Consider the following 69,412-nt stretch of genomic DNA (forward strand, 5'->3'; position numbering starts at 1 on the left):
TGTGCAATCCCAGTCTGGGCAATCCCAGCCCATGGATCCCAGTCTGTGTGGTCCTGCATGGCACACACTCCAAGAGTCTGGAATTCCAGTTGCCAGCAAGGAAAAGATGTTCCTGCCCTTGAAGGCAAAGCTCTTGAGAAGGGGCCGAGAGCCAAGTGCAGCAAGATCTTACAGTGACATTTCCCTGCCAGCCCCCAGAACTTCACCCATGCTTGTTGTAGCTCCTGGATTGGGAATTAAATCAGGGCAGGGTCTCTGGTGGGAGCTGCCCTGGGTGCAGGGAGACGCTGATGTCAGCGTTCAGGAACACACATAATCACAGATTGATTATATGCAGGTGCTTTACTGAAGCACACGGGAACTCGAGGTATCAGCAACCCAAATCTAGCTCCATCGTCTTTGTGCAAAGTGCACATATTTATACAATTTCAGCTGTAGCAGTAATCACTGTAACAACCTTATCAATATTGCCTCATTAATATTGCTTGATTAGCTTTATCAATATTGCTTCATGAGAGTTAGCTCGTCCTTGTACGAACATGTACGAATCTTATCTCTGGGTGGGTGTCTTGGAATCCCCAAGTACCAGTTCCTGTTACCGTAAACATTTCAGCTTGCTAGCCCATCCCCAATACCAGACATTCTTGTGGCCTACTTCTACATGGTTTTAAGAAACATTTTCAGAAACATTTAACCCCATAGTAACAAGGGTTTCACTGCTGTGGTGTCACAGAGAGTGGAACACTGGGGCTGTCACAGCTGTGGTGTCACAGAGAGGGGAACACTGGGGCTGTCACAGCTGTGGTGTCACAGACAGGGGAACACTGGGGCTGTCACTGCTGTGGTGTGTGATAGATTGACATTTAAGAAAAAAAGACGAACAGCTAAGGATGTTAAGGTTGCTGGAGGGTGATGGGAGTTTTTTCTCCTGGCCTATAACCGGTCATTTCCAAGAACTGACAGTAGTTTTGCCCATTGAAAAGTGATATCAACCTGTGAACACCACCCTTTAAAACTTAAGCCTGGGAATTTCTCTTTCTCTTTGGTTTCTGGCTTTTGAAGAGGTAACAGGGCTCTGGTTCATCCTCCTTCCCCCGGAACAGGAAAAGGCCACGGGGGGAGCAGGGCTGGCCTGAGTTCTGCGGTTCCTGGCAGGGGATGGAGACTGTGAAGTGACAGGAGCCCCATCCCAGAGGGAAGTACTCCCATCTGTCCTACTGGTCTGGCCTTAATGTAAATCTTTGACTTCATCAAAGGGTCATTGCTAAACAAAACCTTGGTTTTGCCTGCTGACATTGCTGGACAGGCGCTGTCCCAGGAGATGCTCTTGATGGTTGCCTCTTTTCCTGGGCATGGCACTGGAGGAGGTCCAGGCCCAGGTGATGCCACTGAAGGAAATGTGCCCTCAGCCCAGGGATGCTCAACACAGACTCCCCCAGCCCCTTGGGGCCCTGCCTCTGGTCACAGCAGCCCCTGCCTGGCTCCTGCCTGCCCACACCGTGGTCAGCCCTGCCTGCTCCTGGACATGGAGCTCAGCCAGGGCTGGTGCTGTGTGGGCTTTGCTGGTGGTACCAGCCGGACACTGGGGTGAGAGCTCCATCTCTTTATTGGAACAGAAGAGCTGTGCTGGGCCCTGCCCTGGCAGGAGGGACCCACCTTCAGTCCAGGCCACAGAGCAGGGCGGGTCCCTTCAGGGACACAGGGCCTTGCTTTGGGTGGTGGCAGCATCTGCACAGCAGCAAGCTGGTAATGCAGCTGTGACAGGGACATCACGTACGGGCATGGAGATGTGAAATGTGTGGTGCAGGTGTCCCTGAGGGAGGTGTTGGCCTTTCCTGTGAAGCTGCAGAGGGGAACCTGTTGAGAGAGGAGATGGCTGAGGCCCCAGCTGCAGCTGGCACACAGGGACCCTCCTGCACACTGCGAGATTCTCACTGTGCTCAAAGTTTCCCTCTGAAGACTAAGAGCTGAATGTGGATGGGCTTAGCAGCTGATCTGCAGGCCAAACAATTGAGGTAGCAAAAGGAGAAGTTGAGAAAATACAAGTTTATCCATAGCAAGGAGGAAAGCAAGGCCGTTAGCATGGAAACCAATAAAAAGGGATATAAGGGGTATTTGCAGTTGTAATAAATGGAATTGGTTCTTGCTAACTAAATTGTAACTGTTATTAAAGTTCTTATTAGGAACAATCAAGAATCAGTGTTACAAAGCAGATGTACCCCTTTGCAGATGTTACATGTCAAAATTAAGGTACAGGATGTAGTTTAGAAGATAAATGGTGTCTCAAGACCAAAATTGCCTTGAGATGGACCAAAATTAGAACAAATTTAGGCATTGGGCCTAAAGATTATTAAACATAAGGCTAATTAATAGACTTACATAACACAATGCTCAGTATGTATGCACAAACCTGTAAGGTTATCCAAAGGACAACAAGGAAGAAGAGAAGCCTTCGCCAAAAGACCACCAAAAGAAGACTGAAGACCCCCTAACAACAACTGAGGCATGTGCCGTGAAGAAAAGTGATGTAAAGTCAGAAAAACTTGAGATAGGAGGGAACTTAGAGGAAACATTAAGGAATATGTATAAGGATACAGTATATAAGTTTAGCTTGAAGTGCTTTGTTTTGAATGTGAGGCAGGGTGGGAAGCCTCTGTACCCTGGTCGGTTTTGCTTATGCTTTAATCAGACTTAATTACTAGCAGATTATTTATATAAATTTTAATTTTTATTAAACTGTATTATTTTACTAAACTGTATTCTTTTATAACACATTACTATTCAATTTAGTAAATTGTATTCATTTTTAATTAAACTGCCATTAACCCAAGGGACCTAGTTGTCAAAATTCTAATTTCATTTATAACAGTATTTTAACAAAGAAGGCTGTTACAACAACATTTGTATTTACCAAACATGACACAACATGAGCTATATTAACAAAGAAGGCCCCTTACGGTGACAACATTCTACTGTTCAAACTGTAAAACATCTTTGTGTACTGATCAGGAGGTAACGATTTAATCTTTACAGTCCTGATGCTGAATGTCTCCTTAGGAGGTCTGGTCAGGGAGAAGAATGAGCCCCTTGTGGGCTGCCCCTGTTTGGACAACCTGCTCCTCACCCCGAGCCTCTGCATGTCTGACATCGCCCACCTGGGACTGACATCCCAAAGCATTGAGAACATTTCTCTTTATAATTTTTCTTTATAATTAAAATCTAATTAATTAATAAAAATAAAATTTTATTTTTATAATACTATTATTCTGTATTTTTATAACCTAATTTTTATATTTATATAAAAGAATTGCTACGTTTTTAGCAACTAAAAACATTATCGGTCCTTGGTTCAAAGTAGCACATTTCCTTTCATTAATTAATTGACCACTATTTCTCCCTCTTTATGCTAATTACACATATTTTTAGTCCTTTGATCATCATTTTTATCATTTTCTCAGACAGGGTAAAAGGGGCCACTTTGGGGTCCATGGAGACTTTTCTGAGGAACATTTGGGGCAGTTTTGGGTCGGGGGACGGAACTTAGAGAGAACTTGGGGGTCTGGAGGACACATGGGGAGCCGGGTGGGCACTTGGAGCGGCATTTAGGGATTCTGTGAGACAATTCGGGGTCCGGACGAGCACTTGGGGGTCCAGGGGGGCACTTGGAGGTCATGGAGGGGAATCTGGGGGCCCTTCGGGGTCCGGGCGGGCACTTGGGGGGCTGTAACAGGGAATCTCTGGGTCGCGGGGGATGATGGGAGTTGTAGGCGCCGGTATAATGAGGCTTAATGGCGCCGCGGAGCATCACGGGAGTTATATTCGCAGCTCCAATAGGTTCCGGTAAGGCGCGGGGCATGACGGGAGATGAAGTCCCGCCCGGAATAGCGCTCTATGGGCGCCGCGGAGCATGATGGGAGCTGTAGTCCCGGAAGTGGCTCGGAAGGCGCGTTCGGCGGTGTGGGGAAGCGCTTGGAGAACACTTCTGCGTCCGAGCTGCAGGTGCTTGGGGCGAATGTACACGGCTCGGGAGCACTTGGGGGGAACCTGGGGAGCTGTGACCGGGCTCTTTAGGGCGCGGGGCACGGCAGGAGGTTTGGGCGCGGAACTGTGTTGTGGGATGATGGGAGATGAATTCCCAGCAGTGGCTGGAAGGGGAATCTGTGGGGTCGGGAGCATTCAGCGATCCAGGGACACTTTGGGGGGCCTCGAACGGGCGCTGAGGGGGCACTCGGGGATCCTGAAGGGTCTGGGGGACACATGGGATCTATGGGGGGCGATCCCGGGGTTCTGGGGAGCGCAGGGCATATTCCCAGTTCCTCACAGCCTGGTCTCAATTGCCCCCTGGAGGCTCCTACTGACTGCCAGTCTGATCCCAGTATGATCCCAGTATGATGTCAGTACACAGCCAGTGCAATCTCAGCCACTGCCAGGATGATCCCAGTCCAAACCAGTCCCTGCCAGTGCTGCCACTCCTGGGATCCCCCAGCCCTCTCTGTGTTCCCCCCTCCCACATCTCCCCAGAGGAGCCCCAAGGGCTGGCAGTCCCCAGCCAGGGTCCCCAGCCAGCCCCAGGTTGGATCTGCAGCCCCCAATTTTCCCAGTTTCCCTCTCCTTTTTCCCGGGCCGGGTTCCCCCCGTCCCCAGCGGGTGGGAGCAGCGGAGAGCCCCGCGCTGCCCATCCCGACCTGTCCCGGCTCCATCCCCGCTCCTGCCGTGGGCTGTAAGGGGTTTGGGAACGGGGCACCGAGGGTGTCGCTGCTCCTGGGGGAGGAGGAGGAGGGATGGAAGAGGAGGGATGAAGAAGGAGAGAGTGACGAGATGGAAGTAGGAGAAGGAGGTGGGGTTATGGAGGAAGAGGAGGAGGAAGGATGGAAGGGGAGGAGAGGGAGGAAGAGGAGGGACAAAGGAGGATCACGGAAAGGAGAAGGAACCACAAGGTTGAGCACTCCTTGAATTCATAGCCCCCTCCTGTGGGATCATCACCCACCATCCCACAGGTGATGGTGGAGTGGGAGCTTTGCCCGGATATCCTGGGGGGGGTCCCTGGGTTGGGTTTATTTTGCGGGCGGGGAATGTTTGGAGAATGTGGAACTCCAAAGCTGAGTGGAAAATCCTACTTGGGGGGACATTGGGGGGTCTCACCATCCTTAAGTGGGGAAATGGAAACAGGGGGAACTTTTTGGATTCCTGGCACTCCCAGCAGCCTGGGGATGGTAGGGACCGAGCAGACAGGTTGTCCCTAGTACAAGCTTGACTCCCAGCAGCTGGGACAGGCGGGAACCCTTGAACCTTCTCTTCTTGAAGACAGGGGAGACTAGAGATGGGGAACTCCTGGGAGGCATTTTCAGAGCTGAATATTGGTGTTTTTTGGAGGTTTTATGGACCCCAGATGTCCGGTGACTTCTAGAGATGAGCTTGGACAGAGGGACCTGCAAACTCAATGTCCTCATCCCTTGTATTTCCCCAAACCAGGATTTCCCATTCCCAAACCTTGGCTGGATGGAGAAGGAGGCTGTGAGGAAGAGGAAGATGTCCCAGGACACCGAGGCAGGTGAGGAGGAAGTCAGTGCCCCTTTCCCCATCTCTCCTGCTCCATCTCCCAGCCCAGCCTGGCCCCCGGCTGCAGGACAGCCCCGCTGCCGACGCCGTCCTGCCGGGGACGCACTGGGGGGATCTCCTTCCCCTTCCCTCTGGCACGGAGGCAAATCCCATCCTCTCCTTGTCCTTCCTCCCCCAGACCAGGAGCTGAGGATGGAGACCAGGGAGAACAAATCCCCACGGCAGAAACTCGTGGAAGAGGCCGTTTTGAGCAGCTCCACAGTGCAGGAATCCAATGGGGAGGAAAATCCCCAGAGAACCCGCAGGAGAAGGGTCTCCAAACGCTGCCTAGGGTGCTCTGAGGAGGAAAGACCCACCCTGTGCCGGGAAGGCGGCTGGAGATCCAGCCGGGGCTCTGAGCTGGTGGTCCATGAGCAGCTTCAGGATGGGGAGAAGCCCTACAAGTGCTTGGAGTGTGGGAAGAGCTTCAGCCAGAGCAACAGCCTGATCTGTCACCAGATGATCCACACTGGGGAATGGGCCTATGAGTGTGAGGAATGTGGGAAGGGCTTCAGCTGGAGCTCCCAACTCATCATCCACCAGCGCATCCACACTAGGGAGAGGCCCTACGAGTGCCTCGAGTGTGGGAAGAGGTTTCAGAGGAGCTCCACTCTCCTCAGGCACCAGCGGATTCACAGAGATGAGAGGCCCTTCCGCTGCCCTGACTGTGGGGAGGGCTTCAAGCAGAACTACACCCTCATCACCCACTGGCGCATCCACACTGGGGAGAGGCCCTATGAGTGTGGGGAATGTGGGAAGAGCTTCAGCCGGAACTCCAGCCTGATCTGCCACCAGAGGATCCACACCGGGGAACAGCCCTATGAGTGTGAGAAATGTGGGATGACCTTCAGCCGGAGGTCCCATCTGACCATCCACCAGATGATCCACACTGGGGAGAGGCCCTATGAGTGTCCCGAGTGTGGGAAGAGGTTTCAGACCAGCTCCCATCTCCTCGAGCACCAGCGGATTCACACGGATGAGAGGCCCTTCCGCTGCCCCGACTGCAGGAAGGGCTTCAAGCACAACTCCCACCTCATCACCCACCAGCGCATCCACACTGGGGAGAGGCCCTACGAGTGTGGGGAATGTGGGAAGAGCTTCAGCCACAGCTCCAGCCTCAACACTCACAAACGCCTCCACACTGGGGAGACACCCTACGAGTGTCCCCTGTGTGGGAAGAGCTTCACCTGGAGATCTAGCTTGACCCAACACCAACGGCAGCACCAGTAAGGGAAGCTCTGCAAATGCCCCAAAGTACAGGAAGAGCTTTGTGCACTGCTCCAGCTTCATCCCCCCTTGGAAAATTCAAGGTTGGCAGAGACCTGGTGATCCATGTCCCTTTGATCCATGCTGGGGAGACACCTGTACCTTTTCCTGCCTATGGCAATGACATGATGTGGGATCAAAGAACGTGAGGGTCTGGCCATGGCCCTTTTGTTATATTCAATCCCATCTCAGGTCATTGCCAGGGGCAGGTGTTGGGGGTTAGGTGTCTTTTTTTTTTTAATTCTGGATTGCCCGTGGAATTTTTACCCATTAGTTGTGGGGACAGCCTAACTGTGGGCACTTGGTGGGTGATTGACAAAAGGCAAAGAGTTTGGCCGGGCCCAGGGAGGGAAGGGGGGCAGGAAAAGAAGAGAGCGGGGACAGTTTGGGGGGCTTTCTTCAGCTTCGGAGAAGGACACTTTGGGTGCAGAGATGCTGCAGTGGGCACAAGAGAATTTCACCATCACCCACAAAGAGCTGCTGCTTTTTCTCCTTCTCCCCTCTTTGTTGGTGGCCTCACACCCCCTGTCCTGCCGGGACGTGTGGCAGTGCCAGGCACCGCCGCGGAGCTGCTGATCCACCTCAGCCACCGGCCCAGGATCTCAGCTCATCCCTGCTGTTCCAGCTGAGTGTTCCTCAGAGCCCTGCAGGAGCACCGGGACTGCCCGCCCGAGGGGGTTTGTGAAACAAAGCCTCTCCTCCATCCCTTCTCATCTCAGCTGAGAAGGTTGTAACAGGGGCCCTGGTTCTGTTTTCTTGTTAATGCTGAAGTTATTGTTGTTTGTTTGCCTGGTTATAAATACTAATAAAGAACTGTTATTCCTATCCCCAGATCTCTGTCTGAAAGCCCCTTGATTTCAGAATTATAATAATTCATAGGGAGGGGGTCTACATTTTCATTCCAGGGGAGGCCCCTGCCCTCCGTAGCAGACACCTGTCTTCCAAAACAAAGACAGATGGGGAGTTTCTCCATCCTCCTCATCCTTGTGGGGCCGGCAGTGCTCTTGGTTCCTCATGCTCTTTTTGTGGGGCCTTTTGTGTCTGTGCCCCTCCGACGTAGGGGGACAGGGGATATTTGCTGCCCCCTTTCTGCTTCTGGGAAGCCTGTGCGGGCTCTTTGTCCCTCTCTGATTTGGAGGTTGCCAGTGTTGTCACCATCCTGGCATCCCCCGGCTGCTCTTTGTCCTTTTCCAGGCCAGGGGTGTTCTCTGTCCCCTTGCAATTTGTGGGGCTGGCACAGGCACAATTCCCCTCCTCTTTGGGGGGGCTGGCAGTCTCCCCTTCCCCCTCTGACTTGGGGGCTGCTGTGGCCTCCATCCATCTCTTATTTTGGGTTGCCAGGTATTTATCTCCCTTCAGTTTGGGGGGCCCGGGGATCGCCTCCATCCTCCTCCACTTTTGAGGGGCCTGGGAGAAGTCTCTGTCTCCCACCGATTTGGGGGGGACTGGTGCAGGCTCCACCCCCCTCTGATTTTGAGGGACAACCTGGAGGAAAGGCACCAAAATCTTGACAAAGGCTGAAGAGAACACTCTGATTACCCCTTTTGCCAAGAGGTTCCCTTAGCTGAAGTTGCTAACAAGGACCAGACTCGCCAGCCCGCAGTGGGTTTTGTGTTGTTTTATTTCCTGGGCCCTCAGTCCTGCGTGGGACCCTGGAACTGGGTGCTGCAGAGGCTGTGGCAAGGCATCAGAAATGCCCGCCGAACACCCAAGGGTGGTAGAAGATCTGCTCCAGCACTGGCCGGTCCATGGGGTGCTTGGACAAACAGCAGCGGATCAGATGTTGGCACTCTGGGGAGAGAAGGCAGAAAGCGGCGCTCACTTGCAGAAGGCTCCTGCCCAGCTGCTCCCGGCGCCTGCAGAAGCCGGGCCACGCTGCGTGTGCTGGGAGCTGCCCTTGGCGGGAGAGCGGCACGGCAGGACAAGCGTCCCCTCCTTCAGCCAAGCGTGCCACACCCAGCCTGCCACGGGCCACCTGCTGCAGCCGGCCCTTGAGGGCACATGGATGTCCCAGCGCAGCTGCGGGAGGGCCGGGCTGGGCTGCGCGGTGCCACCTGCCAAAGCCTGCCTGCTTCAGGCTGCGTACCAACCTGGAGAGACCTCCTGCGGGAAGAAGAGCTGCCCCAACACGGTGTCACACTCGTTCTCGAAGGGCAGGAACCTGCACACCATCTCCAACAGCAGCACGCCCAGGGACCAGATGGTCGCCCCATCACCGTGGTAGCAGCGCAGGCCGATCCACTCGGGCGGGCGGTACGTGCGTGTTCCTAGGGGAGACGGGTGGCGCTGCTCAGGCGCAGGCTGCTGCCTTCCAGAGCCTGGTGCCAGCCTCCTGCCAGAGGCAGGGACTGCAGCCATGGCCACAACTTCCCCCCAAGGCCTGCCCGCCTCCCCCTGACAATGGGCCAAAGCCCAGAAACCATTCTGCAAGGCTGAGAACTCCAGTGGAGCAGCCCAAGGCCTTGTGGGCCTGCCAAGCCGAGGAGCCAGGGCCCGGCTTTTGCAGCCCCTTTCTGTCGGCAGGGCTGGCAGCCGGCTCCTGGGGCACAGCACCTGCCCCGTGCCACAGGGCAGCCGGCAGCCGGCTGAATGCCGCACCCCACGGACCAGGAGGGAATGGGGCTGTGCAGTGCCTGGCACTGGGAGCAGGGCCCGCGCTCTGGGCTCACTGGCAAACTCTGTGAAGGCCCGCTCCTGCAAGAAGATGCCGCAACCGAAGTCGATCAGCTTGGGGTTGCCAGTCTCCGAGTTGACTAGGAGGTTCTCTGGCTTGATGTCCCGGTGCAGGACGCCGCAAGCCGTGCAGTGCCACACGGCCTCTCTGAGGGATGGAGGCTGTCAGAGATAGCGGAGGCTCCTGGCACCATGGACGTTCTCTGACCGCCTGAGCTTCTTGCACAGACAGCGGGTCTTCTCTGCTGTGCCATCCTTGCAAGGCTTGAGGCTCTCCCAAGGATGGTCAATCTTGCTGGGAGCATCCTCCTGAAGGGATGGCGGCTTCTGGAGAAGCTGGGAGAGCCACAGCAGGGCAGGTGGCCTCACCTCATCAGCTTCTCCAGTTCTTTCCACAACGCCAGCCACATTCTAAAGTAGAACGGCACAGATGTCCCATTGCGTGCCCAGTGCCGGATCATCACTTCCTGTAGCTCTTGGGCCACTGCCATGCAGGGACTGCAGCTGCTGGAGCTCTCCAGAGGGCTTGCGGGAGCACCTGGCCGCCAGCGAGGGGTGGCCCGAGGCTTGGAGAACCTGGGAGCTGCAGGGGCTGCTCGGTTCCTCCATGGGCCTCTGGGCCTAACCCTGGGGCGCTTCCTCGTCTGCCGCCTCCATGGTTTCCAGTGGCCACCGGCCCAGCAGACAGCCACAGCGGCCAGCAGCAGGACAAGGGCAGCCATCAGGACGCCACCGTCACCCATGGCTACGGCACGTCCCATGGCGACTGCACTGGCAGCTGCGGGGGCTGGCCCGGTTTATATAGGGCTGGCGTGGTGATGTCACAGTGCTGTGGCCAGGCCAGCTGTGTGACATCACAGCCCTGCATCACACCAGAGCTTAACCCCTTTGTGACATCACGGCCCCACCCAATTCAGGGACCACAGCCCTGGCTCATCCCTGAAGATGAACATGGCCTGGAAAAGCCTGGAAATCAGAACCGGAGCTCAGCCCCTTGCAATGGATCCTTCCCTGGAGCAAATGGCAGCACATCAGGAAGAGTGCTGCTACCACCTGTGTCAAGCCCCCGGATCTCAGGACGCCATAGTGGCACCAACTTCAAGGAACCACTACTCTGTGCCAGAGAAGATCCCCCAGAGACAAAGGGAGGAGAAGTTCCTCTGTCTCTGGGGAGCTCTCCTGAAATGGCTGGCGAGGACTGCAAAAGTTTTCTCATAGCAGCTCACCAACTTCTGCAGAGCCTCTGCTCTAAATAAATCTGGATATTCCAAAGAGCGCTCATGCTTGTCCCACTGCTCTAGTTTTGACTGCCATGGGGTTCCTCTCTTCCCAAGAGCTGGCACATGCTGGGTTTGGATTCAAGATGGGGATGCTGTGGTTCAGTCAGGGGTGGTTTGGTTTCTGCTGAACAGGGCTTGCCCTCTTCAAGGACTTTGCAGTGTCCCTTGGTACAATGCGTGTTTTCCTCTGGGAAGGGAGGGGTGAGTGTTGAAGACAGAGGCAATAAATACATTAGAAAACCTGCACTGTGTCTGTGTCCGTGTTTGTCAGGTGACCACCCACATCCTGGAAGGGGATGATGTAATTTCTATTTTTTAATTTTTTTTTATTGATGGATTTAACAAGTCAATTTTTATTGTGCCTCACATGTTTGGCCACCTTCATCTCCAGCTGAGCTTTCAGTGCACCAGATTTCTTGCTGCAGTGGCAAGAAGCATCTCTGTATTCTTCTCCTGACCTTCATTCCTTGTCCTCTACCCGTCCCATCCCACCCCAGGGAGCAGGGACCGTCCTGGGGCAGATCCAGGAGGATATCCAGGACCATCCCTGCCTGGGACGGGTGCCAAGGAGATCCAGGAGGGTTCAGTGTCCAGCTCTAAGTCCTGGGACACCTTGTGCCGTGCTCCCAACAGCCCCGATTTTCAGGAAGGAGCCACAGCAGCCTCCTGGCCATCCATGGATTTTTCTTCCAGGAATTCGCTGTGGAGCTTGTTTCTGTTTTCCTGCTCTTCCTGAGCTCCTGTCAACATGGCATGGAGGTGGAAGAGGTGGAGAGGAGAAACGTCAGGAAGGAGAAGACAGAAGGAAATTGCTGGGGAAAAGGGAGACACACACCCCTAACGGTGGCTGCAGAAAGCTCCACACGCTCCAGCCTGCCCCAAAACCAGGGACAGCCCTGGCTAAAATCCAGGAAAAACAGTGCTGAGGATCCAAGGAATCCGAGCCATGATCTGTGTGGAGAGTGTCCCTGACATGAGGAACGTGAATGGAACCGAGCGAGGCTAGGGCAGGAGGGTCAGAGCGAGCAGAGAAGGGGGGCCCATCAACATCCTAATTTACTGCTCCAGAGAAAGAAAAATTCCCAGCTTTAATTCCAAGGAGGATAATTTAATATCTCCTTGGCACCTGCAGATCTATGACCTGAATCCAGTCATGAGTTTCCTTCAGGTCTCCACCCTTGGGACCAGTTAAACAGATAGTGGGGTTAATCTCTTTCCCACTTGTTAAATCTGGATCCTCCCATTCCATGAGAGACTTTTTATTGTGTCCCTCAGAGAATCCTTCTGAAGCAGAAGTGCTGGTGTGAAATGAACGGGAACAGGGAGTGTTGGGCGAAGAACTGACTAATGTGATATGGGAATGTGCCTCGCTGGGGATCCAAGCCAGCTGAATTTCACCCAGAAAAAAAAGAGGGATTAAGTTCAAGCCTTGGGAAGCATTTGTTTAAGTTATGGCAAAGAGAAAGGGCTTATGGCAGTTAATATGTTAATCATCTCACCCCTTATAAGATTATGTTTCTAGAATGTTCCCGGTTCTCTCCCCTGATTGGTTGTTATTTGTTGCAGTATTTTGCATATTTCTAACCCCAGTTTGTGGTTGGACCCATGCCCTCAGACTCTGCCCTCAGACCTACCCTATATATTTTTGTGTCTGCCCGTAGTCCTCGTCTTTGGAGTTTGTCCCTATACTGCGCACAGTTTATGGGCACAGTCCCTATTTTATTTCTCATTAAAGTGTTAATTTTAGGCAGACACAAACTCCATCATACCCTTTCATTTTATTTGCACCTCAATTCCCTGAAGTCAGAGAAACCAAAAGTTTTAAAGGTACTGGTTTTCAATGGGACAGGATCCATTTAATTCCCAGAAAGAGGCACAGAATTAGATTTGAATCCAAGTTCGGATTCAGCATGGGAATGTAGTGGACAGCACACCGATGGTTTCCATGTTGCTGAGCAGGGCTTGTCCTGTCCATGGACTTTGCAATCCCCGACTGGACAATCCATGTCCCATGCTCAGCCAGCAAGGAGGTGACACCATCACCGTTCCCCTCCTCATCCCCGTGTCCTATTTAGACAAGGATCTTCCATCTCCTCTGCTCCAGAGGGTGCTCGAGTGCCCAGAGGGAGCCCCTTCCTCGCTCCCGTGGAACTGGTGAGGGCTGGGGTGACGCAGGGCCGTGATGTCACAAAGGGGTTAAGCTCTGGTGTGCTGCAGGGCCGTGATGTCACACAGCTGTCCTGCCCACAGCACTGTGACATCACCACGCCAGCCCTATATAAACCGGGCCAGCCCCCGCAGCTGCCAGTGCAGTCGCCATGGGACGTGCCGTAGCCATGGGTGACGGTGGCGTCCTGATGGCTGCCCTTGTCCTGCTGCTGGCCGCTGTGGCTGTCTGCTGGGCCGGTGGCCACTGGAAACCACGGAGGCGGCAGACGAGGAAGCGCCCCAGGGTTAGGCCCAGAGGCCCATGGAGGAACCGAGCAGCCCCTGCGGCTCCCAGGTTCTCCAGGCCTCGGGCCACCCCTCGCCGGCGGCCAGGTGCTCCCGCAAGCCCTCTGGAGAGCTCCAGCAGCTGCGGTCCCTGCATGGCAGTGGCCCAAGAGCTGCAGGAAGTGATGATCCGGCACTGGGCACGCAATGGGACATCTGTGCCGCTCTTCTTTGGGATGTGGCTGGCGTTGTGGAAAGAACTGGAGAAGCTGATGAGGTGAGGCCACCTGCCCTGCTGTGGCTCTCCCAGCTTCTCCAGAAGCCACCATCCCTTCAGGAGGCTGCTCTCAGCAAGACTGGCCATCCTTGGGAGAGCCTCAAGCCTTGCAAGGATGGCACAGCAGAGAAGACCCGCCGTCTGTGCAAGAAGCTCAGGCGGTCAGAGAACGTCCATGGTGCCAGGAGCCTATCTCTGACAGCCTCCATCCCTCAGAGAGGCTCAGCCAGACCTGTCAGCCTGCAGAAGGTGCAGAGCCCAGGGACAGGTCTCCCAGCTTCCTTGGACCCTTGGACTTCAACAACATGGGCGCATCCCTGAGCACTGACATGGCCAGGGAAAGCCCACAGGTCCAAGTGGAAGCCCAGCCCGATCCAGGGGAGCCGTCTCAGGAGCAGGGGGAGGAGCAGCAAGTGTCCTGGAGCCAGCAGCTGCCGGACCACAGCTCCCAGGTGACGGTGCTGGACGTGCCAGCTGGCAACAACCTGTGCCTGGTGGATGAAAAGATTCCCGGGGGACCAGGGAGTTTCCTCCATCTCCAGGAAGCTGCTCCCATACAGCCACCAAATACCAACAAGGCTTCTGTACCGGCAGGTGAGACCTGAGGAGCTGTCTGAGGCTGCCATGGGGCTCTGGAGGGACATTCCCAGGCCAGGCCAGGGCCTCTGAGAGCAGCCTAGAAGCAGGTCAGAGCAAGGTGGCCGGCGCTGGCTGGGGCTGCTGCACATGCGGACACTCGGGGGGTTCCTGGGATCATCAGGCCCTGTGATGGAGGCATTGTCTCCTCCTCACAGCCCGATGGCACCTGTGTTCCACTGGAGATCGTGCTGATGGAAAAGGTGGGCTTTGGCTGCCGCAGAATCATCCAGCTCCTTGACTGGTTCCAGCTGCCCGACAGCTTCGTGCTGGTGATGAAGTGTCCAGAGCAATCTCGGGATCTCTTGCATGTCCTGCAGGAGCAAGAGTTCCTGAGCGAGGAGGCGGCACGCTGGCTTTTCTGGCAGGTGCTGGAGTCTGTGTGACACTGCATCGCCTGCGGCATCCTGCACCGGGACATCAAGCCAGAGAACCTCCTCGTCAACCCAGAGACTGGCGACCTGAAGCTGATGGACTGCGGTTGTGGCACCTTCCTCCAGGAGCGGGTCTTCACAGAGTTTGCCGGTGAGCCCAGAGCGCGGGCCCTGTTCCCAGTGCCAGGCACTGCACAGCCCCATTCCCTCTTGGGCCACAGGGTGCGGCATTCAGCCAGATGTTGGAGATGGTGTGCGGGTTCCTGCCCTTCGAGAACGAGCGTGACACCGTGTTGGGGCAGCTCTTCTTCCCGCAGGAGGTCTCTCCAGGTTGGTACGCGGCCTGAAGCAGGCAGGCTTTGGCAGGTGGCACCGCGCAGCCCAGCCCGGCCCTCCCGCAGCTGCGCGGGACGTCCATGTGCCCTCAAGGGCCGGCTGCAGCAGGTGGCCCGTGGCAGGCTGGGTGTGGCACGCTTGGCTGAAGGAGGGGACGCTTGTCCTGCCGTGCCGCTCTCCCGCCAAGGGCAGCTCCCAGCACACGCAGCGTGGCCCGGCTTCTGCAGGCGCCGGGAGCAGCTGGGCAGGAGCCTTCTGCAAGTGAGCGCCGCTTTCTGCCTTCTCTCCCCAGAGTGCCAACATCTGATCCGTTGCTGTTTGTCCAAGCACCCCATGGACCGGCCGGTGCTGGAGCAGATCTTCTACCACCCTTGGGTGTTGGGCAGGCATTTCTGATGCCTTGGTGCAGCCTCTGCAGCACCCAGTTCCCGTGTCCCACGCAGGACTGAGGGCCCAGGAAATAAAACAACCCAAAACCCACTGCGGGCTGGCGAGTCTGGTCCTTGTTAGCAACTTCAGCTAAGGGAACCTCTTGGCAAAAGGGGTAATCAGAGTGTTCTCTTCAGCCTTTGTCAAGCTTTTGGTGCCTTTCCTCCAGGTTGTCCCTCAAAATCAGAGGCGGGTGGAGCCTGCACCAGTCCCCCCAAATCGGTGGGAGACAGAGACTTCTCCCAGGCCCCTCAAAAGTGGAGGAGGATGGAGATGATCCCCGGGCCCCCAAACTGAAGGGAGATAAATACCTGGCAACCCAAAATAAGAGATGGATGGAGCTCAGAGCAGCCCCCAAGTCAGAGGGGGAAGGGGAGACTGCCAGCCCCCTCAAAGAGAAGGGGAATTGTGCCTGTGCCAGCCCCACAAATTGCAAGGGGATAGAGAACACCCCTGGCCTGGCAAAGGACAAAGAGCAGCCGGGGGCTGCCAGGATGGTGACAACACTGGCAACCCCCAAATCAGAGGGGGACAAAGAGCCCGCACAGGCTTCCCAGAAGCAGAAAGGGGGCAGCAAATATCCCCTGTCCCCCTAAGTTGGAGGGGCACAGACACAAAAGGCCCCACAAAAAGAGCATGAGGAACCAAGAGCACTGCTGGCCCCACAGAGATAAGGTGGAGGGAGAAACTCCCCATCTGTCTTTGTTTTGGAAGACAGGTGTCTGCTATGGAGGGCAGGGGCCTCCCCTGCTATGAAAATGTAGACCCCCTCCCTCTGAATTATTATAATTCTGAAATCAAGGGGCTTTCAGGCAGAGATCTGGGGATAGGAATAACTGTTCTTTATTAGAATTTATAACCAGGCAAACAAACAACAATAACTACAGCATTAGCAAGAAAACAGAACCAGGGGGCCCTGTGACAGCTTTCTTGGCTGAGACGGGATGGAGGAGAGGCTTTGTTTCACAAACCCCCTCGGGCGGGCAGTCCCGGTGCTCCTGCAGGGCTCTGAGGAACACTCAGCTGGAACAGCAGGGATGAGCTGAGATCCTGGGCCGGTGGCTGAGGTGGATCAGCAGCTCCGCGGCGGTGCCTGGCACTGCCACACGTCCCGGCAGGACAGGGGGTGCGAGGCCACCAACAAAGAGGGGAGAAGGAGAAGCAGCAGCAGCTCTGTGTGAGTGATGGTGAAATTCTCTTGTGCCCACCGCAGCATCTCTGAACCCAAAGTGTCCTTCTCCGAAGCTGAAGAAAGCCCCCCAAACTGTCCCCGCTCTCCTCTTTTCCTGCCCCCCTTCCCTCCCTGGGCCCGGCCAAACTCTTTGCCTTTTGTCAAGCACCCACCAAGTACCCACAGTTAGGCTGTCCCCACAACTAATGGGTAAAAATTCCACAGGCAATCCAGATTTAAAAAAAAAAAAGACACCTAGCCCCCAACACCTGCCCCTGGCAATGACCTGAGATGGGCTTAAATATAACAAAAGGGCCATGGCCAGACCCTCACGTTCTTTGATCCCACATCATGTCATTGCCATAGGCAGGAAAAGGTACAGGTGTCTCCCCAGCATGGATCACAGGGAACATGGATCACCAGGTCTCTGCCAAACTTGAATTTTCCAAGGGGGGATGAAGCTGGAGCTGTGGAGAAAGCTTTTCCTGCACTTGGGGCACTTGCTGGGCTTCCCTTACTGGTGCCTCTGTTGGTGTTGGGTCAAGCTAGATCTCCAGGTGAAGCTCTTCCCACACAGGGGACACTCATAGGGTGTCTCCCCAGTCTGGAGGCATTTGTGGGTGTTGAGGCTGGAGCTGTGGCTGAAGCTCTTCCCACATTCCCCACACTCGTAGGGCCTCTCCCCAGTGTGGATGCGCCGGTGGGTGATGAGGTGGGAGTTGTGCTTGAAGCCCTTCCTGCAGTCATGGCAGCGGAAGGGCCTCTCATCCGTGTGAATCCGCTGGTGCTCGAGGAGATGGGAGCTGGTCTGAAACCTCTTGCCACACTCGGGACACTCGTAGGGCCTCTCCCCAGTGTGGATCATCTGGTGGATGGTCAGATGGGACCTCCGGCTGAAGGTCATCCCACATTTCTCACACTCATAGGGCCTCTCCCCAGTGTGGATGCGCCGGTGGGTGATGAGGGTGTAGTTGTGCTTGAAGCCCTCCCCACAGACAGGGCAGCGGAAGGGCCTCTCATCTCTGTGAATCCGCTGGTGCCTGAGGAGATTGGAGCTCCTCTGAAACCTCTTCCCACACTCGGGACACTCGTAGGGCCTCTCCCCAGTGTGGATGCGCTGGTGGATGATGAGTTGGGAGCTCCAGCTGAAGCCCTTCCCACATTCCTCACACTCATAGGCCCATTCCCCAGTGTGGATCATCTGGTGGCAGATCAGGCTGTTGCTCTGGCTGAAGCTCTTCCCACACTCCAAGCACTTGTAGGGCTTCTCCCCATCCTGAAGCTGCTCATGGACCACCAGCTCAGAGCCCTGACTGGATCTCCGGCCGCCTTCCCGGCACAGGGTGGGTCTTTCCTCCTCAGAGCACCCTGGGATGGGTTTGGAGCCCCTCCTCCTGCGGGATCTCTGGGGATTTTCCTCCCCATTGGATTCCTGTGCCGTGGAGCTGCTCAAAACGGCCTCTTCCATGAGGTTCTGCCGTGGGGATTTGTTCTCCCTGGTCTCCATCCTCAGCTCCTTGTCTGGGGGAGGAAGGACAAGGAGAGGATGGGATTTGCCTCCGTGCCAGAGGGAAGGGCAAGGAGATCCCCCCAGTGCGTCCCCGGCAGGACGGCGTCGGCAGCGGGGTTGTCCTGCAGCCGGGGGCCAGGCTGGGCTGGGAGATGGAGCAGGAGAGAGGGGGAAAGGGGCACTGACTTCCTCCTCACCTGCCTGGGTGTCCTGGGAGATCTTCCTCTTCCTTGCAGCCTTCTCATCCATCCAGCCAAGGTTTGGGATGGGGAAATCCTGGTTCGGGAGAGAACAATGAATGAGCACGTTGAATTTGAAGGTCCCTCTGTCCAAGTCCCTCTCTAGAAGTCCCTGGCTATCTGGGGGGTCTTGGTTTGAAAGGAAAGGTGTTTGCTATGAAAGGCAGAAACCACCATTGAAATTGATAAAAATGTAAGCAACAACCCTCTCCAAATTATTATAATCTTGAAATCAAAGTGCTCTCAGATAAAGATATAGGAATACAAATAATAGTTCTTTACTAAAGGGAGAAAAATGAAAATGCAGCAGTACAAAAGAAAAAAACCAAAAAAACAGCACTCTGAGAGAGTCAGAATACAGCCTGATACCCCGTTGGTCAGGGTGCTGGTAGCAGTCTTATTAAATGGTGGCTGCAGTCCTCCTGGAGTGACAACTGTGGTTCTGTTGAAGCAATAATCCCATAGGAGATTGTACCTTACCTCTGAAGTTCCCGTGCTGTAGATGGGTCTGGTCTCTCCTCTGGGAATCCAGTGGACAAAGACTGCCTGTGGTGTTCTGATTCCCAGATTATATCCAGTCAGGAATGCTTGGCTCCTCCCCCTGGCTGGAGCATCTCACAATGGGATGATGTCATTTTATCAGTCCTGCACTGAGACTCAATGGCCCATTAACAGAAGATATCCCCCTGGAGGAAGGATGGGTGGTGGAAGAGATAAAGAACACTGCCCCACCTGGTTTTAACAGCTGGCCCATTAACAGAAGACATCCCCTAGTTATGAGGGATGGGTCATGTAGGAGATAATGAAAACTGCTCCTCTAGTTTTTAACAGATGGTGAGAGAATACATGCTTTTGGTTACATCTTGCATTGCAACCCAGGACATGGGGTACATAAAAATTTTACACCACCAAAAATTGGCCCTGAAAATGCTTTCCAGAAGTTTTCCACTTCTGTTCTCTCCCTTTTGGTGTTCAGGGGTTCCCCCCTGTCCCAGCTGCTGGGGGTCACGCTTGTACTGGGGGTCACACTTCTACTCGGTCCCTGACCTCTTCAGGCTGTTGGGAGTGCCAGGAATTTGAAAAGTTCTTCCCATTTCGATCTCCCCACTTAGGGATGCAGGAAGGTTTTGGGGTCCCAGGGTCCCTGCTCCCCTTATTCCCTTCTTGGGGGTGCAGGGGGACCAAGGAATCACCCCTGCCCCTCTCTATTTAATTGAGGGTTCCTCGAATCATGGCACTACCCCTCTCTGGGCTCCCCACTTTGGGGTCCTGGGGGACACAGGGCTCTGCTCCTCCAGGCTGCCTCTGCCAGCAGCTGCCACTGGGAACCCCAAATGTCCCCCTAAAGGGCATTTTCTTTTCAGCTTTGGTTTTCTTCATTCTCCAATCATCACCCCCAAAAACCCAACCCAGGGACCCCCCCAGGATATCTGGGCTGGGCTCCCCGTCCCTGGTCACCTGTGGGATGGGGGGGTGATGATCCCACGGGTGGGAGGGGGCTGTGAATTCAGGGAGTGAATCCCAGTTTGACTGGGATATGCTGGACCTGAGATCATACTGGGATAACAAGCACCTAACTGGGATTACTAGGAGTGTCTGGGAATGGCTATGGAGATGCTGAGGGCAGCTGGGATATACTGGGAATGTCTGTGATCATACTGGGGACAACTGGGAACAACTGGGAGTGACAGGGTCTACACTGGGGGCAACTCCAGCTGGGCATAACTGGGACCATGCAGGGAGCAGCTGGGATCATCTGGGGAGCAACTGGGACTGTACTGGGGCCAACTGGGTGCAACTGGAATCACACTGGGAGGAACAGGGAGCAACTGGAACCATACTGGGGGTAACTGGCATCCTACTGGGATCACAGTGGGAGCAGTTGGGCCATCCTGGGCAAGACTGGGACCATACTGGCAGCAACTGGGACTGCACTCAGCGTGACTGGGAGTGGCTGGGAGCAACTGGGATCAGGCTGGAAACACCTGAGGAGTGATTGAGAGCAACTGAGATATACTGGGAGAGACTGAAACCACAGTGCAGGTAAATGGGAGCAACTGGAACCATGCTGGATAATCCTGGGAGCAGCTGTGCCCATGCTGGGTCATACTGGGATCCTACTGGAACTAGCTGGGATCATACTGGGAGTGACTGCAAAGGTGCTGGCTGGGACTGGAACCATACTGGAGGTGACTGGGAGCAACTGGGCCAATCCTGGGAGTGACAGGGAGTCACTCTGGCCATGACTGGAATCATACTGGGAGGGCCTGGGTGTGACTGGAACCATACTAGGGGTGGCTGGGTGCAACAGCTCATACTGGGGGTGACTGAGATTGTAGTGGGAGTGACTGGGATCATTCTGGAAGTGTTTTTCTGTAGATCTTCTGTCTTTCTGGTCTCTTTTTATTCTCCTTCCTATCCTACGTACCTGAAATATTTTTGGATATCTTAATGTTACCCAAAATCTTAAGGGTTAACACTTTTTAGGTTAAATGAGCTAAGATTGCAAAGTTAAGGCTATGGTAAGAGTTCTTTGTGCAGTTGGATGTTGTATTAAACCCTTTGCCATAGTTCCTTGATTGTCTGAATTTCGTCAGTTAAATTTTGTGTCATTTTGACCTCTTAGCTCAGTTGGTCAGAGCATGGTGCCAGTATCACCGAGTTTGTGGGTTCAATCCTTGTGTGGGCCATTATCTTAAGAGCTGGACTTGATGGTCCTTGTGGGTCCCTTCCTACCAAGAATATTCTTTACATCTGTCCATGTTGAGAAGATCTGGTTGGTGTTTCTCTTGTGCACCAAACTCAAGCAGAGGAACCTTTGGTTACCACCAGCATTGAAGTGTTCTGGGGTGTTACAGCCCTGCAGGCTCACAGTGGCCTCTTGTTTCCATAAGGCTTCAGACTGTCCCAATGGTCCCTTGGTTCCATGGGCCCAAGAGTGCCACAACGATCCCCTTGGTTTCACAACTTCCCATAGTGTCACACTGGCCCCTTGGTTCCAGAAGGATCTGGAGTGTCACACAGGTTTATGGCATTTGTCCTTGCTGCCCCTCACATCCCACTGCCCCACAAAGAGCCCCGAGCCACCCGTGAGGGACAGGCCCTGCTGGGCCAGGCCTGGGCTCAGGGCTTGGCCTTTCTGCTTCCACCAACCCAGCCAGGGCTGGCTCAGCATTGCAGTTCCCTGCTCAGAGCCTTTGGCTCCCGGCAATCCTGGCCTCCAGGATCTGCTCTCACCAGTCCCTGGGGAGCCTTTGGCAGTCCCTGCCCTCAGTGGGGCTGATTGAAGCTCCAAGGGACTTGGAGTTTTGCTTCTGACTCCTTGAGCAGCTTCTTCAGCCTGAAGGAGGGACATAGGAGGATCAGGGAAAGGAGAAAGAACCACAAGGTCAAGCACTCCCTGAATTCACAGGCCCCCACCTGTGGGATCATCACCCCCCATCCCAGAAGTGCCCGGGGAGGGGGAGCTCAGCCCAGATATTCTGGGGTGTCCCTGGATTGGGTTTTTTTTGGGGGGATGTTTGAAGAATGAAGAACTCCAAAGCTGAGTGAAAATGGGGGAACTTTTTGGATTCCTGGCACTCCCAGGAGCCTGAAGAGATCAGGGACCGAGTAGACAGGGGATCCCCAGTACAAGCATGAACCCCAGCAGCTGGGACAGGGAGGAACCCCTGAACACCAAAGGAGGGAGACCAGAGATGGGGAAATCCTGGGAGGCATTTTCAGGGCTAAGTCCTGGTGTTTGGGAGGTTTATATGGACCCCATATCTTGGGTTGCAATGCAAGTTGTAACCAAAAGTATGTATTCTATCACCATCTGTTAAAACCAGGTAGAGCAGTTTTCTTTATCTCTTTCATCACCCATCCCTCATAACTGGGGGATATCTTCTGTCAATGGGCCATTGAGTCTCACTGCAGGACTGATAAAATGACATCATCCCATTGTGAGATGCTCCAGCCAGGGGGAGGAGCCAAGCATTCCTGACTGGATATAATCATGGAATAAGAACACCAGAGGCAGTCTTTCTCCACTGGATTCCCAGAGGAGAGACCAGACCCATCTACAGCACCAGAACTTCTGAGGTAAGCTACAATCTTCTATGGGATCATTGCTTCAACAGAACCACATCTGTTTCTCCAGGAGGACTGCAGCCACCATTTAATCAGACTGCTACCAGCACCCTGACAAATGGGCTGTAAGGTCCTGACTCTGTTGGTGCGTTGCTTTTTGTTCGTTTTGTTGGGGTTTTTTTGTACTGCTGCATTTTCATTTTTCTTTCTTTAGTAAAGAACTTATATTCCTTTTCCCATATTGTTACCTGAGAGCACTTTGGTTTCAAGATTATAATAATTCGGAGGGGATGGGATACTTATATTTTTTATCTATTTCAGTGGTGATTTCTGCCTTCCTTAGCAAACTCTTTTCAAACTAAATCACGTCAGAAGCCCGGGTGACTTCTAGAAATGGGCTTGGACAGAGGGACCATCAAACTCAATGTGCTCATTCCTTGTTTTCCCCAAACCAGGATTTCCCATTCCCAAACCTTGGCCAGATGGAGAAGGAGGCTGTGAGGAAGAGGAAGATGCCCCAGGACACCCAGGCAGGTGAGGAGGAAGTCAGTGCCCCTTTCCCCCTCTCTCCTGCTCCATCTCCCAGCCCAGCCTGGCCCCTGGCTGCAGGACAACCCCTCTGCCGACGCCGTCCTGCCGGGGACGCACTGGGGGGATCTCCTTCCCCTTCCCTCTGGCACGGAGGCAAATCCCATCCTCTCCTTGTCCTTCCTCCCCCAGACAAGGAGCTGAGGATGGAGACCAGGGAGGACAAATCCCCACGGCAGAACCTCATGGAAGAGGCTGTTTTGAGCGGCTCCACAGTGCAGGAATCCAGTGGGGAGGAAAATCCCCAGAGATCCCGCAGGAGGAGGGGCTCCAAACCCATCCCAGGGTGCTCTGAGGAGGAAAGACCCACCCTGTGCCGGGAAGGCGGCCAGAGATCCAGCCAGGGCTCTGAGCTGGTGCTCCATGAGCAGCTTCAGGATGGGGAGAAGCCCTACAAGTGCTTGGAGTGTGGGAAGAGCTTCAGCCAGAGCAACAGCCTGATCCGCCACCAGATGATCCACACTGGGGAATGGGCCTATGAGTGTGGGGAATGTGGGAAGGGCTTCAGCTGCAGCTCCCAACTCATCATCCACCAGCGCATCCACACTGGGGAGAGGCCCTATGAGTGTCCTGAGTGTGGGAAGAGATTTCAGAGCAGCTCCAATCTCCTCCAGCACCAGCGGATTCACACGGATGAGAGGCCCTTCCGCTGCCTTGACTGTGGGGAGGGCTTCAAGAGAAACTGCGATCTCATCACCCACCGGCGCATCCACACTGGGAAGAGGCCCTACGAGTGTCCCCAGTGTGGGAAGAGCTTCTCAGTCAGCTCTCACTTGACCAGACACCAACGGAGGCACTGGTAAGGGAAGCCTTGTGAGTGCCCGAAGTGCAGGAAGGGCTTTGTGCACTGCTCCAGCTTCATCCGCCCATGGAGAATCCACACTGGGAAGTGACCTGGTGATCCATGTTCCCTGGGATCCATGCTGGGAAGACACCTGTACCTTTTCCTGCCCATGGCAATGTCATGATGTGGGATCAAAGAATGTGAGACTGTGATCATGGTCCATTATATTCAATCCCATCTCAGGTCATTGCCAGGGGCAGGAAAAGGACTCCCTCTCTCTCACCAGAGAAGGGTGTCCTTTCTTGGCAGGAGGAAATACGTGTTCCAGAAGAGTCAGTTGGTGGTATTTTAGTTTCCCTGTGAATGGTTTGTCTTATCCTTTCTGTTACCAAAATTGTTTCTGTGTCTGTTTGTTCCTTATCCCGTTGCTGTTATTCATAAATTATTCTTATCCCAGCCTGGGATCTTTGCCTTTTGTGCTTTCCATGGCAGGTGGGAGGGAAGCGAGCGGCAGCAAGGTTTCAGCAGGAGCAGGAAATTGGGGAATGCCATTCCTGAAGCCCAGCCCGTGGAAACCGAGCATCCCAGCTGGTGCCAGGCCTGGTTGCCATGGCAGCAGCCTTGGGAGCGGGTCCCTGGCTGGGGACTGCGGGAACCTCTTCCCTCTGGTGCCCAGGGACAGGAGTGGAGGGAGCAGCTGGAGCTGAGGCGGGCAGGTTTAGGCTGGATGTGAGGAAAAGGTTTTTCCCGCGAGGCTGCTGGGGCACTGAACAGGCTCCCCAGGGAAGGCTCCCAGCTCCAGGGCTGGCTGAGCTCCAGCAGCGTTTGGCCAGCGCTGCCAGGCCCAGGCTGGGATTGTTGGGGTGCCCTGTGCAGGGCCAGCAGTTGGACTGGAGGATCCCCATGGCTCCCTCCCAGCTCAGCCAATTCTGTGGCTCTGGGATCCCATGAGCCTGGGGATGGGACTGCAAATGGTTGCCATGGCAACGGGCTCTGGCTCCAGGCCTGAGCTGGTGTCCATGGCAACCATCCCTGGCATTGGGTCACCATGGAGCTGCCAAGGGACTGACCATAGCAACAGGGGCTGTGATGGTTGCCTACTACATTTCAGATTTGTTACAGGCCCTCAGATGGGCTCCATGGCAACATTCCAAGTGTCTCCAGGCTATTCAGGAGCCGGAATGTCACAGGCTCTCCCAGGGGCTACACAGAGACCTCCCAGGAGTCCCCAGGCTGCCAAAGAGCCAGGATGTCACAGACACTCCCAGGGCTTCCTGTCATGGGCAGAGTGGGAGCTTCAGGCAAAAGCTTTATTTCTTTATTGGAGAAACTCCTACTGAGTCATGAGATGGAGAAATGACACCCAGCAGCCACCAGGGATCCTCAAACCCCTCCAGGACGCCTCGGCTTTTAAATTCCTTCTAAGAGAGGAGACTGGGAGCAGCTGGATCCAATCCCAGCCCCAGACTTTGTCAAAGGTTTATGTGTAAAAGGTTAAACTGGTGGAACTGAACTGTAATGCAATTTGTCCCACAGGATTAACAATGGAATATATATATATATATTATAAAGATATATATGTGTATATATATATATATATATATATATATTATATCAGATATATTATACAAATACAACTGTGACTGATTCTGAACAAGATTTATTTGCACCACAGAGTAAATAAAGAAAAAGAGTTATTTACTCCAGACTAGAGGAGCTATAACAATTATTAGATTATAGTGCTCTAGGAAACAATTTTGAAGTGAACAGGCCCTTGCTGGAGTTGTTTGAGCACTTTCCAGGCACAGCCTCCTGCTCCAGCAGGAACTGCCTTTCCTGTGCCATGGCCAGGGCAGATTATGCTGCAGGAAAAGCCCCAGGCCAGCCCCAAGCCAGGGAAGGGCTCGGGCACAAGTGCAGAGTGCCGTGCTGGGAGCTGTGCCAGGGACAGCCTGAGGCACCAAAGGCACCTTGGCAGCAGCAGCTGCTTCCAGGCCATGGCCAGAAGGCTCCCTTGGCACCCCGGCCTGGTGGCCAGCACTGCAGAGCTGCTGCTTCAGGGCTCATTTCTGGCTGGGCTCTGAAAAGCCACTGCTGCTCCAGGAGCCTGACTGGGAAGCAATTGGCCCCAGCACCTTGGGGACAAGATAATAATGAACAAACTCTTCATGCCAGCAGAGACAAGGCAGGGGTAGAGGAAAGGGGAGAGCCAGGCCCAGGGGACATGGCTGCAATGGTGATGGCTGTGAGGTCAGTGCCACTGCAGCAGCCTGGCTGGCCCTCAGCAGACATTCTGGCCAGGAGGGTTGTGAGGGCACCCAGCACATCAGAGAACCCACACAACAGCAATTCCATCCTTGGGGAGGGGAGGGGCTTTCACTGTGTCAGGTTGCACAGAGCTCCTGCTCATAGAGCATTTCTGGGATGGGGCATCCATTTCTCTGGAAAAGCAGCTGCAGTTTTGTGCCACTCTGATTGTAAAATATTTTCTCCTTCTAACAAATCCAAATCCACTTTTAGTCACTTTAAAAATATTGATCCTTTTTCTGTCACTGCAAGATTTGGTGGAAAATAACTTTGACCAGTGTTTCCATTTTCACAGACCATGGAGAGTGACCAAAAATCTCCCAGGATGGGATTTGGAGGCCTCATCACGTAAGCAGCAGGTAGAGGTTGAGGGCCCTGGGCTGTGCAGCTGCAAGGCCCTGCCAGAGGCAACTTGTGCAGCCCTTTGGCCATGGCTGCTGGCCCTGGGCCTGAGGCCAGCAGGGGACAAGTGACCCTGGCAGCCCTGGGGCCTCACTGCCTCCTTGTCCCTGCTCAGCAGCCTGGCAGGGGCCGCCCCATGGTGCTGCCCTTGGCATTGCACATCCCCACATGCCAGTGGCCCGGGAAGAGCCCTGAGCAATGAGGGAGGGACAGCATCTGCCTTGCCAGGGGCTGGGGCTCAGCCCTTGGCCCTTGCCATTCCTGAAACACATCCAGCTTTGCTCAGCACCACAGACACCTTTCCCTTGCTTGTCCCCAGCTGCCATCAGGGCCTCCAGTCTTCTGCTCTGCCTGGAACCTGGGGACGCTTTCTCACTCGTGTCTCTCATTTCAACTACAAGAAACTTCAGTGTTTCCATCTGACTTGGAGTTCATGAGAAGTTTCTGGAGCGCACTCTGAGGGACTGAGTGTGATGCCAAGAGCCCCAAAGGCCCGAGAGGGTGATGAAAGTGCTGGTGCTGTGTCTGTGCTGCTGAGCTGGGCTGGGCTCCTGGCCCAGAGGCAGCTCCTGGCAAGGGCAGCGCTGCAGAGAGACAGCTCTGGCCAGGAGCAGCTCCTGAGCACAGCCCAGCAGGGCTGGGGCCCTGCCAGGGCAGCTCAGGGACACAGAGAGCAGGCCCAGACAGAGCTGCCAGGGGCTCAGCACTGGCAGGGGCTGTGGGATGTGCCAGAGGGGGCTGTGTCACAGCAGCACCTCTGTGGCTGTGTCCTGGAGCCCCAGAGCAGCTGTGATGTCAGAAAGGGGCTGTGTGACAGCTCCGAGTGGGCTGTGTGAGGTCACAGATGGGACTGTGACATCCCAGAGTTTGTTGTGTGAGGTCACTGAGCAGCTACGGCATCATAGAGGAGATCTGTGACATCACAGTGCAGGTTGTGACATTGTAGTGTCACATGACATCACAGCATGGTCTGGGTGATATCACTTAGTGGGTGGTGATATCACAGAGAGGACTATGACACCAGAGGTTAGATGTACAACATCACAGAGAGGGTTGTGACATCACTGAGCAGACTGTGACACCACATGGTGGTGATATGAAATCCAGGAGTGGGCAGTGACATCACAGAAGAGCCATGTGACATCTCAGGACAGGTTGTATGACATCACAGTGCTGACTGTGACATCACAGAGTGAGCTATGACATCAAATGTGGCTGTGTGATATCACAGGAGGCTATGTGACATCACAAGGTGTTTTTGTGGCATATAGGAAGAGATGTGACATCACAGAATGGTGGTGTGATATCCCAGAGCAGGTTGTGTGACACCACTGAGTGGGCTGTGACATCCCTGGTGGCTGTGTGACATCTCGAGGTCACTGGGGAGGTCACTCTACCCCGACCTCCTTCACAGTTCCCCCCAGAGAAGTCCAACGCTGCCCTTGCAGCAGCCTGTCTGCACAGAAACACTTCCAGGGCTCTCTGCATTTCCCTTCCCTCACTCTTGCCTCACTCACACACCTCCCAACAACCCACTTGGTGCTTTCAGCTGCAAGGAGTTCAAAGTTTCTCTGTCCTTCAGCAGCTGCTCTAATTCTGCCTTCAGCCAACTCTGGGGTTGTGTTTATTGTAGAACTCCCCGTGTGTCTGAAACATTCCTTGTGTGGTTCTGCCTTGGGGAAGGGGAACCTCCTTGGTGGCACCTTGGCCTTGGCACACACTTGAGGAGGGTGTCTGTTTTCCATGGGGAAACTCAGCAGTTTTAGATTGCTAAAATCAAAGAAGGAAAACCCCTCTTTGCCTGAGTGCAGCCAGTTCTGTGAGCAAAGCAGGTCCCAGGGGAGTGAGGAGAGACAGGATGGGGCTGGGGAATGTGGAGCAAGGTTGTCCCCACTGGGTCAGACCTCAAGGCACAGCTTCTCTGACCTGGCCAGACCTCCTTAGGAGAGACCCTGGATCAATATCCATCACTGAATGCTGCAATCACCTCTGCTCTAAAGAGAACAGGAATAAAAGACACCTTTAAAATAGGAATACATATTTCTTAGAAGCTCTTTGAACTATTTCTCCATAACTGTTGTAGGAAACTTTCCCAAGAATTGCACCAGACCAGAGGGAAATCAAGGCACAGCCATGGTTTATTAGGACTTGCTTGATCCTAATGAGCCCCGTGGTGCATTTGGAGCTGAGCCCTTGAACCTCAGGGCCTGAGAGGAGATTGCACAAACCTTTCCAGGAGTCCAAGTCAGAGGAAACACCCAAAGTTTCTCAAGGCACTAATGGATCCCACTGTGACCCATCCCCAACACAGGCTCCTCATGGACTCCTTGGAGGACAGAACTGGACGCCAGGATTGCACAAAAACCTCCCAGAGACTCAGTGTGGGAAGGAAAATCCAAAGTAGCTGGAAAAGCCCTGAGTATCTCAAAGTATTGATGAGCCCCACTGAGTGTCAATGCAAAGCTCCCAAGGGACTCGTTAAAGCAGATAATTGGGGCCATGATTGCACAAACTTCTCAGAGACTCAGGGTGGGAAGGAAAAAGGAAAGTGCCTTAAGAACCTGAAGTACCTTAAAGCATTAATGAGCCCCACTGAGTGTTGTTGCTGACAAAGGCTCTCAAGGGACTAATTACAGCAGATAATTGGAGGCCAGGATTGCACAAAGCTCTCAGAGACTCCAAGGCAAAAGCCAAAGTCCTTTGAAAAAGCTGCAGTCCCTGGGAGCATGAAGGAGCCCCCAGGGCCATTCCTGAGCAAGGCTCCCCAGGGACTCCTTCCAGCAGATCCCTGAGGCCACTGGCATGTGGGCTAGGGGGGATGCTGAGGGCAGGCCAAGGGGGTGACAGTGGCCAGCCTTGCTGGGGCTGTGCCAGGAGGCCCCAGGGCCTCAGGACAAGGTGTCTCCTCACAGCCCTTGCTGGCACAGCATTGGCTGCTGTGGCCCAGGGCACCAAGCCTTGGCTTCTCTTTGTCCCCAGCTGTCATCAGTGCCTCCAGTTCTCTGCTCTGCCTGGGGCCTGGGGACACTTTCTCAGTCACGTCCCTCAGTGGGACCCATTAAAAGTGAAAGAAACTTTGGAGTCGGATTCTGACTTGGAGTTCTTGAGAGCTTTCTTCCCCTCCCTGTCAGGGACTGATGTTCAGGGCCTCAGCACAAAGCCCCAAGAGGCTCATTAAAGTCCTGCTGCTGTGTCTGTGCTGCTGAGCTGGGCCGGGCTCCTGGCACAGAGGCAGCTGCTGGAAACCAAGAAGAGCTTCAAAAGCACATTTCTCTTGCTGAGCAGCTCTTCTGCCAGCCCAGCAGGGCTGGGGCACTGCCTGCAGCCACCCTGGGCACAGCCCAGAGGCACAGAGAGCTTCAATCAGTCAGGGCTGGGAAGGTGCTGAGAAGTGCCTGGGGCAGAATCCCTGCCAGCCCTTGACACAGGAAGCCTCTGGCTGCAGGACAATGCAGCTGCAGCTCCTGGAGGCATCTCCTCAAGCTGGAACATGCCAGTGCCTACAGACTCTGTGAGTACATTCTCTGCCTGTCCCTTGTGCAGAGCAGCCAGGGGTGCCCAGGGCTGTCCTGCAGAGCAGGGTCCTGCAGCCCAGGGCGCTGTGCTGGGGCAGGGACTCTGCTGCCTGCCAGGGACAGCTCTCAGCCGGCCCGGGGAGCTGCTCCCAGCGCTGGGGAGAAGCTGTGGGGGGAAGGAGCCACCCTGAGCAGGGCAGGGGCTGCTGCTGAGAGGGGCTGTGTGGGGCAGGGCTGCTCCCAGCTCCAGACCTGCCTGGGCACAGCTCCAGAGGACACTTCCCAAAAGATGGTGAGACTGGAATTGCTGTAAAGATCAGGAGCTTTCCTGAGACTGTTTTCAATGTCTTGCTTTAAGCAGGGTGGGAAAGCTGGGATGATGACAAAAAGATTTTTGCTTTTTATATATGTTTAATATATTTTTAGATCTGTAAACTATTATTATGTAATTATAAAATTTTTATTCTTAATTAACTCTATTAAACTATTATTATATACTATACTATACTATACTATACTATGCTATACTATACTATACTATACTATTATATTATATTACATTTATATTATAATTAAGGACAACTATTATCCTTAATGAACTCTAATATATTCCCTAACCTTTCTCTTAGATTTTAGAAAAATAATCTGATCTTCTAAATAGATTTCTGCAATACTGTATTGTCTTATCATCAGGGAGAGGAGCTACAAGAAGAGCATTTTGTTTTCTAACCAGAATGTGAGCAGTCATAACAAAAAGTGGGGCAAAGAAACCCTAGGACCTACTCCAATGGGTTGACTCAGGGGTGTGTAACTGGGGCAGCTGAATCTCCTATTGAATGTTTCTGTTAAATATCCTAATGAATCAACCTTAATAAATTGCTGAAATAAGGGGCCAGGTGCACCCCATCCCCACTGGGACACCCAGAAGCTTCTAATAAAAGTCTGTTTCTTACTTTACTGTTCTAACACTGTTGCAAGGAGTTTTTTTCTCTTTTTATTTTAGATAACAGGGGGATGAGAGAAGCAGAAGAGGAATTGTAATCCCAGAATCACAGAACATTCTGAGTTGAAAGGGACACACCAGGATCAGCAAAGTAATGTTGGAACATTTACAGAGATGCCAGAATTGTAAGTTTGGGTGCTCAGTCTCTCTGCTGGGAGCCTCCTAAACAGCCTAAATGCACTGCTCTGATATTGTCATTGGTACCTGGGGCTCTCAGGGAGGCTCTGGCATCTGCAGCAGCTGAGTCAGGCCCTGCCCTTGGGATTGCTGCCAGGCAGGTGTGTCCATGGGAATGGGGTGTCCCAGCTTCCCTGTGACCTGTGGGGCTGTGGGCAAAGCAGTCCATGGCAAAGGGGAATGAGCTGAGCCCCCTCCCTGAGATCCCATCATGGGCACACCTGGGGATCTCCTTGCTGTGTCCTTCCAAGCTCTGAGCTGCCCTCCTGGCTGCAAATCTGTGCCAGAGCCTCTCAGAGTTCCCTGAATGTCCCACGGGGAAGGGCAGAGATGCCACAGCTGAGGAAATGCTGTTGGCTCTGCCAAGGGAGCCATGAGTGTCCTTGGCAGATGGGGGTGCTGAGCCCTTGCCCAGAGACCTTTAGAGAGGGTGAGACATTCAGGGATCCCTCTGCTCTGGGCAGGGTCTGGTTTATGCCAGGGTGACACAGGAGTGTGACTGTGCTCTGATTCCAGCCAAAGGTGCAAACCCAGGGCAGTTGGGAACAAGCCCATTCAGCCCCTCACCTTCCCTAAGCCACAGGGAATCCTTTGCCTCTCACATCTCTCAGTGGGAAATTCTGAGTGCAGCAGAAATGCTGGGGATTTCTGACCTCAGAGAACCAGGAATGATCTCTGGGCAGTAAAACAATTCCTAAAACCAACTCCTGCTATACTTTAGAAGTGTGTGTGCAGATGGCAACAAGCCCTTCTGCATTAGGAGTGATTCTTCTGACAAATCCTGAATTTCCAGCCTTGTCCCTCTCCTGCATGGCCACAAACCCAGGGCGGCAGGGCAGGGATGGCTCCTGGAGAGTCCCCAGGCACAGGCCTGGCTGCTCCTGGCACACTCAGGCAGCACAGCTGGAGCTCAGGCAGGGACCTGGGTGAAGTTTTCCCAGAGCACCAACAAGGGTGGGTGAATCCCAGCCTCTCCTGATTTGTCACTGCTCTTTTTCTTCATGAACAGGTCTCCATGTGCAGCCACAGCAAATGTCCAACAGCAGCTCCATCAGCCAGTTCCTCCTGCGGGCATTGGCAGACACGCGGCAGCTGCAGCTCCTGCACTTCTGCCTCTTCCTGGGCATCTCCCTGGCTGCCCTCCTGGGCAACGGCCTCATCATCAGCGCCGTAGCCTGCAGCCACCACCTGCACAGCCCCATGTTCTTCTTCCTGCTCAACCTGGCCCTCACTGACCTGGGCTCCATCTGCACCACTGTGCCCAAAGCCATGCACAATTCCCTCTGGGACACCAGACACATCTCCTACACAGGATGTGTGGCACAAGTATTTTTTTTGTTTTTCTGTGCTGCAACAGAGTATTTCCTCCTGACCATCATGTGCTACGACCGCTACGTGTCCATCTGCAAACCCCTGCACTACGGGACCCTCCTGGGCAGCAGAGCTTGTGCCCACATGGCAGCAGCTGCCTGGGCCAGTGCCTTTCTCTATTCACTGCTGCACACAGCCAATACATTTTCCCTGCCCCTGTGCCAGGGCAATGCCCTGGGCCAGTTCTTCTGTGAAATCCCACACATCCTCAAACTCTCCTGCTCAAATTCCTACACTAGAGAACTTGGGCTCATTGCAGTCAGTGTCTGTTTGGTACTTGGCTGTTTTGTGTTCATGATTTTCTCCTATGTGCAGATCTTCAGGGCTGTGCTGAGGATCCCCTCTGAGCAGGGACGGCACAAAGCCTTTTCCACCTGCCTCCCTCACCTGGCTGTTGTCTCCCTGTTCATCAGCACTGGCACATTTGCCTACCTGAAGCCCCCCTCCATCTCCTCCCCATCCCTGGATCTAGCATTGTCAGTTCTGTACTCGGTGGTGCCTCCAGCCCTGAACCCCCTCATCTACAGCCTGAGGAACCAGGAGCTCAAGGCTGCAGTGTGGAGAATGATGACTGGATGGTTTCAGAAACATTAAACTGCTGGCCAATTTCTGCAAATCACTTGTAATAAAAGTTACCTTTGATACTTCTTATTGGTTTAATTTTGGAGGGTCTTTTCTGTTGTTTTACTTTTCAATATTGTCCACAATAAAATGTCATTGTTTTGTGCCATTTCTCATTTTGTTTCTCCCTCCATCTTCTCTGTGGTCACACACTGTGCCAATGAGGAGCTGTGCTCTTGATGGCTTTCAATGAACGAAAGGATCTCACAGCAAAGTTTTCTCCAGAGATGCCCCTTTTGTTCCCTTCTCTGGAGCTGCAGCAGCAGTGTCTGTGTGCAGAGCTGGGGGCAGATCAGTGCTGGCACAGCAGCTGTGGCCAGGAGCAGCAGCACTTGGTGTTGCCAGTGCTGCTCCCGTGCCACTGCCCCGCTGCCCTCCTGGCCCTGGTGTTGCTGCAGGGCCTGAGTGCTCTCGGGGCCGGGCACAGCCCTGGGGGTGGCAGTGCCGGGGCTGCAGCAGGGACAGGCCATGGGCACTGCTGGGGCAGCGCTGACGCCTCAGGGCAGGGCCTGGGGGCTCCAGGCTCCTTGCCCAGGCTCTCTCAAGAACACGGCCAGGCCAAAGCTCAGCACAGAAAACCCCCGTGAGCAGCCCCAGGGTGGCCGTGGGCAGGCTGGGGGCAAACAGCATGGCTGGGGCTCTGCAAGGTCCCTGGGGGAGACGGGAAGGAGCAGCAGAGCAGGGGCTGATCCATCCCCACTGCGCTGGACACCCCAGGGCAGCGTCCCAGAGCGTCCTCATGGAGCTGCCAACAACATCCCCCCTGTGCAGCCCTGGCCTCTCCCCCAGCTCAGAGAGGTGCCGCATCCTTGCAGGCACATGTCATGAATAAAATCTCTCAAGAAATCCACCCCGGATAAAATAATGTGTTTAGTTATGTACAGTTAATGTTCTTATCCCATTTGTAAACCTTGTACCCCTTGTTTACTCTGATGGTTATTAGTAATGTTAATTACTTACCAGTTTCTGAAGTGTTTTAAAGGTTCTTATGAGACATTCCTGTACCCTTTCCCCTTACTTCCCTGCTGCCTTGTAACAGAGCTGCTCCCATGGGGGCTAAATCCAACTAACAAAAGCAACCCATTAGAAAGGTATGCCACAGAAGGAGGCAACTCCCATGGTCACTGCCACACTAGAACAAAGAAACTCCCAGGAAGCTGTGTAACCGAGTAAAATGCAGACTAAGGCATGCAGGACACCAAAAGAACGAGCTAACAGAGGAATAAAACGACAAGGAAACATATTCGAGCAAGCTATGATGCAAGATCATCTCCCTGCATCACCTAAACCTGCTTAGAAACCATCTTCCTGCATCACCATAACCTAAGAGGACTGGAAAGGACTGACAGCCCTAGACAGCGAACCAGGATGACAGGTCCCTGACTACTCTCATGAGGACGGAAGCCCCAGCTCTGCAGTGTGTGCTGCAAAGCTGAATTGTGTCTCTTCTTTGGAGCTGACAGTGTGGGAATGGCCATGGTGCAAACAACCCCTTGGGCCCCCCCACCCCAAGAGCTGAATCCTAATAAAGGCATCAAACAGGAGTCTTGTCGCCTGGCCAATTTCTTTCAATTACCATGTGCCACACAGGCCGTGGCGGAGGGGCCCTGGACCCACCCGGAGCTCCTCCCGGAGCCCAGCGGACTCCAGCTCAGCGGGGCCGGCAGCGGGGCACGGCTTAGGCTCGGCAAGGTGTGAGCAGCCGTGGTCCGGCCCAGCCTCAGCCGGGGTCCCGCAGCCTCCCGTCCCCACCCGGTCACTGCTGGGGCCAGCCCAGCCCTGCCAGGCCGAGCCTGTGCGATTCAGCCCTTCTGGGACACAGGGCCAGAAAGACTTCAGCCCTGAAGCAGCAGGCTTTGAGTTCAAGCCTTGGGAAGCACTTGCCAAAGGCTTGATGGCAATTCATACGTTCATCAAGTCACCCCACTGAAAGTTATGTTTCTAGAATCTTCCCGTGTCTCTCCCCCGATTGGTTGCAATTTGTCGCAGTATTTTGCATCTTTCTAACCCCAGCCTGTGTCTGGACCCATGCCCTCAGACTGTGCCCTCACACCTCCCCTAGATATTGTTGTGTCTGCCCCTAGGCCTGGTCTTTGCACTTTGCTCCTGTGCTGCGCAGGCTTTATGGGCCTCATCCCTACTTGATTTTCCTATTCCAGTTGGTTCTGGGGACTCCAGCGAACCCGCTCCTTTAATTTCCTCCTCGGTTGCCCGGGTGTCAGGGGACCCTGAAGCTTTAAGGATTGTTGTGGCCACTGTCAGCACGACTGCAAGGGCCGCAGTGCAGCGGGGCCCGGCCCGACCGGCAGCCGGGTACCTCCTCAAAGGTGGAAGCAAGAGAGAGATTTCCCGGGCTTGCCTGTCTGCAAAATGTCAATCTCACTGAGGTGGATCCAGCTTTTTAAATGCTTTAATAGGTAGTCAGTTCCCACAGCTAGCCAGCTCTTGGATTTTGCTTGGCACAGGGGCAGCTCTCGCTTAGCAGCTCCTCTCAGTAAAATCATTTCCATGGGGGGCTTCTTCCCTGCTCACCAAATAGCAATTCATGCAAAAGCAGCACAAACTGTTCTTCCTGTCCTCCTATCTTTGCCAGAGAGCGCCTTTCAAAGGGATAATAATTGGGAGGGAGGGGGTTTACATTTTCCATTGCAAAGGAGCCTCCTGCCTCCCTTAGCAGGCCCCTGTCTTTCAAACGAAGACACACACGGTCTCCTTTTGCACCTTCACTTGGCCCCAGCCACTCCTGATCATTTGAAGGAGCGGCTCAGAAGAAGGGGCTGCAATCCCCCAAGGCCTGGGCTGCTCCAGGTCGCTCCTGGTGCCTTGGGCTGTTGAAGGGGTGCCGGGGTGGCCTTTGTGACACAGGCACGGGGTGCCGGGGTGCCCTTTGTGGCACAGGCACAGGGTGCCGGGGTGGCCTTTGTGACACAGGCACGGGGTGCCGGGGTGGCCTTTGTGACACAGGCACGGGGTGCCGGGGTGGCCTTTGTGACACAGGCACGGGGTGCCGGGGTGGCCTTTGTGACACAGGCAGGGTGCGTCAGGGGCCGTGGTGACGCGGGACCTTGCGGTGCCCAAAGTCCATTGTGACATGGCAGAGCCCCGCCCCGGCTGGGGGGTATATAAAGGGCTTGTGGGGCCTGGGTCAGTCCCAGGACAGTGGCTGTGTCCAGGTACCTGTGTGCACCAGAGGACTGCAGGCACGGAGGAGGAGAAGGCGAAGCCCAAGTCCCAGCCCCCCAGGCCCTGGCCCGGCTCACAGAGAGCCCAGGCCTTGAGGGAGCAGCAGGAGGAGGCTGAGAGGGCGAGCAGAGGGAGGAGAGGAGCCGTGGAGTCCTGCGCTGAGGAAGAGCCAGAGCTCTGCCGAGGAGAAATGAACAAGTTCCAGCAAGGGACTCCAGGGGAAGCCTGCACTGAGCCACAGCTGTCCCCAGGAGAAGCCCAGAGCTGCCAGGAGCTCTCAGAGTGGGATGAAGGCCTTGAGCAAGAGCTGGTCCAAGTATGGGGGAGCTACTGGCATTTCTGGGACTGGGATGAGGGCAGGGAGCAAGAGCCCTCCCCAGTTGTCTCCGAGTGGGGCGAGTGCAGGGAGCAGGAGCCGTGGCAGGCAGACAGCGATCACTGTCAGGAATTCTCAGATTGGGAAGAATCTCCTGAACAGCGGCTGTCCCCAGGAGAAGGCACGAGCCACCGGGCACTCTTGGACTGGGAAGCTTGCCGCAAGCAAGAGCTGTGCCAGGATGGCCAGGAGGTGACTGGAGGCAAAGCAAAGAGAAAATCCTCCAGGTCCAGCTGGGATGATGACAGTGATGGAGAGCTGGCTCAGGACAGCAGGGAATACTGTGACATCCTGTGCAGCCAGCTCAAGGCCTGGCAGCGGGAGGACGATGACTGGGATGAGGTGAGCGTCCTGGAGCTGCACGAGGAAGGAGAAGAGGCCAGGCAGCAGAGACTGGCAGATTTAGCCCGAGAGGGAATCCTGCTGCCTGTCCCTCGAGAAGCTTGGGTGGAGTGCCAGGAGCCCGAGCTGTGCCCGCAAGAGCAGCTCTGTGCCGGGCCTGGCCCTCCGGCAGCCCAAGCCACGGTGGAAGATGTCTCTTCTCCTGGGCAGCTGCTTCCCCACAGGAAAGGCCGCTCGCTCTTGAGGCGGGGGCTGCAGGTGCTGCGGGGGCTGCAGGGGCTGTGGGGGCTGTTCCACTGCCCCTGCCTGGCGGCACAGCCGCAGGATCAGCATCCCGGCCCATCGTCCGGCCAGGAAGGCACCTGGAAAGTCATCGGCTCCCAGCGGCAGCCTGGCACCGCCAGCGGCACCCCTGCACCGGTGATAGTAAAAGGCCTTAAAATCTTAGAAAATTCAGGGACTTAGAAAGAAAGTTAGGTTTGGAAAGCCCTGGGAAAAGCAGGCCCTGGAAACGTTAGGCCTTGTGCTTGCTAAAGACCAGGTCAAGCTGCACTTGTGTAGTCAGTCTATGATAAATGATACAACTGTTAGATGTGATTAGATATAATTATTGTTTAGAGAACATGGGGAACCATGTTAGGGGGCTAAGGGGGGATTACGAGAAATTCATGCTTGGGTAAAAACAATGCATATAATAAAACAATGTAAGTTTAATAATTAATATGTAAGTTGCATAATGATAGAGTATAAAATATGTTCAACTCGAAACCCAAGTTGGGTCAGATTTGGGTATGTGTACCCCTGACACCCAGAGCTCTTTAAATAAAGCACCTTCATATAACCATTCGTGGTTATGTGTGTTCCTGAACGCTAACACCGGGTCCCCGAGGTCCACAGCCACACGGCTCTTGGCCCTTTGCAGGGACACTGGCTCCAGCTCCTCCCTGCTGGACTCCAAGGCCATTTCCTCTCCTCCGGAAAGGACTCCATGCTGATCCTGTGGCACTTTGGCCATGAGGAATGGACACAGACAGGAGGTGTTGCTCCCAGGACACGACGGTGGCCTGCTGGACTGCAACACACACAATTCTAACAAAAGAAAAGAAAGTTGTGTTTAGGAAGTAATAGTAGGAAAGAAAAAAACCCCAAACCCACCTCCCCCTCAACGAAAATCTGCATAAGACCCTCTAGAGACCAAGAAATGATAAAGAATAAGAATAGGAATATTAGGAAGAAGAGGTAGAAGCTGAAGTAGATGAAGACGTACTTAAAACATGGAAAATGAAGAATAAGAATAAAATGTTGGAGTCTGGAATACAGAGTGTGTGCCCTTGTTTCTGATACTTAGTTATAAGATCCAGTTATAAGTTCCCCCAGGCAGGGCAGGTCCTTGGGTGCTGCCCCTGGCCCAGATAGTTTTCAGATGGAAAAACTATCAGAAGTAAGGTTTTAGAAGACAAAATGTCTTCCCTGCTGACAGCACCGTAAGGAATAGCTGCAGGGCAGAGTTTTAAAAACAGAGGTTGTCTTGACCTCTCTACAGCCTTGCATGGTGCTCAGCATGATAGATCAGGGGAAAAAATATTATAGTGGTGTGGTAGCAGCCTCAGGGAGACAAAGAGTTAACATTGTCCCACCCCAAACCCCTTGAGAAGGGCAGCCCAGGAGTTCTGATTGGGTTTGATTCCCTCAGGGGTTCTCCCTTGGTGTGCTTCTACTCGTCCCTGACCCTGAACTCCACCCTCAAAGGTGGAAACCCTTGAGAGTTCTGTCCCTCAAAAGCCCCTGCTGTGCCTCTGTTCAGAGCTCTCTGTTCTGGACCTGACTTTGTTCCCATGCTGAATAAATGGTTTCATGAACGGGAGCCCGTCTCGGTTGGTGTTTGATGCTGGTTCCCAGAATCCTGCTGCTTCCCTGGACGAGATCCTGGAGTTGTGGACTGCAACAGCAGGGTATTGGATGAAATACACAAATTGACACATTGGGGGACGCAGGGTCTATGTGACCACTCCTTGAGGGAGAACATCTGCATAGGGGTTTATGATATAGCAAAGGCCATCACTCAGGGCTGTGTAATGTGTCAAAGGGTAAACCAACGAGTGATGATGAAACCCGTACAAGGGGGGAGGGAACTAGCGGAGAGACCCTTCCAAAATGTGTAAATTGATTTCACAGAAATGCCTCTAGCACAGGGATACAAACACGTGCTAGTGATCATAGATCACCTGACCCATTGGCCAGAGGCTTTTCCCTCTTGGAATGAAAGAGCGAGAGTAGTAGTCAAAATACTTTTGGAACATATTGTCCCCAGGTATGGGTTAATCAATAACATAGACTCGGACCAAGGCCCCCATTTCACTGCCTGTGTCCTCCAGGAAACCACTGAAGCCCTGGGGATAAAGTGGAGGTTACACACCCCATGGCATCCCCAGAGCTCCGGCTGGGTAGAACGGATGAATAAGACCATAAAAACGACCTTAACCAAGTGACTCTGGAGACTAAATTAGATTGGATAAAATGTTTCCCTTTGGCTTTATTACAGATAAGAACCCGACCTTGAGCAGATTTAGGGGTATCCCCCTATGAAATGTTATTTGGACTCCCCTTCCTAATTACTCCTTACAGCACTGCCCAGTATACTGAAGGGGAAGAAACCTCAAGGAGGTATTTGGAAACTGTTGTTAAAACTTTAGAAAACCTCAGGAAAAAAGGGTATCTCCCTCAAACTCCTCCCTTTGAGGCAGACACACACCATATCAACCCTGGGGATTGGGTATTGGTAAAATCTTGGGCTAACTCTCCTCTCACTCCAAAGTTTGAAGGACCCTACCAATTTCAACTCACCACACATACGGCTGTGAGAACCCGGGAAAAAGGGTGGACACACGTGACTCGAGTTAAAGGACCAGTGGCACCACCAGATGGGGAAGTCAACTCCGAAAAAGATCCCTCTAACTGGACTGTTGTCCCCAACACCAAGGACTTGAAAATAACCTAAAGAAGGAAACCCAGAGACTAAAGTCCCCAATCAGGAACTGGAATTACAACAGTTGTTGTTAAGTGTTCTCTTGGCTGCTACATTTGTGGTTAAGTGTTTCTTTAAAGTCTGTGAACTAATGTTAAGGTGTTTTCCAGTTGTGGTTAACTTGTAACTATATTATTATTATTATTATTATTATTATTATTTTAAAAAGTAAAATAACCCTCCCCTCCCCCCCTAATAAGGCTCCAATTTCCTAGCCAAGACTATATCCCTCCCTGGGCAGCTTTTCCCAAGACCAAAAACGACAACAGTAAAAAGGAGAAGGACAAAAGAGAAATAATAAAGCTGTAAGCCTTGGACCCAGACCCCCAAAAGAGTGTGAGGAAAACCCCAAGAGGCAAGACCAGGGGAGATCAAACATGGTTCCTGCTGACCTCTTGGGAGTCACGGACAGGAGGGAGCCTAAAAGGATCATCACAAGGCTCATCAAGGTCTGGTGATAGCAATGCACCTCACCAATGCCATGGGGACAGACTCTTGCATGAAATGTTATTATCCCTTGTATGATGGGGAAAATCTAGGGTCCCTGGTAAGGGTCCACACAAATTTGAGTCCTTCTTGTTATAACAAATCACAATTAGAAGAATGCCAAGAAAACAGAAAAACATATTGGATTACCAGAAATACGGCCACTTTTAGAGAACATCTTTTGGGAGACTGTCCCATGAGGGATACTTGGCTGTGCTTTGAAAAGAACGAACCAGTAAAAGGTGAACCTGATGTGGTAAAGGAGAAAAGAGTGGACATGAGCGTGGGAAATGAAGAATGGGAAAATTTGAGTGGGAAGAACTTGTTCATTGATTTAGTTGAAAACATCAGCAAGGAATTAAATATAACTGATTGTTGGGTATGTGGGAGTACTAAAATGTCTGATATTTGGCCCTGGGAGGGAATTAGCTTGAAACCTTGAGAAATTCTAAGCATAAAATGAACTGGGGAAGGCCAAAGAACACCAGGGTATAGGAGAAGAGAAAAATGGGAATTAAAGGCTAAGGTAATTGGGGAAGACTGTATTCTACAAACTGGAAAAAGATATAGAACCCTGGTGGGGCGGATGGCATGCAAAAGATATAACGAAGAATCTAGGAACTAAATGGGTTCCCCCAGGAGCCCAACCTAAGATATTGATCCTTAGAGAAGAGGGAAAAAGGGTGCATTCATCACAAAGGATATAACCTTTACGAATGTGCAGAAAAAGGGATCAATGCCTTCTGGGGAATTAGAAGCCTATCAAAGCATTGGGAGTACCCCTATGAAGACAGGGAGGGTTTTTGGGAAGCCCCAGATGATTTCTTTTGGATCTGCGGGGATGCAGCTTATACACATCTACCAGGAGACTGGTCAGGTAGCTGCACGATTGGGGTGATAAAGCCAGCTTTCTTCCTGCTCCCAAAACAAGCTGGCTCAGAGCTTGGAGTACCACTATATGACAACCTAAAGAGGCCCCTAAAAAGGAAGAAGAGGAGTGTAATAAGCACAGGAGGGACCCAGAATTGGAAAGGAACAGTCTGGACCCTGGAGAAAATAATAAGAACTTATGGGCCAGTGACCTGGGCCCAGGATGGGTCCTGGGGATATAGGACCCCAATATACATGTTAAACAGAATAATCAGGCTCCAAGCTGTAATTGAAATAACATGGAACAAAACAGCTCTGGCTCTTGATCATATAAGTGACCACCTCTCCCAGACCCGAACAGTGGTGTACCAACTCCAACTGGCAGTAGATTACCTTCTCGCTGATGAGGGGGGAATCTGTGGGAAGTTCAACACCTCTGAATGCTGCCTAGAAATAGATGATAAAAGTGAAGTAATCTGGAACATTTCTAAAGAGATCAGAAAAATCTCCTACGTAGGGAACCAAGAATGGATGCCGATCCTGAATACTGATTGGTGAGATAGTTTCTCGTCCTTTAAGGGCTGGTGGGAAAAGGTGGCATTCATTGGTATAGCGGGACTAGCAGGACTGTTATTTCTTCCCTGCGTCATCCCATCTATGATCAGAATGATTACCTCAGTAATACAGTCTAGCAGCACAATCTACAACTCATTAGAAATAACCCAAGAGAAGGTTAGAAAGATCCTAATGTTAGAAAGTTCAGAGCTGAAAGCAGCAAAAAGGGTATATGACCAATACCAAAGACTAAAGAAGTTTCACTACCAGGAGCCTGAAACAACAAGTTGACGCAGGCTGATGCCTGGTCAAATTAAAAGAGGGGGGATATTGTTATAAATAAAAATCCCAATGTTCAAATTATATGTTCCTGTTTCAATCCCAGTTTAGGTCCCTGGATAAGGGGTTTTGGTGTTGTAAGTCCCAAAAGGGTTCACTGTTAAGAAGTTCGTACTTGTTTTATCCTTGCATTTGTATCCCCATCCCTTATTCTCTTCCAACCTGTCAGGCAATTTAGCCGCTGCTGCCCAGGATGAACTTCCCCATTTCCCATAAAGACTTGCACATGGGTGCATATTAAAATCATATTACCACCTGGGAGCAAAGACAGCCCTGGACAACGAGCCACGCTCAGGGAACATCTGGAGGACCACACTGTGGAGGCAGCGGGGACCTGGGGAGACTGGGTGCGCCAATCCCAGTCCGGCAAGCTGGTTGCCATGACCTGGGCAGGACTTGAGAGGGAAGACACCCCTAGACCTTTGAGCCTGAGACGGAGTCTCCAGGCGATCACAGTGAAGATAGAGGCTCCGGTCCTGCTGACAGTGGATGACAACAGGCCCGTGTGATCCTCCTCCTCCTCCACATCGACCACAGGGAGCAGCGAGCAGCGGCAGCGTGCACCCCGAGCCCCCACCTCTAGGCCCAGTTCTCTCTAATAAAGGCTTGTTAATGGGAGCAGAAGGTCTCCTGGCCCTTTAATTCACCGCACCTGCACTGCCGGGGTAGGAGGCACAGCTGGGAGGAGGAAGGGGTGGGGGGAAGCTGGTTTTAGGGGTATTAATTTACTTCTCACAATCCTTCTCTAGTTTTTGGAATTTTCTGCCAGAAATCTCCCTCCTCCCCCACTCATCCACAGGTATTTGGGGCAGTTTTCCCTTTTTGGGAGAAATCCGAGCGATGCACTGATGCTTCTAATCAGAGGTGGGAGAAGTGAGGCTCCAGGGCTTCCCGCTGAGCCGGAGCCACCGAACACCCAGGGCAGGGAAAAGCGGGCCGGGAGCTGCGGAGAACTTTGTTTGTGTTCGGAGCTCAATGGCGGCTCGGGCCGGGCCCGTTCCAGGCCTGTTCCTCATCTCCGCCCTTCCCCTCACACAGCCCGGGGGGCCCTGAGAGCGCGGGGCGGGGCTGTGCCGTGTGCAGAGCCCGCCGCTGGCTGCGATTGGCTGCTGCTGCCGTCACTCGTGGCTCTGGCGCGCGCTGATTGGGCAGAGCGGGGACAAGCCCGGCGCCGCTGGCGCCCCCAGGGCGGCCGTGGGGCAGGAGAGCCGCCATTGCCGGAGCGTCTGTGCGGGCCCGACAGCGGCGGCAGCGGCCGGAGCCCGGTGAGGCGGCGGCGGAGCTCGGAGGCGGCCCCAGCCATCGCAGGTGGGAGCCGCGCTCGGTTCTGCGGGGGCTCGGGGCTCGCTGCGGGCCCGGGAGGGGGCGGCGGGGGGCTGTGGCGGGTGGCTTGTGCCGTGGGCGGCCCGTGTTGGCCCTGGCGTGAGGGCGCTGCGGGAGCGGCTGCCCGCGGTCTCCTTCCCGCTGGGGCCTCGGCAGGAGCCGGTGCCGGAGCAGCGCTGGCTCGTCCCGCTTCGTGTCGGTAGCCCGGAGGTGGCTGCGCTGTGCCCGGGGCTGGGCGGGAAAATTCCCGGCGCCAGAGGTTTGTGTGGCCAAAGGAGCCCGAGGAGCGGTGTGAGAGTGACTTTATTGCTGCCCAAAGGGAGAGGCCGTGGGGCATTTGCCGTGCGCTCTCTCCAGCTGCTGGAGGACGCGGCCTCGTTTTTGTCCTGATTTTCCCGGCCGCGTGTCCCTGTCCCTTTCCCCACTGGCGGAGGTGCTTGGAAGGTTCAGACTTCCCCATCTGCCTCCTGCATGTCCCGGTTAATATGTACCCACCACTTTTGTAGAACATCCGATATTGATGGCTCTGTTAAGTCTTTGTTCTTCTGGAAGTTCAGGAATTTAGCGGGACTTTGTCAGAGCAGCGGTCCTTGTCAATTAGTAACATTTTCTGAAACTGATGCTTTCTCCCATTGCTTCCTTATGTGCAAGTCCCTGGCCCAATCTGCAAGCAGATTCACTCATTGGCTCTGTTTTTTCTTCCTGGGTGTTCTTTGATTTTGGGATTGCTCTCAGTGCCCTCATTCTCTGTCCTTTTGTAGCCGTTTGTGGCTCAGGAGGCCTGGCTGCCCCCTGCATCCCCTTGCTCAGCTGCTGAATGAGCTGCACTCAGCAAGGTGTGTGCATGGTGAAAAGATGAGAGTTGCTGTAGAACATAAGAGGAGAAAGTGCATTCGTTTAACCCATGGTCTGCCAGGGAACCACAAAAAAGTTCCCCATTCCCATCCTTTCCATGTTTGGACCAGTACATGACATTTTTCTTATATCCTTTGTCATCTGTTTCTCCACTTTTCCTCTGTGACCTATTTGTCAACAGCAGTTTGAGTTATTTAATTTTCCACAAACTCTGCCTCCTTTTTCTGCTGAAAGATAATCTGACCCCATCCCATGGTGAAATGTGTTCCTCATCTGGGTGGATTGGTTGGGAAGTCTGGAACTGGAGCTGTCTGGTTGGGTATTATTTTGAGGACATCCTGTAATCTAATTATGCCATGGAAATGATAAATTAGTTCTCTGGCTCCTGATATGAATTTGTTAGGGTTCCCAGGGGCTGGTCCATGGTGTTGCAGGATTTGTTCTGGTGGCCATTCATCTTTTCCCCATTTTTGGGTGCTCCCACCGGGCAGGGCTGCATCAATTTTGGGCTTTTCTCTAATTAAATCAGCACATACTTGGATTCCCAACTGAATTCCCTTAACTTGGGGTAGCAACAAAATCCAGAGCTGTAATTCACCCTGGATAACATAGAAAGTGAGAGCACAAGTTGGGGTGGGGAGTGGGATGATTCTCCCCCATTTTTTATAGTGAAATTTTCACAGCATTGTCCATTTGCAGTTTTCCTTTTTAGCTTAACCAATTTCTGCTGCAGAGTCAGATATCCTCACTATTGGCTCTGCCTTTAGCTGTGCAAATTCCATCTGTGGCAGCAGGCAGAGCTTGGGGTGAGGGGCAGAGGAATTCAGCCCAATTCCTCCCCCAGGCAGGAACACCCTGGTACATTGTCCAGGCTTTGCCCCAGGGGTGTTAATTTGCATTTCTAAAGCTCCTCAGCTGGCTGCCTGGAATGAAGCTTCTCTTCCAGGGCAGCCAGGGGATGACTCACATGGAGCCCCAACCCCACCCCCCACCCCCCCCCCCCAATTTTATTTTTTTTTCTTTTTTAAGACAATTTTCTATTAACTGTTTCCATTTTAAAGGGCCACATTTCAAGGTCTTCTGGTTTTCAAAATGCAGCTTAAAGGTGAACATGGAAAAACCCATACCATAATGTTGTCATCACTAAGAGCCATGCACAAACATAAAAACAAAAATTAGAAAGAAATCAAGTATTTTCTTTTTCTTCTCTTCTGACTAAATCTGATTCTCACACCCCTGGCCCAAACAGAACTGACAATAGAAAAGTAGAATTATTATGAAAAATTCTTCTAATGGTGTAATCCTTTCACTGAAACTGTGAAAAGCAAAAACTCTCCAACAATGTCTTTAGAGAAATAAGGCATGACTTGATTCTGAACAGAATAATTTCAACCACACACAGTCTGCATGTGCAGAGAAAATCATTCCATGGCATGTGAGTTTTACTAGATCTTTCCTAAACTTTATACAGTCTGAACCCATAGAAATTCATTGGTTTAGTGTTCATTGTTTCCAAGTTGTGGAGTCCTTAGTGTTTGGTTTCCTGTTGCATCCGGATTTCTGTGTCTCTGATGTGAATTAGGTCTGCACTCCTGGATTTCCTGCTCAGCCTTTTCCAGACCCCCTTGGATCCCCATTCCTGGGCCCTGGGACCGCCCCCCATCTCCTTGCCCAGCTGCGGGACCCCCTGCACCCCCTTCTCCTGCACCAACAGCGCCCTGCACCCCCTTTCCCGGGGATCCTCCCCTGCCAGCCCCTGGATCCCCCGGTTCCGTCAGCCCGGGGACCCCCGGAGCCCCATTCCCGGCCATCCCGGGGCACCGCACCCCCAGGCCTCCCTTTCCAGGGAAAGCCGAGCTGGGCACGGGGCTCTCCAGCCGCTCTGGCATTTCTGATCACCCAGAGGAGAGGGAGAGAGCAGCAGAGAGAGCGAGAAGGAGATTGGGAATCGGGGCTCGGGCTCCCAGCGCCCGCTCCTGCTCCGCCGGGGCTGGGGAGCCGCAGCCGCAGGAAAAATGGGATCCGCGGATGCCGGGGCTTCCCCCGCTTTGGGCCGAAGCCGGCGGGTTCCAGGCAGAGTTTGGGCGCAGGGCCCGGGAGTTCAGCCCAGTTTGTCCCGGGGGTCCCGCAGTGCGCGGCCGAGGAGGGTCCCGGGGGATCCCGGGAGGGGATCCAGGGGAATTCCCTGGAATTGCCCCGTCCCCTCCCCCCGCGCTCCCTCGGGCACTTTCGCTTCCGCCTTGGCCGCCCTGCGCCGCCGGGATCTGCCCGGCGACCGGTGACGTCACTGCAGCCTCGGGCTGCCACTGGCGGGCAGCAAAGAGCGGCGCCAATGGCGGGGCCAGCGAGGAGCTGCAGATGCTGCAGCAGCGGCACAGCCAGAGCGGGGCTGAGCGGGGGGAGCCGGGGCTGGGGGATCTGTGGGGCTGCGATGGCAACTGTGGCACCGCCATGGGGATCCCTGAGATCCAGGCTGAGGGATTAACAAATTCCCTGGCTCACAGCTGCAGGGAATGTCTCCAGAAATATGTCAGATATGGGCGGGAGGCGCTGGAGTGTAAAGGTGGGGAGGGCAGAATTCCCATGGGAATATGGGAATGGGAATGTGGGATTTCGGTAGGCAAAATTTGGGAATGTGGGAATTCCCATGGAAATTCCATGGATGGATCTCAGACATCATCCCATTCCCACGGGACCTCCATGGATGGATCCCGCTGCTGTCCCATTCCCATGGGAATTCTGTGGATGGATCTCACTGCCATGCCATTCCCATAGAATTCCATGGGCAGATCTCCCCATCCCACTGCCATGAGAGCCCCAATCCGGTTCCCCTCCAAACCCATCCTGGGGGTTGCCCTGTTCCTTGCCCTCCCCACCCCCCACAGGACTCCTGGGGGTCCCCCCCAGGACCCATCCAGCCCCCCTAAACTCTTCCTGGGTCCCCTCTCATCCCCCGATAACTGGAATTCCTGGAAGTCCCCCCGTATTCCCTCCCCCAGGACTTTGGGGGGTCCCACCTGACCTGTCTGTGCACCCCCAGATTTCTTCCACAGCCCCCCTGTGATGGTGGAGGGTGGGGGCCTAGTGCTGGTGCCCCCCTGCCTGCAGCAGATCCAGCGGTGAGGGCAGTTCGGGGGGTCCCTCAGCATTTGGGGTCCCTGGGATTTGGGGTGACCCCCCGGGCCCCCCAGGATCTCCCTGAACACGCTGACGCTGCCCGTGCACAGTGAGAAGGTTCAAACCCGGCACGGGGTCCCCAGCACTGCCACCCGCATTGCCCAGGTACCCCCAAACCTGCCGAGAACCCCCAAACCCCCCAGGACACCCCAACCTCCCCTGATCCCAAACACATCCCTGGATGGTCCAAAAACTCCCCAAAACCGCAAAACCCCATACAGACATTGAGAAGGTTCATACCCGGCATGGGGTACCCGTCTCCATCACCAGCAGGTTCCCCAAAACAGCCTTGGGACCCCCAATTCCACCCCCGGGATCACCCAAATTCCCCCATCAGGACCCCTGTAAACCCCCTTGAGAACCCCCCAAAAACCACCGTGGCCCCAAAAACACCCAGAACTTCTGAAAACCCCCAGGAACCCCTCATGAAGGTTTATACCCAGCACGGGATCCCCATGGACACCTTCATCGGCATCACCCAGGTACCCCCAAACCCCTCCCGGGACCCCCAACCCCTCCCGGGCTCCACTGCCGGAACCAACGGGAGCGGTGTTGCCCTTTTAAGAGGAGTTACAGTGGGACCCGACAACACCGGGGGCCCTTAAAGCGGCCATGGTAGAGAGAACCCCCAAAATTCATCCTGGGGGACAAAACATCCCCTACAGGGGCTTGGGGTGGGGACACCCCTAAAAATGTCACTTAAAGCCGTCATGATCCCCCCTCAAAAGGGGCTTGTGGGGCTGCGGCCGCACAAACACCCTAAAATGGGGAGGAAATAACACCCCTGTAGTGGTGGGATCCCCCCCAAAAAAACCTGAAAAAGAGAAAAACTCCTCTTGAGAGGGGCCTGAAGACCCTGAAAGGCCCTGGAAGAGGGACAAGATCCCCTCCTGTGCTGGGGCCTCCCCGAGCCGGGAACTCTCCCGTTCCTGCACTCGGGGGAGCCCCGAACGACGGCGGCTCCTGGGCTGAGCCCCCCTCAGCCGGGGCTGCGGGGGGAACTGGGGGGGCTGGGACGGGGCTTGGGGCTCCTGGGGTGAACTGGGGGACCCTCAGTGCTCCCACCTCCCCCTGTTCCCCTGTCCCGCCCCGTTCCCATTGTTCCCCCAAAGCTCCGCTGCCCCCAGCTCGGTTTGGGGGGGACCCAGCCCTTTCCCATCGTGTCCCGGCCCGGCCCCGCTCACCCGAGGGCTCCGAACCACGCCCAGGGACAGAGGAGGGACAGAGGGGGAGGAAGAGGAGGGACAGAGGAGGAGGAAGAGGAGGAGCAGGAGGAGGAAGAGCTGGAGCAGGCAGAGGAGTCTCCACCTGCGCTCCCCGCTCTCTGCATCTGCAGCTCCTTCGGGACCATCGCCCCCCATCCCGCAGGTGCCCGGGGAGGGGGAGCTCGCCCCAAATCCCCCGGGGCTCCCTGGCTTTGGGGTTTTTGGGGGGGATGTTTGGGGATGGCAGGGCTCCAGAGCCGAGCCGCAGATGCCCCTCGGGGGCACCCCGGGGGTCCCCAGGAGGTGTTTTTGGGGGGTCCCGGTGGCGGTGGCGGCAGAGCCCCGGCAAAGGGGCCGGGGGGATGCGGGTCCGGCATGGCCGGGAAAGGGGTTCGGGGCTCCCGGTGCCGGCAGTGGCTGCTCCCAGCATTGCCCAGTTGCTCCCCACGTGTGGCTCCAGTTTCCTGTGCACCCCACGATAAGCCAAATCACTCCCAGTCATTCCCTATTAGAGTACAATTTGTCTCCATTTTATCCCATTTTCCACAGTTTTATCCCATTTTTGCTCTATTTTTTCTAATTTTATCCCATTTTCATAACAATTTTCCAAATTTTTGTCCTATTTTTTATTTTTCCCCAATTTTCCTCCTTTTTTTTCCTTTTCCCCTCAATTTCCATTTTTTTATCTCATTTGTCCTCATTTTTTCCCAGTTTTTCTGATTTTTTTCCTATTTTTCCTCCATTTTTCCTCAAATCGTTCCCCATGTTTTCCTATTTTTCCCATTTTTTTTTCTGTTTTTAATCTATTATTTCCCCATTTTACCCTATTTTTGCTCCATTTCCTACCAGTTTTTTCCCCATGTTTACTCCTATTTTCCCCAATTTCTACCATTTTTCCCCCATTTTTGCCTCGTCTTTACCATTTTTATTCCCATTTTTATCCCAGTTTTCCTTATTCCCCCCCCCCCCCCATTTTTATCCTGGTTTTATCTCATTTTTCCACAATTTTATCCTAATTTTCTTCCCTTTCCTTCTCCCATTTTTCCCAATTTTTTCTCCATTTCCATCTCATTTTCCTCAAATTTTTCCTATTTTTATCCCATTTTTTCCCTATTTTTTCCCCATTTTTCCTCATTTTCCTCTATTCTGCTCCATTTTTCCTCCCATTTTTCTCACTTTTCCCCCATATTTTTCTAATTTTCCCCAACTTTTCCCCATTCTTCCTCAATTTCTATCTTATTTTTCCCCATTTCCCATTATCTTCGCCATTTAATTATCTCAGAAATTGAAATTTGGGGGAAAAATAGAAATTTTGGTGGGAAAAAAGGGTGCTTTGGGGGCAAAACTCCATGAATTTGAATCACAGCTTTCCCGTGATTTTTCCATGATTTCTAGCTAGAAGGAGGCGTGGGATTCATCTGAACATTCTGGAAGCTGGAATAGGACCAGGCTATCAACCTTCCCAAAAATTTTGACCAGCTCTTCTGAAATTCCACCTTTCCCCACTCCCTGGATTCCCAGATCTGGAAATTCTTCTACAACCTCCCAGGCACGCAATTCCCAAAATTCCATGGAAAAATGGGATAGGGGGATTTCATCCTGTTCTTTTCCTGATTTTCCCCAATTTTTTTCTCTCTTTGTTTTTTTTCTTATTTTTTCCTGATTTTTCCCTCATTTTCCCCTGAATTTTTCCCATTTTTTTCCCCATTTTTTCCTGATTTTTTCCTCTTCTTTTCCCAAAGTTTTCTGTCTTTTTCCCAACTTTTTCTCCAATTTTTCTGTAATTTTTCTGGTTTTTCCCATTTTTTTCAAGATTTTTTCCCCTGTTTTACCCATTTTCTTTTCCTGATTTTCCTGCAATTTTTTTCTTTTTCTTTTTTTTTTTTTTATTTTTTTCCCTGATTTTTTTCCCTGATTTTTTTCAGGTTTTATTCCCTTTTTCTTTTCCTGATTTTTTTCCTCATTTTTCAAACAATTTTTCTCGAGTATTTTTAAAATTTTTTTCCTGATTTTTCCCTCTGATTTGTCCCAATATTTCCCCTTTTTTTTCCTAATTTTTCCTGATTTTTTCCTGTTTGTTTCCTTGATATTTCTTGGTTTTTTCCCAATTTTTTTCCCATTTTTCCAAAGTTTTTTCCCTCACTTTCTTTTCCTGATTTTTAACTTGATTTGTTTCCTTGATTTTCCCCAGTTTTTTCCCAGTCTTCTTCCTCTTTCTTTTTCTGATTTTTCCCTGTTTTTTCCCAATTCTTTTCCTAAATTTTTTTCTTGATTTTTCCCCATTTTTTCCTGACTTTTCCCTCTTCTTTTCGCAATTTATTCCTCATCGTTCCCCAATTTTTTTCACAATTTGTCCCTGATTTTTCCCTGTATTTCCTAATTTTTTTACTGATTTTTCCTGATTTTTTCCAGGTTTCTTCCCTCTCTTTTCTCGATTTTACCCAATTTTTTCTCAATATTTTTCCTGATTTTCCCTTATTTTTTTTCATAATATTTTCAATGAATTTTTTTTATTTTCCTGATTTTTTTTTCCAATTTTTTCCAATTTTTTCCCATTTTTTTTCTCAAACTTTTCCTTGATTTTTGTGTTTTTTCCTTTTTTTCCCATTTTTTTCCAGATTTTTCCCTTATCCTTTCCCTAATTTTTCTGGTTTTCCTCAATTCTTTCCTGATTTTTTTTCATTATTTTTTTTCTGATTTTTCCAGATATTTTTATCCTTTTCCATTTCATTTCCCTGATTTTCCCGTGATTTTCCTTTTTTTCCACATTTTTTCTCTGATTTTTTCCCAATTATTTTCCAGATTTTTTTTGCAATTTTTTTTCTCAAATATTTTTGGTTTTTCCTTCATTTTTCCAGTATTTTTCCTAATTTTTTCCTGATTTTTCCCAGGGTCTTTTCGGCTTTCTTTTCCTGATATTTTCCCTGATTTCTCACAATTTTTCACAATTTTTTTCATGTATTTCCCACTTTTTTCTGATTTTTCTCTTTTCCTTTTCCAATTCATTTCTAGCTTTTTCCCAATTTCTTCTGAAATTTTCCTAGTTTTTACCTGATTTTTCCTGGGATTTTTCCTATTTCTTTCCAGATTTTATTCCTCTTTCTTTTATGGATCTTCCCCAATTTTTCCAAGTTCTTTCCCAGTTTTTTTCCTGATTTCCCCAATATTCTTTCCAATTTTCCCTGGTTTTTCCTGATTTTTCCCCCATTTTTTCTGATTTTTCCCAAATTTTTTTCCACTTTCTTTTCCTGACTTTTTTCCCCAATTTTTCCCCATTTTTTCCTTGAGTTTTCTCTTTTTTTCCCCCCCAAATTTTTCCTGGTTTTCCCCAATTTTTTCAAATTTTCCCATTTTTCCCAAATTTTTCCCAATTTTTTCCTGATTTTCCCCTGATGTTTTTGGATTTCACCCTGATATTTTTCTGGTTTTTCCCTGAATTTTCCCTTCCATTTTCCTTGAATTTATCCTGGGGTTTTTTTCGTTTTTTCCCCAATTTTCCAGTTTCCTTCACACTCCCAGTCTGATCCCAGTCACTCCCAGTATGAGGCCAGTGGCCCCCAGTTGCTCCCTGTCAGTGCCAGTGTGACCCCAGTAGCCTCCAGTGTGATCCCTGGGACTCCCTGTCTCTCCCAGTATATCCCAGTCAGCCCCAGCACGCTCCCAGTCATTCCCAGCTCCTCCCAGTTGCTCTCAGCATGATTCCAGTTGTTCCCAGCCACTCCCAGTCAATCCCAGTATGATTCCAGTCCCCTCAGTGGGATCCCAGTCCCCCCCAGCATGGGCCCAGCTGCTCCCAGTATGATCCCAGTATGATGTCAATACACATCATAAAGTTGTGACATCATACAGATGTCAGTACACATCCAATACAGTTCCAGTCATTGCCAGTGTGATCACAGGATGATCCCAGTCCAAACCAGTCCCTGCCAGTGCTGCCACTCCTGGGATCCCCCAGCCCTCTCTGTGTTCCCCCCTCCCACATCTCCCCAGAGGAGCCCCAAGGGCTGGCAGTCCCCAGCCAGGGTCCCCAGCCAGCCCCAGGTTGGATCTGCAGCCCCCAGTTTTCCCAGTTTCCCTCTCCTTTTCCCCGGGCCGGGTTCCCCCCGTCCCCAGCGGGTGGGAGCAGCGGAGAGCCCCGCGCTGCCCATCCCGACCTGTCCCGGCTCCATCCCCGCTCCTGCCGTGGGCTGTGAGGGGTTTGGGAACGGGGCACCGAGGGTGTCGCTGCTCCTGGGGGAGGAGGAGGAGAGATGAAGAAGGAGAGAGAGAAGGGATGGAAGTAGGAGAAGGAGCTAGCGTTAGGTAGGAAGAGGAGTAGAAAGGATGGAAGGGGAGTAGAGGGAGGAAGAGGAGAGACAAAGGAAGATCAGGGAAATAGGAAGGAACCACGAGGGCTAGCACTCCCTGAATTCACAGCCCCTCACCCATGGGATCATCATCCCCCATCCCACAGGTGCCCTGAGACAGGGAGCTCAGCCCAGATATCCTGGGGGGTCCCTGGGTTGGATTTGGGGGGGGGGGGGGGGGGGGGCGATATTTAGGTATTAAGGACTGCAAAGCTGAGCGGAAAATGCCCCTTGTGGAGACACTGGGGTTCCCAGCATCTGTTAGTGAGAAGATGGAAAAGGTGAGAACTTTTCAGATTCCTGGCACTCCCAGCAGCCTGAGGAGGGCAGGGACCAAGCAAACGGAGAACTCCCAGTACAAGCGTGACCCCCAGCAGCTGGGACAGGGGGGAACCCCTGAACATGAAAGGGGAGAGACCAGAGATGGGGAACTCCTGGAGGGCATTTTAGGGGATGAATCTTGGTGTTTGGGAGGTTTTTATGGATAGCTTGTGATTTCTAGAGATGGACTTGGGCAGGAGGAACCCCCTATTCCAATGTGCTCGTGAATTGTATTTCTCCCCAAACATGGATTTCTCATTCCCAGACCGTTGGCCCAATGGAGGAAGAGGATGTGAGGAAGAGGAAGATGCCCCGGGACACCCAGGCAGGTGAGGAGGAAGTCAGTGCCCCTTTCCCCCTCTCTCCTGCTCCATCTCCCAGCCCAGCCTGGCCCCCGGCTGCAGGACAACCCCGCTGCCGACGCCGTCCTGCCGGGGACGCACTGGGGGGATCTCCTTCCCCTTCCCTCTGGCACGGAGGCAAATCCCATCCTCTCCTTGTCCTTCCTCCCCCAGACAAGGAGCTGAGGATGGAGACCAGGGAGGACAAATTCCCTCAGCAGAACCTCATGGAAGAGGCTGATTTGAGCAGCTCCACAGTGCAGGAATCCAGTGGGGAGGGAAATCCACAGAGATCCCGCAGGAGGAGGGGCTCCAAACCCATCCCAGGGTGCTCTGAGGAGGAAAGACCCACCCTGTGCCGGGAAGGCGGCCGGAGATCCAGCCAGGGCTCTGAGCTGGTGGTCCATGAGCAGCCTCAGGATGGGGAGAAGCGCTACAAGTGCTTGGAGTGTGGGAAGAGCTTCAGCCGGAGCTCATTCCTGATCCGCCACCAGATGATCCACACTGGGGAATGGGCCTATGAGTGTGGAGAATGTGGGAAGGGCTTCAGCTGCAACTCCAAACTCATCACCCACCAGCGCATCCACAGTGGGGAGAGGCCCTACGAGTGTCCTGAGTGTGGGAAGAGGTTTCACATTAGGTTCAGTCTCTTCAGGCACCAGCGGATTCACACGGATGAGAGGCCCTTCTGCTGCCCTGACTGTGGGGAGGGCTTCAAGCGAAACTCCCACGTCATCAGGCACCGGCGCATCCACACTGGGGAGAGGCCCTATGAGTGTGGGGAATGTGGGAAGAGCTTCACCCAGAGCTCCAGCCTGACCATCCACCAGAGGACTCACACTGGGGAACATCCCTATGACTGTGAGAAATGTGGGATGACCTTCATATGGAGGAAACAACTGACCATCCACCAGATGATCCACACTGGGGAGAGGCCCTACGAGTGTCTCCAGTGTGGGAAGAGGTTTCAGACCAGCTCCCATCTCCTCCAGCACCAGCTGATTCACACGGATGAGAGGCCCTTCCACTGCCCCGACTGCAGGAAGGGCTTCAAGCACAACTCCAACCTCATCAAGCACCGGCGCATCCACACTGGGGAGAGGCCCTACGAGTGTCCCCAGTGTGGGAAGAGCTTCTCCTGGAGCTCTAGCTTGACCCAACACCAACGGAGGCACCGGTAAGGGAAGCCCTGCGAGTGCCCCAAGTGCAGGAAGGTGTCCATGCGCTGCTCCAGCTCCATCCCCCATCAGAGGACCCACGTTGGGCAGAGCCCTGATGACCCACGTTCCCAGTGATCTGTGTTGGGAAGACACTGGGCTGGTGGTCATTTTGATTTGGCCCTAATTTTCTTTTGATTCATCTTCATTCCTTTAAAACAGACAAAATTTGGGTAAAAGTCTACAGATTCATCAAAGGCATCTAAAACATCTCTTTTACTAGTGCTTGAAGGGAATCTGGTATTCAGGGAGGTAATGGGGAGGGTTTTGGGGGTATTTGGTTTATTTGTCTCCATCTCTTGCCACTCAAGGAGATGAGCAAATTCTATCTGTCACCTCAAAACTACTCAGTGCCATTGAAATCTACTCAATCCCACCCAAAATTGCTGGATTCCACTGTCCTGCAGGGTGTGTTGCCTTAAGTTTTAGCTTTCATATTTTTCAAATTCTGCACTGCCTGAGTTTGTAGCTTTGAACTTCCTATTAAGTGTTAGTGAGCTCTCTTCACAGAGTAGGTAGACAAAACAATTCCTTTACTAGCTTGATACCAAGGACAGTCATTATAAGTTCCATGTCCAAAAGTATGAACAAGTCTGGACTGAAGAGAGAAAACAAGAAGGATGGGACTTCATCATCTGAAGCTCTAATTGGACCATGAACCCAAATACAGAGATGGATCTAAACTTCTAAAAATATGCGACCTTGTGATCAGTTGTCCATTTGTGTGACATTTGTTTTTGGTCCATCTTGGGTGTAGCCCTGGCCAGGCTCTTGTTGTATCTTGTTGGCCAGGCACAAGTTGTATCCTTTAAGGCCTTTTAATAAACTTTATACTTAACTCTGTCCAGCCTCTGTTCTAGGTCAGCCTTCTAAAGGCATCAGGTGGAAAGGGGTTGGAAGGGGATTGGGCAAAATGGGATGCAAATCAGGAGGGGTGAGATGGGTATTGGGTGAGATGGAGTTTGGGAGGTGTGAAATGAGGAAAGTAAGGCTTGGGAAGGGATTCTTGATATCCAGGTCCAGCAGAGATGGGATGGGTTGGGGTTGGGATTTGGGATGTGGGGTGGGGTCTGCAATGAGACAGCCAAAGTTTGGGGATAATGATCAAAGGGGGAGCCCATTACTGAGTGAGTTTTGGGATATTTCACATTCCTGAAGAGATTTTGGGGTATCTCACGTTTCTGAGGCAGTTTTGGGGCACTCCCCAACTCTTGGGGTGTTTCTGAGAGCAGCTCCATGGAGCCCCATTGCCAGGGCTGGTTGCCATGGGCTCGAGCTCAGAGCTGTAGCCAGAGTGCGTTGCCTCAGCGCTGGAGAGCAGAGAAATGATGAATGGCCCCAGACATCTCCAGGGTGTGTTTGGGGGCAGAGCAAGTTCTGCCTGTGTGGGGCGGTCACTGCCCCAGCCCAGCCACTGCAGCCTCTGCTCCAGCCCCAAAGTGGCTGCCAAGCCCCTGGCACCCCAAAAACCCCAGCTGGGAGAGGGAGCAGAGCAGGTGAGGCTGTGACACGGGTGTGACACTGACATGTGCCACGGCCCTGGAGCTCACAGCAGCTGAGATGGCGCTGGATCCAAGGCTGACTGTGGATCTCTGTCCCCCTCTCTCTTCCCCTGACTTCCAGTTTTCAAAATCTGGATAACTTGAAGTTGGATGGGTTGGGCGAGTTGGCTCAGTCTGTGCTTAGTGAAGTGATTTCCTCTAATTGCATGCAGCTTTATGATTTCCCAAGTACCTCATTCTCTAAAGTTTGCAGCTGAAAGTTTGTTCCCATCCTCCTGAGAAGTTTGTTGTTTTCTCCCATGCACTGCCCGAGGGGATGGAGGTACCTCAGGTCCCTTTCCAGCAGGGCCTGAGCGAGCTTGGGGCACAGCACAGGAACTGCAATGCTGAGCCAGCCCTGGCTGGGTTGGAGGAAGCAGAAAGGCCAAGCCCTGAGCCCAGGCCTGGCCCAGCAGGGCCTGTCCCTCACGGGTGGCTCGGGGCTCTTTGTGGGGCAGTGGGATGTGAGGGGCAGCAGGGACAAATGCCATAAACCTGCCAGCCCTGCCAGCCTCCTCAGGGAGGGCCAAGGGAGGAGCAAAGACCTTCCTGGGGCTGTGCCCTGGGCCAGGAGGGATTGTGCCAGTGGAGCTGACCCTACATTTCTTCTCCCAGGCAGCTTTAGGACATGGAACATGGAGAAGCCAGAGCCAACTCTCAGCTTTCCACAGTCCTCCAGTAGAATCCTGTGTGGGGAGCAGCCTGGGAGCAGGGTTTGTGTGTCAGGGGAGGGGAATCCAGAGCCCTTTTCTCCCCCATGGGCTGAGGGTCTGCATTTTCAATGGCCCTGCAGCTGCCAAAGGGGCCTTTTTCACCCAGCTGAGAACAGTTCTGCTGATAGCCTGTCCTAAACCTGATTTTTCTGCAAATGTGCCAATGAAGCCTGATTTTTTGCAGCCCCAGGTCTTGTGTGCATGCAGGTGTGACAACTGAAGGATGGAAAGGATCTGCTGGGAGGAGTCCCCTGTATCTTGTTTCTTTGGTGGTTTTAATTTTATTTTTTTTTAATTGATTCCTGCTGGCAGATCTGGGCAGAGCTGGGTAACTGTGTGTGACACTTGTCTGTGGCACTGTGGGGGTGGCCAAGGGCACCTTCCCCGAGCTGTGTGCAGAGGAATCCACAGCAGCCCAGGCCGGGGGTGCTCAGTGGCCGCTCAGTTCCGCTGACTGGACGCGGCTCTGGCCGCTTCCCTTGGAGCGTCTCCAGGGAGGGAACGCTGGGGCTGCTGGCCCGGCTGTGCTGTCACTGCCAGGGGAACGCTGGGGCTGCTGGCCCGGCTGTGCTGTCACTGCCAGGGGAACGCTGGGGCTGCTGTCCCGGCTGTGCTGTCACTGCCAGGGGAACGCTGGGGCTGCTGGCCCGGCTGTGCTGTCACTGCCAGGGGAACGCTGGGGCTGCTGGCCCGGCTGTGCTGTCACTGCCAGGGGAACGCTGGGGCTGCTGGCCCGGCTGTGCTGTCACTGCCAGGGGAACGCTGGGGCTGCTGGCCCGGCTGTGCTGTCACTGCCAGGGGAACGCTGGGGCTGCCCCGCTCCTGCCCCACCCCATCAGCTCTGCCAGCGCCTCCAGGGGACACAAAGGCTGAGCCCAAGGGTGAGAGTTGCACAAGGGGCTGAGCTGGCATCCGGGACCCATTGGGATCATGGAGTGCAGCCCCCGGCCCTGCACAGACACCCCAACAATCGCAGCCTGTGCATCCCTGGCAGCGCTGGCCAAAGGCTCCTGGAGCTGCGGCAGCCTCGGGGCCGTGCCCATTCCCTGGGGAGCCTGGGCACTGCCCCAGCCCCCTGGGGGGGAAGAAGCTTTTGCTCATCTCCAGCCCAGCCCTGCCCTGGCCCAGCTCCAGCCGTTCCCTCGGCTCCTGTCCCTGCTCACCTGGGCAGAGATCAGAGCTTGCCCAGAGAAGCTGTGGCTGCCCCTGGATCCCTGGAAGTGTCCAAGGCCAGGTTGGACGGGGCTTGGAGCAGCCTGGGATAGTGGAAGGTGTCCCTGCCATGGCAGGGGGTGGAATGAGATGAACTTTAAGGTCTCTTCCAAGCCAAGGCATTCTGTGATTCTGTGATTTTGGGGGAGATGCTGAAGCTCTGGCTCAGCTTTATCTCAGCAAATGTCTGGAGCCAGCAGCAGCCATGGGTGGGATCATCTCCTCCTCCCTCTCGCTGTGGCTGTAACTCACCCAAGGGCAGTGTCATAAATGAAATTTAAATTTGGACAGCTAGGGCTATTGGGTTAACAGCAGTTTAATAACAAGAAAAAATTGATACCATTTAGTGAATTGAATACAAGAAAACAATTTAATAAAAGAGTATAATTTAGTGGATTAAATAGCAATTTGATATAGAAGGAATACAATTTAGTAAAAGAGTACAATTTAGTGAATATATTCATATATATATATATATATATACACATATGCATATATTTGTATGAATATATATATGAATATAGCTTGCCAGTAATTATGATTAAAGCATAAGCAAAGCTGACTGGAGTACAGAGAGGGCTTCTCACCCCACCTCACGTACAAAACAAAGCAATTCAAACTAAACTTATATACTGTATGCTTATACATATTCATTCATGTTTCCCATAAATTTCCCCCTACTTCCAATTTTTAAATTTTACATCACTATTCTTCATGGTGCATGCTTCACTTGTTGCTAGGGGGTCTTCAGTCTTCTTTTGGTGGTCTTTTGGATGAAGGCTTACACTCATCCTCATTGTCCTCTGGATAACCTCACAGGCTGTGTGTGTGTACCAAGCGTTGTGTTATGTAAGTGAGCATTGTGCTCCACTAATTAGTCTTATATTTTATAATTTTCAGGCCCAGTGCCTAAAGTCATTCCAACTTCATCCATCTCAAGGTTGATTTTGTCTTAGGACATTTCTTATCTCAAAACTACATCCTCTATCTTAATTTTAACATGTAACATCTGTAGAGGGGTACATCTGCCTTGTAACACCAATTCCCTTGATTGCTCCTAATAATAACTTTCCAAATAGTTACACTTTAGTTAGCACAAATCATTTCCATTTACTACAGGAGGGTGTGAAAACAGGAGCATTGTTTGGTGTGGCCTCCTCTCTGCCTTTCACACCTTTCAGTGCTTTGAGCCAGCCAAGAGCTTTCTCCAGGAGTGCAATGAAGCAGCTGTTCCTGCTCCCAGCTCTGGCTCTTCCCAGTCTCTGCCTCTGCCTGGTTTTGTCCCTCTTGCTGTGCCCTCTGTTCCCCCAGGGGGCTGCCCCAGGCTGAGGGATCAGATCCAGGCACTGCTGCTGCTCCCTGGGGACCAGCCCCAGTTTGGTTGTTGCTGGCAGTGCCAGCAGAAGCGGTGGCTGGAGCAGCGGGTGCTGACAGTGGCCCGAGGCCCGGGGCTGGAGGGGTCCCTGGGCTGGGGCTGGGAGGGAGCTGCCCCTTGTTCTCCCTCTGCCTCCCGCAGAGCTGGGCCGGGCACAAGTGGGGCAGCAGAGCCAACAGGGAGCCTGTGAGTCTCTTGCAGCCGTGCCTGCTCAGAGTTTGGCCTTGGAGCTTCAGGTGGGCAAAGGCAGCTGCTCTGCTCCCTCTGCGTGTGCCCGTGTTCAGCAGTGCTGCTCCATCAGTCTGTGCCCAGCAACGGGGAAAAGCCTCAGCCCTGCAGGGCCAGGAGCTGCCGGGCTCTGCCTGAGCAGCTCAGCCAGCGGGAAGGGAGCTGCTCCACACGGGAACCAGGAGCAAAGGACGTGCCTTTTCTAGGACATGTTTTCTGTAAACAAACAAACAAACAAACAAACAAAAAAAGATAAAAATTACCCCCAAATGTGTAGTGAATAATCTTCTATAACACTAGAGTAAGAAAGAGGTAACTGATCTTTTGAAAAAGAGAACTCAGCCTTGATTTTAGTTCCTTAGTTTGTACACGTGCTAGTGGAAAGGATCCATTAGCTGCCTTCCTTGACAGATTTGATGGATGATTTCCAATATCGAGATATTTTACACTGCAGTTAAAGGAATAGGAAATTGAAATACATGTTCTTCATGACTGTGTCTTGAGTGTCAAAATTTTGCAGTTTGAAACTTGGACCTAAAGTGTTGCAAATGGAAGTGATAAATGCCAATGGACTGAGGGAATGCAGCTTTTCCTATGGGATGTGCAGCACTCCCAGGTCTTCCTCAGTGGGGCTGTGGCTGCTTGGAGCTTTGTCCTGTGCCACTCCGGGATGTCATGAAATGGGACTTCACCTGCCACCAGCCCAGGTCACGCTCTGCCACCCCAGCTCCTTGGACCTTGTGTCCCCAAAGAAGACACAAGATGTTTCTGCTGCTCCACCTTTGCACAGATCCACAGAGAGCTGGGATTATCCCAAGTCTCGTGTCTCCATTGTGCCATATTCCTAAAGAACCAGCAGCCCATCCTGACGAATATGGTGAGTTATGTGGATGGTTATCAGCTCCCTTTCCTGCCTAGAAATCCTGGAACTGCTTCTAAATGCTGTTCCCTTCAGCTCTTGGACACCTACTGACACAGAGCTGGGAAAAAAATGCCCTGGCCATGGCTTACAAGGTGAGTTCTGCCAAAGTTAGAGCTCTGTGGGAAATCTCTATCCATCCCTATCCTTTTAATATATCTGTACGTGGGGGTGTGCATGGATGTGTCTTGGATGGAAAGGAAGGAGTGTGCAAACAACGTGACTGACACTTTCACTCTCTGTGTTCATTCCATACTCATGGGTACCAAGATATTATGGAAACCTTTGCAAGGACAGAGCTTCTGTCCATGGATACAGAGACATCCAAGAGCCCCTGGAACAGACAGACCCTTCTGTCCATGGATACAGAGACATCCAAGAGCCCCTGGCACAGACAGACCCTTCTGTCCATGGATACAGAGACATCCAAGAGCCCCTGGCACAGACAGACATTGCTGCTCTTCAGCCACTGACTGGATGAGTCCCTGAGACTGGGGCTTGGCCTTCCTCGTGGTGAGGGGCATCAAGGAAGGCTGCAGTGTGATGGAGACTGTGATGGGCTGGGAACTCACTGAGGGAAAGGAGGGAGCAGTTGTGAAGTAAAAGGCAGGTGTGGGGACACAACTGTTCAGAGAAGGGCTGAGCTACAGCTTGAGCAAGATGAAAAATGTCATTTGGGGTCATCCCAGATTGATTCCATCTCAGAAGTTATGGAACAAGTTTAATTTTTGGGGGGTATCATGTTTTCCCTTGGAGGTGGACACTCTGCAGACTTGAGCTGCATTGCCAAAATGCTCAAGTCTCTGCTGCAGGTCACAGCGTTTCTTCTTTGGCTGATCCCGGCCCGGTGCTGAGCCCAGCAGAGCCCTGGCAGAGCCCAGAGCAGCCTCAGCATCCGCAGAGCCCGGCTGCAAGGAGAGAAAGCAGAAACCGCCCGTCAGCTGAAGGCTCCTGTCCCCTTGTCCCAGCCAGCCGCGGTGCCCAGGCCATGCTGGCCGTGCTCAGAGCTGGGCCCAAAGCTGCCCATCACTGCTGCCTTGGGGAGCAGAGCAGGAGGGCAGGACATGTGCCCAGCCTGCAGCCAGCCACGGCAGATCCAGCCCCTCAGCAGCTGCCCAGAGCGGGATGCTCCTGTGCCCGCTGCCATCTCCCAAAAGCTCTTGTCCCAGCCATGCCAAGGAGATGAGGACCCACCTCACACCATCCGCTGCCACAAGAAAAGCTGGTCCCAAACGATGTCCTCAGTCTTCTCCAAGGGCACGGCCCATCCAGGCCACAGCTGGTCCCAAGCACTTCCTGATCCAGACTGGACCCCACCTGGAACGCTTCCTTTAGAAAAACAAACAACAAATTAATGAAAATAGGTTACAGACAAAAAGGGGGAACAAGAAAAATGGTAAAAAATCTTATGTCTGTCAGGAGCTTGAGGAAGGCCCAACCCCTACATTCTAGGGAAAAACCCACCCATGGGTGAGGGAAGCCCATGCTTTCTCCCTTCCCCCCTGCACTGTCCCCCAAAATCACAAAGCAAAGCAAAGCAGGGGAGTGGAGCAGCCCAAGCCCTTCCTTGCCTGCACAGCAAAGCAGCCGTGCTCAGGTTCTGGAGTCCCACCTGTGCTCCTGCCATGGGGGTTTGTTTGTGTCGGGCTGGCTGCCCCAGCCCCAGCCCGGGGCACGGTGGGTGCTGGGGGCTGTTGGCAGGGCCAGGATCCCACTCCCATTTCGTAACCACCCCAGCCCACGTCCCCAGCCCTGCCAAAAACCAGCTGGGCAGCCACTGAGGAATCAGTTGCATCTGCCCCAGCAAAGGGGAAACCTTTGGTTCCCGGCCAATGCACAAATCTGGGAGCATCCCCCTGGGTCTGGACTTACCTGAAAATTCCCTGTGGAGCCTGGCTTTGAAGAAGGTGCCAGAATCAAAGTCCATCATCGCCAGCTCCTGCTGGCCAGGTGGAGGAAGAGGTTGTCATCCTTGCTGCTGTCCTCCATGTCTCCAGCAGCAGCCCCACCTGGTACAGCTTCTCCAGGGGCTCCTTCTTCCCTGGGGTGACACCAGGCTGTCAGGGTTCTGCCCAGGGCCCGGCTGTCAGTGAAGCAGGACAAGCAAAACCAGCTCAGATGGTGCCCACCAGTGCTGGGCAGAGCAGCTCAGCTCCAGCACAAGGGCTGTGTGTTCCCATTCCATGACCCCAGTGCAGTGACACAGGCAGGACAAAAAAGTCTGGGTTTCTTTGCTGCCGATTGCCAGGGCATGTGTGGAGCTGTAACTTACCAGGTCCCTGCATCACTGTGCCTGTGGCTCTCTCCCTTCTTCTAGGGCTGATGAATATCCTGCATCCAGGGATCACAGAACAGGTCTTCTAACGAGGGCCTGTCCAAGGAGTTCAGGGATAAACACCACCTGATCAGAATCTGGCAGTCTGGGGAGAGAAATCACAAACCACTGGTCAGTTGGAGAAGGCTCCTGTCTGCTTTGCCCCACTATTCCCGTGCCCAGGCCGTGCTGGATGTGCTCAGAGCTGTGCCTAAACTTTCCCATCAATTTTTTGTTTTGGAGGAGAGCAGGAGAGCAGGACATGTGCCACTTCCTCAGCAGCTGCCAGAGCGGGATGCTCACGAGCCCGCTGCTGTCTCCCAACACTGGTGTTCCCCCCGTGCCCAGAGATGAGGATCCACCTTGGGAGAGCCGTTGTGGCAGCGGGAGCTGGCCCCATCTGATGTTCCTGCCCCTCCTGAAAGGGTGCTCCCCGCAGACCATCTCGTGCAGCAGGATGCCCAGGGACCAGACGGTCGCTGCCTCGCCATGGTACCAGCCGAAGTCGTTCCATTCCGGGGGGCTGTATGACGGTGTTCCTATGGAATACGGATGGAGCTCATCAGGGGGATGCTGCTGCTCCCAGAGCCTGGCCCCAGCATCCCTGGGCATGTGGGGGCTGCCCCAGTGGCACACGGGGTGACCTGCTGCTCTCTCACCAGCACCTGGGACTTGGGTACAAACCTGGGGTTGGAAAAGAAGCCACTGCTGCTGGAAGAGGGCAGCGGAAACCCTGGCAAGGCCCGACCATGAAACACAAAGGGAAATACCCACTCAGTGCTGGGGAAAAACCACACCCACATCCTCCCTGCTGGCATTGCCCAAAAAATATCTTGAACCAAGGCAAACCAGGTGAGCAGAGCAGTCCAAGCCCATTCTCACCTGTACACCAAACCAGCTGGTGCACAGGTTCTGCCTCCCCCTCTCTGCTACTCTCACCCACGGGGGTTTTGTCAGGCTGGCTGCCCCATCCCCAGCCCCAGTCCTGGGAGAATCCCTGCTGCCACACCCTGGTTGGGCCAGGAGATGTTGGGCCAGGAGATGCCAGGACCGGGATCACCACCCCTGTGTGGGCTCACCTGCAAATTGAGTGTAGGCTGTGTCCTGCAGGTAGGTGCCACAGCCGAAGTCAATCAGTTTTGCCTCGCCGGTGTCCAGGTCTACCAAGACGTTCTCAGGTTTGATATCTCGGTGCAGGACCCCGCAGCTGGTGCAGTGCCGCACGGCCGCCAGCACCTGCTGGAACAGCTCCCGCGCCTCTTCCTCGGACAGGAACCTCCGTGCCCGAATGAAACGCCGCAGGTCCTGACACCGCTCCGGGCGCTCCAGCACCATCACGATGGTGTTGGGGAGCTCAAACCATTCCAGCAGCTGCACCACACCGGGGAAGCCTGTGGACACCTTGTCCAGCAGCACTATCTCCAGGGGTGCGCTGGTGCCGTCGGGCTGCGGGAGGAGCACGGTGCCGTCAGTGGGGCTGAGGCCGTGCCAGGGCTCGGGGAGCCCTCAGCCAGCCCGGGATGCTCTGTGCCCTCCGCCGGCCCCACGCCCGCTCTCCCTGCAGGTGTCCTGGCGGCTCCCACCCTGCCGGGCCCCGGCTCATCCCCGCCCGGCACGGCCCGGCTTCTGCCGCTGGCCCCGCTCACTCACCAGCTCGCCCCAGTGCCGGACGCGGTTCCGTGGCACCTTTTTGATGGCCACCTGCAAGCCAAAGGGAACAGCGGATTCAGCTCACCGCCCACCGTGTCCAGCCCCATCCTCCTCCTCCGCCCCCTCCTCCTCCTCCGCCCGCCGCCGGCCCCTCTGCTCACCGGGAGTCCGTCCGAGAGCCGAGTGGCCGCAAAAACTCTGCCAAAGCCGCCGCGCCCCAGCAGTGACCCCACTCGGTAGCGCTGCTGCAGGGCCTGCTGCGCCTTCCCTGGGGAAGAGACGCGGCCGTCAGTGCTCGGCCCGGGGCCAGGAACGGCCCCCGAGCGCTCCCCGAGCTCCCCGGGCCGGGCACCCGCAGGCGTTCCCTCACTGGAACGCGACAGCGGCGGAGCTCGGGCCGGGGAAGCCGCAGCGGAGGCGGCGGCAGCGGCCGCACCGCCTGTGTCCTCCGCGGGCCCCGGGAGGAGCCGGGGCCGGGGCCGGGGCCGGGGCCGGGGCCGGGGCCGGGGCCGGGGCCGGGGCCGGGGCCGGGGCCGGGGTCGGGCCAGGCGGAGCCAAAGGGCGGCAATGCCGCCCCAGCCCCTGGCACTGATGCCCGCCCAGCACAGCCAGAGCCAGGCGAAGAGGAGACCTCGGCGGGATGGGCGGGGACGGGGACGGGGCCGGGGCCGAGGCAGCCCCACCCGGGGCCGGGGGCGGGCTGGGGGCATGGCCCGGGTGGGCACGGGGAGAGGGGAAGCTGGGAGATGAGGGGACACTGGGAAAGGGAGACCGGGAGAGGATGCGGGACCGCGGGAGAGGGAGAGGAGAGACAGAAAATTTTTAAATTCGCTTCTTGCTGCTGCCGCTGCTGCTGCTGCCGCCGCTGCCGCTGCAACTGAAGCACCGGGGCCGTTTGTCCCCGTGTCCGTTTGTCCGTTGCCCGCTCGGCCCCGGCCCGAGCCCCGCGCTCCCCGGGCAGCCCCTGAGCCTGGCCAAACACGGCAACTTTGCCCTGCTGAGCCAAGAGCCAGAGTCTGGACTCCTGCACAGGGGCACAGCAATGCCCTTGGCTGCTGCTGTGCCTTGTCCCTGCTGAGGGTCAGACACCGTCTGAGCACATTCCCTGAATGCAGAATTTGTACCTGAGCCAAGCACTGCACTTGTGTCTCCAGCATTGCTTTCCAAGGAAAACAGGGCAAGGCAAACTGGCTATAGCTCAGGGTATTTTACAGTGTCTAAAACTTGCCAAGTCTCAGATCTTAGAGGTGAGAGCCCTTTGGAATGAATGGGATGGAGAAACAGCGCAAGATGGAAAAGAGGAACATAAAAATAGAGAATAGAGAAAAAAAAATAGAGCAAAATAGAGAAAATCATATTGGTTGATTCTTTGGATTTTCTTTTAATTTCTTAAAAAAGCCCTTTCAATTTTCCCAGAATCTTCTCCCCAGTCCCGTCTGTTCTTTCCAAAAACCTGTCCTGGAGAACAAGGCTCAGCTCCTGTCACAAGATGTGCCCCCAGCTGCAGCTTCTCTTGGCTTCCCACACTGTGAGTGCAGCACAACTCTTGCAGCAAAGCAGGACAAATGTTTGAAGAACTTGACAACTTGTTCTTTCTTTTCCTTGTGCACAGGGGAGTTGTGCCATTGGTGAGGTTTTCATTGTTCCTCTTCTACCCAAAGAAAACATGATGGGCTACCAGGAATTGTTGGGGAATACAAGCCTGGCTGAATGTGGAGAAAGAATCTCCAGAGCCTGCAGCCAGCAGTGGAGAGCTCATCATTCCAACAGCCCCCTGGACATCTGGAAAGTGATCTGGAACATGAAGATGGGCTGACAGAGGGAGTTTGTTTCTGTGTTCAGTTGAGATGATTCTACATCTCTTGCAGTGGGAGAAATCAAGAGCACAATCAGTTGATGATAAGCAGCAGAACATGATAAGCTGGACCTGTCAGTGGATGAGAGAAAGAATGTGAAAAGGAGAAATGCAGGGACTGACTTGGTGAACTTTGTGTGTAAGAAGGGTCATTTTTTCCTAATAATTCCCAATTCATTCCCTTTGCTTTTATCCTTTTAACAAGGCCAATTGTATCTCAGATTCCCCAGGAAATGGGAACCCTGAGCTTGTGGAGCTGCCTGAAAGGTGCCCTGTTCCTTTTTCTTCTGCTGCTCAGAAGAAACAATGAAGCGAGTTGGGAAGTTCTGGTTTTTCTTTTTCCTGGTGGATTTTTTCATTTGATTTGCCATTGCAGAGGCAATTTCTGTGATGGCCTCTGTCAGTTGATTCTATTGCAGCAGCAGCAGCAGCAGCAACAGGGCTGTGTTTGAGCACTGCAAATGTGACCTGTGTGGCTTTAATTCCCCTCGACTTAGTGCTCAGGGACTTGGGAGCATTTTGATCTCTACTGATCATGATGCCTGAAACAAAAATCCTGAGTTCCCCGTGACAAAAGCACAGTGGGTAGCACTGATTGAAAGAGGCAATTGCAGCTGTACTGCTAAAATTCAAGTGGCAAGCAGAAGAGGGGCAAGAGCAGCTGGGATCTACAACTGCCATGACAGATGTAAATTACTTAATTTTGTGGGACTTTTCTGCACTTTTGTGGGATTTTTCTGGATTATTGTGGTATTTTTCTTGAATTTTATGGAATTTCTTCTGGATTTTAGTGGAAATTTGAGGAGATTTTGTGGGATCTTTCTAGAATTTGGTGGGGTTTTGGGAAGATTTCTGCAATTTTGTGGGATTTTTCTGCAATTTTGCGGCATTTTTCTTAGATTTTCTGTGATTTTTCTTTGATTTTGTGGAAATTTGTGGAGATTTTGTGATATGTTTCTGGAATTAGTTAAGGTTTTGAGAAGATTTAGGCAATTTTGGGAAATTTTTCTGGAACTTTATGGGATCTTGATTTTTGTGGGATATTGAGGAGATTTTGTGAAATGTTTCTAGAATTTTGAAGGGTTTTGAGAAGACAAGAAGAATTTAGTGTGAGATTTTTCATAGATTTTGTGGAATTCTGTGAAGGTTTTGTGTGATTTTGCTGGAATTTTCTCGAATTTTGAGAAAATTCGAAGTTTTTTGTGAGATTTTTCTTGAATTTTGTGAGATTTTGAGGAGACTTGAAGAATTTTGAGGGATTTTTCTTAGATTTTGTGGAAATTTGTGGAGATTTGGTGGGATGTTTCTGGAATTTGTGAATGTTTTGAGAACATTTAGGGAATTGTAAGGGTTTTTTCTGCAACTTTGTGGGATTTTTCTTGAATTTTGTAAGATGTTGGGGAGATTTTGTGCAAGTTTTGTGGGATTTTGTGGGATTTTGAGGAGACATGAAGGATTTTGAGGTGTTTTCTTAGGTTTTGTGGAAATTTGTGGGGATTTTGGTGGGATGTTTGTGGAATTTGGTGGGGTTTTGAGAAGCTTTCTGGAGTTTTGTTGTAGTATTTTCTGGAATTTTGTGGGAGTTGGAGAAGACATGAAGAATTTTGAGGTATTTTTGTTGATTTTGTGGAAATTAGTGGGGATTTTGTGGGATATTACTGGAATTGGGTGGGGTTTTGATTACCTTTAGGGAATTGTATGGGATTTTTCTGAATTTGGTGGGATTTTTCTTGGATATTGAGGAGATTTTGTGGGAGTTTTTTAGAATTTTGAGGGATTTTGCGGAGACATGAAGGATTTTGAGGTATTCTCTTAGGTTTTGTGGAAATTTGTGGGGGTTTTGTGGGATGTTTCTGCAATTAGTTGGTCTTTTGAGAAGCTTTCTGCAATTTTGTGGGATTTTTCTTGAATTTTGTGGGATTTTGAGGAGACATGAAAAATTTTGAGGGATTTTTCTTGGATTTTGTGTGAATTTTGTGGAGATTTGGTGGGATGTTTCTGGAATTTGCTGGTGTTTTGAGAACATTAAATGAACTGTGTGGGATATTTCTGCAATTTGGTGGGATTTTTCTTGAATTTTGTATGATATTGAAGAGATTTTGTGGAAGTTTTGTGGAATTTGGAGGGATTTGAGGTGACATGAAAGATTTTGAGGTATTTTCTTAGGTTTTGTGGTAATTAGTGGGGATTTTGTAGCATGTTTCTGGAATTTGGTGTGGTTTTGAGAACAATTAATGATTTCTGTGGGATTTTTCTACAATTTTGTGAGATTTTTCTTGGATTTTGTGGTATTTTGTGGAGATTTGGTGAGATGTTTCTGGAATTTGCTGGGGTTTTGAGAACATTTAATGAATTGTATGGGATTCTTCTGAAATTTTGCGGGATTTTGTGGAGACTTGAAGAATTATGAGGGATTTTTCTTAGCTTCGTTGGAATTTTGTGGAGATTTGGTTGGACGTTTTGGGAATTTGTGGGTGTTTTCAGGACATTGATGGAATTGTATGGGATTTTTTTGCAATTTGGTGGGATTTTTCTTGAATTTTGGTCGGATATTACGGATATTTTGTGGGAATTTTGTGGAAT

The 69,412-nt window shown here is 52.9% G+C and overlaps 3 protein-coding genes and 1 long non-coding RNA gene across 6 annotated transcripts in view; 3 read left to right on the forward strand and 1 right to left on the reverse strand.

The window, feature by feature from the left end:
* The first annotated feature begins 539 nt into the window (after nucleotides 1-539).
* LOC147647199 (uncharacterized) lies at nucleotides 540-26,281 on the forward strand. Its single transcript, XM_086872435.1, has 5 exons — nucleotides 540-560; nucleotides 5,977-6,824; nucleotides 6,917-6,932; nucleotides 23,259-23,541; nucleotides 26,268-26,281. Exons 1-5 carry the CDS (start codon nucleotides 540-542, stop codon nucleotides 26,279-26,281), a joined length of 1,182 nt encoding a protein of 393 aa, XP_086728561.1.
* A 17,132-nt stretch (nucleotides 26,282-43,413) lies between these two features.
* The window catches only part of LOC147647200 (uncharacterized), a 182,290-nt gene continuing 156,291 nt past the window's right edge, over nucleotides 43,414-69,412 (forward strand). Inside the window, exon 1 of one of the 3 annotated variants that reach the window (XM_086872567.1) lies at nucleotides 43,414-43,545. The gene's annotated coding sequence lies outside the window, so the exon portion shown is untranslated. The remainder of the gene's footprint in view (nucleotides 43,546-69,412) is intronic. The other 2 variants (XM_086872565.1, XM_086872566.1) reach the window with 2 other exon arrangements.
* LOC147647201 (uncharacterized) lies at nucleotides 48,845-55,865 on the forward strand. The gene is made up of 3 exons (XM_086872575.1): nucleotides 48,845-48,960; nucleotides 53,730-53,793; nucleotides 53,980-55,865. The coding sequence occupies exons 2-3, from the start codon at nucleotides 53,742-53,744 to the stop codon at nucleotides 54,984-54,986; spliced, it is 1,059 nt and encodes a 352-aa protein (XP_086728701.1). The 5' UTR covers nucleotides 48,845-48,960; nucleotides 53,730-53,741; the 3' UTR covers nucleotides 54,987-55,865.
* LOC147647202 (uncharacterized) lies at nucleotides 62,211-63,858 on the reverse strand. Its single transcript, XR_015281645.1, has 4 exons — nucleotides 63,687-63,858; nucleotides 63,283-63,430; nucleotides 62,883-63,093; nucleotides 62,211-62,339 (listed from the first exon to the last, which is right to left on the reverse strand). It is a non-coding gene; the product is annotated as an uncharacterized LOC147647202 (long non-coding RNA).

Source organism: Cyanistes caeruleus, unplaced genomic scaffold (assembly GCF_971803275.1).
Source record: "Cyanistes caeruleus unplaced genomic scaffold, bCyaCae1.hap1.1 HAP1_SCAFFOLD_65, whole genome shotgun sequence".
In the NCBI taxonomy this organism is placed as follows: Eukaryota; Metazoa; Chordata; class Aves; order Passeriformes; family Paridae; genus Cyanistes; species Cyanistes caeruleus.

What these genes read in the sequence shown, in the direction of transcription:
- LOC147647199 (XM_086872435.1), top strand. Translation starts at nt 540, where the DNA reads ATGTACGAATCTTATCTCTGG. An exon ending in TGTACGAATCTTATCTCTGG is followed by an intron (nt 561 to 5,976) that starts GTGGGTGTCTTG and finishes GTCCATGAGCAG; the next exon opens with CTTCAGGATGGGGAGAAGCC.
- LOC147647201 (XM_086872575.1), top strand. Translation starts at nt 53,742, where the DNA reads ATGGAGGAAGAGGATGTGAGGAAGAGGAAGATGCCCCGGGACACCCAG. An exon ending in GCCCCGGGACACCCAGGCAG is followed by an intron (nt 53,794 to 53,979) that starts GTGAGGAGGAAG and finishes TTCCTCCCCCAG; the next exon opens with ACAAGGAGCTGAGGATGGAG.